The sequence below is a fragment of the Lissotriton helveticus genome, chromosome 1_1, assembly GCF_964261635.1.
Source record: "Lissotriton helveticus chromosome 1_1, aLisHel1.1, whole genome shotgun sequence".
NCBI classification, from domain to species: domain Eukaryota; kingdom Metazoa; phylum Chordata; class Amphibia; order Caudata; family Salamandridae; genus Lissotriton; species Lissotriton helveticus.
The window spans coordinates 1063680678-1063752766 of record NC_136057.1 but is presented as its reverse complement, the minus strand read 5'-3'; positions in this window follow the sequence as shown (position 1 = coordinate 1063752766).

Sequence of the window (72089 nt, the reverse complement as noted above, 5' to 3'; positions counted from 1 at the left end):
ATATGGCCTCTGTAGGGGGGCCATACGGCTCCCTTCCATTAAAAAAAAGAAATTGGGTCAGGCCCTGGGGGATGGGGTCCCCAGGACCAATAAAATAGGAAAGGAAGGGGGACCACACAGCTCCCCTTCTTAAAAAAATTAATTAAAAAAAGATCGGCATCGTGCCGGAGGCCCGCCCCCTCCCTGCAGCACTCTGCAAACACGCCCCCTGGTGCGTTGTAAGATGGGGAAGTAATTCCCCTTGAATACTGGAGGTCACTTGGGGACCAACTAGTCCACCAGGAATCTCCAGTATGCGCCAGGGAGCTGCGTTGCAGAGAGGTGTACACCTCTCTGCAACACAGCTCTGTGGCGCTTACTGGGGGTACCTGGTGGGCTAGTTGTACTAGTTGGCTAGTTGGACCCCAGGCACCCTCAGGATTCAAGGGGACTTAATCCCCCAACTTAAAACACAGTGGTGAAGGGAGGGGGCGGGGCCTGAGGTGACATGTGTGCAAACACGCCCTGTGGCACATTTTAATTTGGAGAATAAATTCTGTTTCAATCCTGAGGGCCCTGGGGGTGAACTAGCCTATCAAGGACCTCCACAAAGCACCAGAGGCCTGAGTGACAGAGAGGTGGTCCAGGCCACGCTCCATTTTGTACCTCTGCAATGCAACTCTGTGGCGCTTACTGGAGGTACTTGGTGGGCTAGTTGGACTCCAGGAACCCTCAGGATTCAAGGGTACTTAATCCCCCAACTTATAAAGCACCACGGGCGTGTTTGCACAGTGGTAAAGGGAGGGGCCTTAGGTGACATGTATGCAAACACGCCTTGTGGCGCGTTTTAAGTTGGGGAATTAATTCACCTTCAACCCTGAGTGCCCCTGGGGGCCAACTAGCCCATCAGGTACCTACAAAAAGTGCCAGAGGCCTGCGTTGCAGAGAGGTAGTCCATGCTACGTCCCATTTTACAAATCTCTGCCATTCAGTTCTGTGGCCTTTACTGGAGGTACCTGGTGGGCTAGTTAGACCCCAGGGACCCTCAGGATTCAAGGGGACGTAATCCCCCAACTTAAAATGCGCCACGGGCACATTTGCACAGTGGTGAAGCAGGGGGGGCGGGGCCTGAGGTGACATTATGCAAAGAGGGCCTGTGGTGCGTTTTAAGTTTGGGAATTAATTCCCCTTCAATCCTGAGGGCCCCTGGTGGCCAACTAGCCCATCAGGTACCTCAAAAAAGCACCGGAGGCCTGTGTTGCAGAGAGGTGGTCAGGCCACGCACCTTTTAACACCTTACTGCAACGCAGCTTTGTGGCGCTTATTGGAGGTACCTGGTGGGCTAGTTGGACTCCAGCGACCCTCAGGATTCAAGGTGACTTAATCCCCACACTTAAAATTTGCCACAGGGTGCGTTTGTACAGTGGTAAAGGAAGGGGGCGGGGCCTGATGGGACATGTGTGCAAATACACCCTGTGGCGCGTTTTAAGATGGGGAATTCATTCCCCTTCAATCCTGAGGGCCCCTGGGGGCCAACTAGCCTACCAGGTACCTCCAGTAACTGCCAGAGGCCTGCGTTGCAGAGAGGTGGTCCTGGCATCTAACTTTTTACACCTCTCTGCAACGCAGCTCTGTGGGGCTTATTGGAGGTACCTGGTGGGCTAGTTGGAACCCAGGGATCCTCAGGATGCAAGGGGACTGAATCCCCCAACTTAAAACACGCCATGGGGAGCGTTTGCACAGTGATGAAGGGAGGGGGTGGGGCCTTTCCGCACCTCTGATTTAGAGGTAGTTTTAATCCCCCTACCCTATTATGTACTAGGGCCTTACAGAGTGGGTCATGCTAATCACAGGGGTTCCCCAACACATAGCGTTCCCTAGTGCATGTAGGTGTTTTCACTGTATTCTAAGTGTCTTTTAGCATAGCACTGGCTCTAGGCCTGGTTAGTCAGAGTCAGTTACCACCAGTACCGATCTGAAAAAGTTGAGGGTACAGGATGATTTTTCAACAAGGTCTCTTTCTGCTCCTCTGTTTGTTCTTTCTGCACGTCATGCGTATTCCTGCACTTTTCTTTGTCTTTGAGGACTTCTGTTGCTTCTTTCTGCATTTCTTTTGCTTCTTTCTGTGCGCTTTGTCTTCTTTTTTCACATGTCCTACCTCTGTAGGCATAGTTAGAAACTAGCATTTAAAAACCTTAGGAATTCACTTAAAAATCCATAGGTTTCAGGCATGTTATAGTTAAAAAATAGCATTTAAAAAACCTTTGAATTTCACTGTAAAAAACATACGTTTCAGGCACGTTATAGTTATAAATTAGCATTTAAAAAAAAACTTAGAAATTCACTGAAAAAACCATAGGTTTCAGGGGCGTTATAGTTAGTTGGACATTTCACTCGTACAAAACCATAGAAATTCCCCTGTTATAGTTAGTTCACCTAACTATAACTCGCGCGCCCGCAATGCACTGCTGATGACGTCACATATTACATCACTCATGACATGGTCAGTGACATCACTCATGAGATCACTGATGACATCTCAAATGACATCACTGATGGTATCATCCTTGTGATAGAGTGGCAGACCTCCTCTCACTCTAATATACCTTTGATACACACACTCAAAAATAGAAACTAACATTTTCAAAACAATGGACATACCAATACCAGTTACAACACACCTATTCAGTAATTCCAAGATCACACACATCCGCTCATTCACCAACAGTCCTATACAGTCACTCATACATGTACTCATACACATATACATCCTGTTACACACTGCCACTCATCCACTGAGTTACTCATACACATAGTGACACATGCAAACAAAGTATCAAATATCCATTTACTTGCATATACAGTTATACACACACCACCACACTCACTTCTACAGAAACTTACACATACTTACTCTCTTAAACAATGACTTATAGAAACACATACTTATTTATACAGGAACTCTTCCAATCTCCCACTCTCACATATACTCACTTATACACACCAATACTCACATATACTAGTTTAAAACATATGTAGTTACTCATAAAGACACTATTGAGACAGTCATTCACTCACTGACACACACACATCCACCCATACAGTCCTGCACACCTGCTGTCTTCAACACATACAGTGAGTCACTCATTCATGCATCTATGCACTAAGTAATACCCGCACCGAACCATACAGACACTCAGACACTTATACTGATACTCGAAAAACCAACTAATCACCCATATAGACACTAATGTAGCTACTCACCAACCCATGCAGCCACTTATACACAAAGTGAGAGACTGATACAGATATTTGCATATTCAAACATTATTCACTAACCCATGTATTCACTATGATACACTTAATCAGTCAGTTATACAATCAATTTTACAAAAAAAATCATCCATTTAAAAACTTATATACCCATTTATTCTTCCATCGACCTTGAGATATACATATATGAGATATACATATATAAAACATATTTAATTTTCAGAAAAACACACATTCACTGGATGATGTCATCAGTGATGTCATCAGTGATTTTATTTGAGATGTCATGAGTGATGTCATTTGAGATGTCATGAGTGATGTCACTGACCATGCCATGAGTGATGTAATATGTGACGTCATCAGCAGTGCATTGCGGGCGCGCGAGTTGTAGTTAGCTGAACTAACTATAACGGGGGGATTTCTATGGTTTTGTACGAGTGAAATGTCTAACTAACTATAACGCCCCTGAAATCTATGTTTTTTTCAGTGAATATATATATACATACAGACACTTTATTACTCACTTTTTCAACAGTATTACACAGTTGTATTTGATAAAAACATCATCTAAGATGGCCGCCATTAATCCTTTTGGCTATCATGTAAATAAGTCCATCTTCTATGTCAATGAATGCTCTTGTGACTTACTGTGTTGAAATACTGATGGTTTTGCACTGGGAAGCTGACATTGATAAAGCTGCAAGGCGAAACGCGTCTGTCAATGCAGGGGGGGGTCTGCACAATAAAGCACACTTTGCTTAAAAACTTTACCCGAGTGTGATTTCCATTGGGAGCGCGAACAAAAAATGGCCACTGCCGTTTATGCATAATTTGTGGCTCACCACCGCGGGAGAGAGCACCCAGGACATGTGGAGCAACGATGGGTGATGACCTGTTGTTGACATATGAGATATGAACAAAGACAAAGACAAGACAGACGCGAAGAGGTAGCTTTCAACATCAGGAAATCAAGGGATGGCCTCGCAAACCAGGAGCAAGAGAGGCAACAGAAGATAACTTCTTAAGATGATCTAACGATTGTCAATTTGACTACATATAAACGTTCGAAAACAGAAGAAGTCCTTAAAAAGGGACTAACATTTTGTCCATCACATGATTTTGAGTACACACAGACCAGAATTGTTTCTATTCACCCGCAAATTGAAACTTCCAAAATTTCATGAACTCAGAAACATCACAATCGGGAATAAGGACACGGCAAGCAGTAATCCACCAAAATCTTGAGGTGGATGACCTAAATCTTTTACAAATCATGGCCAGCCAAATAAGTGATCCAAATCAACAACCCATGGATACAGCAGAGACTGCTGAACAGTTTGGAATCACACAAACAAGAGCAAAGACTGAGTTCAAGCCTCCGTCGAGATTTGTACCTATAATGCCACATGATGCCATTGATGTTTTTGAGAAAGCAGTCAAACCTGGCTCGGACAAAATGAGAAGTCAAGGTTCGAAGAACAACAGCCAAAGACAGTGGAATTTATCATTTGCCCAATGAACGGCATTGGAAAATCTAAAATCTGATCCTAATTTAGGGCTCCATTAGGATGGCGGACGGATTGCCCCCGCCAGGCTGGCGGTAGCCACCGCTGGCCTGGCAGGGGCAATCTGCCCGCCATCCGCACAGAAATGACCCCCCGCCATATTAGGATGGCTGGGGGGTCCGTGGCGGACGGAAAGGCCATCCGCCGCTTTTCCGCCTCGGTCGCCTTGCGACCGGGCGGAAAAGGTCTAATATGGTGGTGGTGTCTATCAGACACCGCCAGCCATATTAGGATGGGCTTTGGGGAATGCCTTTCCGTGGCGGCAATGCCGCCATGGAAAGGCATGCGGGGAGACACCCTGTGGGGGCCCGTTGCGGGCCCCCTGGGACTCCCGGGGGGTGGGGGGTGCACATGGGGGGTACCCCCACGCATTTCAAAGTGCAACATGGCAGGCACAGCGTGGCGGGTGCATCCTAATTCCAAGGACGGGACCTTAAGGCGGGTGGTCCCGTTGTCCGACAGGATGGCGGGCGGACTTTCATAATAGGCCCCTAAATTTGCAAACCATCCGACAAAGGAGGAAATATTGTTTTAATGACTCGGGAATTCTACTGTACAGAAGCACTACACCAATTAAAGGACACATCCTGTTACACCAAAATCAGCAAACATGAGTACAACACCAGCATCATCGAGTATCATGAACTGCTCGATAAATGGGTATCACAGGGAATGCTTGATACTAATGAACATAAATTTCTGACATGTCAACAGCCTGTTACACCAACGTTCTATTATTTGCCCAAAATCCATAAAAATGCAGTATTACCTCCGGGCAGACCCTTCATCTCATCAAAGAGCAGCCTAACTGAAACAATATCTCAATATTTGGACATCTTTTTGATTGAACATGTCAAACTTTACCCTCCTATATAAGAGATACAACAGATTTCATTAGAATAATTTCAGATATTGTATGGGAATCTGATATGTTGATGATTGTTTTGGATGTTACAGGGCTATATACATGCATATCTCACGAACATGGTATACAAGCAGTGCAATATTTCCTTAAAACCCGCTCATTGAAGTTCTTATGGCATAATGTAATGTTGATTGAATTTTTGACTTTCTGTCTAAATAACAATATCTTCTTGTTCCAGAAGCAATACTATAGACAAAAGAGGGGGACAGTGATGGGAACCTGCTTCCCCCCCAGCTACGCGAACTTGTTCGTCGGCCTGGGCCGATGAGAACAACATTGGGTCTCCTCAATAATCGAGTGGCACCGATATATTGATGACCTTTTCATTTTCTGGAAAGGCCCCAAAACTGAAGCTGAATATTACATCAGACACCTTAATAACAACACTGTCAATCTGCATTTTAGTGGCAACATTAGTGACACAGAGGTAGACTTTTTAGATCTCAAAGTCTTTATTAAGGGCGGAAAAATCTGTACCTCATTATTCCGCAAAATTACAGCAAGGAATTCTACTTTGGAAGCCAACAGCTGCCATCCAAATCCTCTCAAGAGTAGTATCCCATAAGGGGAATTACTACATCTTAAGAGGAATTGTACATTTGAAAAAGACTTTGAGGTAGCGGCTCAAGAGTCAATAATGAGATTAGAGCAAGGGGGTACTTGGATCAATATTTAAAACAAGCCTATGATAAGGCTCATAAAATTCAGATACAAAGTCTGCTAAAAGAGAAAAGTAAACCAAGCAGCAAGGATGACAATACCCCTCGATTCATCACAACTTTTTCAAGATCCGCAAAAATTCAACAAACTATATCTTGCAATTGGAACATTTTAAAAGCAGATGGAATAATTGGAAGTGAGATATCTAGTTACCCAAAAATTACATATACGATAAATCGATCATTAAGAGACCTTCTGGTACACAGCCACTTTGATTCAGTTACTAGGACACCTTGATTAGGCAATTTGACTGGATTTTTTTCCATGTCAACACTGTTAAGCGGGTAAAATAAGTACTAAGATTACTACCTATGAAAAACCAGGTACATCTATTACTAGGAAAATCAATAAATTCCTAACCTGCACTACCCCATATTGCGTATATTGCCTTGAGTGTCGATGTAAGTCTCATGATATCGGCAGCACGATACACCCAGTGTAAAGAAGAATACTCGAACATGCTAGAGCCATTCAGCATATTGACCCAAACTACCCTGTTGCGAGGCACTTCGCTCGGGAACACAAGAGTGATCGTAATCTCCTACGGTTCTTTTCCTTAGATCAGGTTCCCATGAAAGATCAGGGAGGAGACAGGGAGACTCAATTACAGAGACTGGAATCAAGATTTATTATAGATCTTCAAACCATATCTCTGCAAGGCCTCAATACAGAAGAAGAACTATCTGTACATTTAGGAAAATAAATGAACACATTGTTTTCTTTTCCTTTGTTTCCTTCTCCTCCTCTAATGACATAAGATTACCACTAGCTACACTGTAGCCCACTGAGCACTTTGCATATTTGATTCATATTCTGTAGATTTCAAATATTTGTTGCAATTGGATGAGTAGCATTCTTGTACATAAAGTGATATTAATTTCTAGGAATTCGAACATGTATATAAACAATGAATTTGAGAATTGTTGATTGTTGAGAGTAATCAGTAAGGAACATGTATTCTACAGTAATTAATTTGTTTAAATCATGCATATCAATGCCCATCCAGGACTTAATTTTTGTTCAAGACAGTCATTATTGGTAGGGAGTGAAAATGTAAAGAGATAAGGTACACTCCAAGATGGCCGCTCCAAAAGTAAATGAACTGAAGTACATCTTTTATGTTGATTATGTAAAAAGGAAATTACGTATTTTGAAGAATTCAAGTGAAACTTTATTTAAAAAATCAAATAACATATTGTGCAGTAACAGTTGGAAGAAGGCGCAATGCCGAAACGCGTCCTGTTTTCTGTTTGAAATACAAGGTTAAAGTCGTACTTACTTGAACCACAAAATGCGGTCCATTCTTTTGACGAAGCAAAGGGAGCTGAGCGAGAATACATATATATATATATATATATATAAATAACCTACTGGAAGTCGCCAGTAGGTAGCTATAGTTAGAACCTAGTTTCCATAGGAAAAGCATTTTTTGATTTGCTAATAACTTTGGCGTCTTTTGACTAATCTTCCTGAAATTCTCCCAAAATTATGTCTATCTAGGTCAGCTCCTGTCCTGAAAGGTTAGGGTGATTTGACATGCCGGGGGCTGAGAAAAAGGGGGGTCCCAAAAGTCATTTTTTCCATGTTAATTTCCACAGGAAATTTTGCAAAGAGCTATGGCTCGAACTGCTGAATGGAATTACCCCAAATTTGGAAGGAAGGTAGAGCTTGGTTCAGAAAGCAACCTTTTCTTTAAATGGTGTAAATCTGTTCAGTAGTTGCTAAGGAATTTGAAAAATAAAAGTTTCAATATCTGGGTGGAGCCTAAGTCCCGTGCGCGAGCTTCACTGTGATTGGCTGCCAGCACTCCAAACCAGGAAGTGTTGGCAGCCATCTTGTGGCTCGGTAGAAGCGAGTCACCTGAAAACGGAGAAACAAAGGTATAAAACAAGAGAAGGGGACAGGGTAGAAACACCCTGACCCACTAGGCCTGCTCAGGGGGTCCCAAAAAGCATTAAAAAAAAATTGGGTGCTATTGGTGAAGGGATCGCGAGTTCTCGCATTTTATTTTAATGAGGCCCCTGAGTGGGCTAGGTCTTGGGAGTATTTGTTAAAAAACATAATAGCGGGGTGATCGCTGGGGCCTCCGCAGTCCCGGGGCTTCAGTTATTTTGAGAGGGGGGTTCAGTAGGCTGTGGAAATAGGTCCCAGGGGTATTTATTAAAAAAATAATAGCAGGGGCTCGCTGGGGCCCCTGCATTCCCGGGGCTTCACTCATGTTGGGAGGGGGGTGCAGTAGGCTGTGGAAATTATATCGAGCCCCCGCAGTCTCAGGGTTTCACTCATGTTGGGAGGAGGGTGTACTAGGCTATGGAAATTATATTGGGAAAACAACAATGCGCCGTATTGCGGCATTTCTTTAATATAATGTGGAATAATGTTTATTTATTAGGCAGTGTTCACTTTTGTTACGGATAGAGTCACTTAGTTACAGGATGTTGCAGTGATATTATCCATGATGTCATAGAAGATGGAATGAGTGATGTAATACGTGGGGTACTTAACAGTGCATATCCAGGGCACGAGTGAAAGTTACCTTACCTTTACCTAAGGCATGATTTATAGTTACTTGAGATAATTATAACTGCTGAATTTCTATAATTTTGTGTATGTAAAATCTGAACCTCATTATAACGTTCCTGTACCTTTGTTTTTTCAGTGAATTTCTATGGCTTGTTAAAATGTATTTCCTAACTATAATGTTCCTGTCATCTTAGTATTTTTCTGTGAATTTCTACGGCTTTTAATGCTATTACCTAACTATAATATCCATGTAATATTTATTTTATTTAGCAAATTTACTGTTCTTTAAAATATAAATTGTACAACGATTTGGCCCATTAGTTAAAATGAAGGTAAGGTAACTTGTGTAGTCTTTCCAAAAATGCAATTCACCAAGTCTTTCTTTTTTTAAATTAATTTTATGGATCTGTCAGAAATCCTCAGACTCTGGGATCAGACTTGTGAAATTGGCTGAAAGAGGGGGGATCGTACCTTGAAATTGAGGAAAATGGAAAGCCGAATGATCCTTGGAATGGGCACGGAACATCCACATGGACATAATCTGGATGCCGAACTATATGTACACAACTAAAAATTTGATAATGAAATAAATCACAATCAAAATCTGGATATCCATCTCTGTGTAAATAAGATGTATATAATGTAATGTTAGATAAACCTTCTCAAATTGCAAAATCGAACTCCATCGGCATGATAGCAGTATCACATGTGCATAAGGAAAGGAAAAGAAAAAAAAGATGAAGACAAGGACAAAATAAGGGAAGATGCAGGATGTAGAATTAAAATTGTACATTAGGGAAAACGAATGTAAATATGGCATACAATCATGGCTCTGACAGGAAATGTTCAAACAGATATGATATGGATCAAGTACTTTACAGAAATATCTACTGAAAGGAGTATGAAAAGAACATATGATTGCAAAAAAACCTGAAATTAAAAATGGACTCCAGTGACTGATTAAATCCTGTTCGAGGACTCGGCCATTTTTTGTACAAAACTTTTTTGCACAATATCTCCCCCTTCTTTTAAAAATGTACAGCTTTATACATTTTTATTCCTCCTCCCCTTTTGACTTTAAACATCTTGGTGATTTGAATTTGCACTTTGCACTTTATCGATGTAGCTGTATGCATATGAAAAAAAGTACTTTACAATATACAGTAAAAATGCAAACAAAGATAAAGTTATGTAGAAAATGGCGATCAACTGTGGCCCAAATTGTGAATGAAGTCGGTAGTCTAGTTGTTTTAATCATGGAAACAAATGATGGTATTGAGCACTAAGCACTTTAAAAAAACGTCTAGACAGCCAGGACTCTATGGTCCAGTTGAAGACTGATTGCAGTCGAAACGCGTAGGCCGTCCATTTTGCACTTTTTGCACATGGTGTATTCAAAATAAACAAAATGTAAATTAATTTACTGTTGTGGTGCCGTGACTTCCGTCGACAAACACGAGGACGTGAAGATTCGAAGAAATATATATATATATATATATATATATATATATATATATTACATACTATACATATATATATATATATATATATATATATATATATATATATATATATATATATATATATATATATTACATACTATACATATATATAGACGAGGATGTTATTGTTAGGTATGGTAATAAGATCTTAGCTTACGTTAAAGAAAACTGAAATTCACTGAATAAACCATGGGTTAAATGTACGTTATAGTAAAAACAATATATATTTACAATAACCAATAAAACACTTAAATTCTCATGTTAAAATTCACTGATCTAACTATAGCTTGTGCCTCAGCAATTCACTGATTATGACCTCTCATATGTCACTCATGAAATGTTAAATGACATCATTGATGATATATCAAACAACATGTTATCATGTTATCTGCTACATTTCCAGCTAAAAGCAGCACTTCTTCAAATTTACTTTACAACCTTCAATTTACCTTTGTGTAAGGTGCTACATCAGTCAGCATAAAAGTGTGACAGTGATTGTCTTAACTTGATGCTGCCAAAGTTCAATTAAGAGATAAAGTTTATGTTTCATATGAAGATGTTTCATTTTTTAGACTTCTACGAGGTTTGTCTCAGATTATTGGCAAATTTGGCAGAAGCACAAGTCATACCATTTTGTTGTGTACAAACTTTCTTAAATTCAATGGACACATTATCCAAACACATCTGTAGATGCTCTTGCACCAATCTCGGTAGCTCACAATAGTCGAGGAAGGTGGGTTTGGGGGAGTAGGTAGGAATGTTGTTGCCACACTATTTTGCCGTATACCTCATTCACTAAAGACACAATATTGAACCCAGGAATCTCACATCCACTTGTAGATTCCCAAAGTCCATGTGTAAAGCACACAGGTGTCTATTTTCATAGGATCGATAATCTAGCCTTTGACGAGGGCACAACAACTCTATCCTCACATTACTTGATGCTAGTGTTTGCTGGTTTACATTGTGTGGTTTAAAGCACCCTCAATCTAAAAATGGTTCCAAGACGCATATCACTCTTGACAAGTGCTTAATTTTGCTCCCCACTGTGGAGCCAGGATGAGCAAAAGTGCAGCCTCACTGACATTATTGGCAAGGCCATGTCAAGGATGGGCAGAGATGGCATTACGCCCTGACCCAACACTTTCAAAGGTCCCCCTTTCCTTCAGCAAAATGTATTTAAAGATTTGCAAATTAAAGGAATCCTGCCACCTTAATTAATCATGAAGCAGGTTATATGGCCATACCACTATGTGGCACGAGATAACATGTTTTCTCTGTACATTGGCTAGATTTATTTTAATACATGGAAACAGGTATTTATGGAATGGGACAAAAACACAACAGTTCAGTGGGCCCCACATTATGTTTTTGCCCCAGGCCTCGCAAACATTTTTGACAAGACTGATTATTGCTGCACTTCCAGAAATGTCGTTTTTCATTAATATACTGTCAGCATTATATATATTATGTCAAATTGGACATCCACATTGTGGTAGCAGCAAGCCCACTTGTTTCAACAGGCAGCCGTCCTCCAACAGAAGACTACTGAATGTGAAGAAGCTGGGCACTCCTAACTATTCAATGGAAGACCGACTCTGCAATCCTTATGCCCTGGAACTAGTCTAGCCTGCTCCAAATTGTAATCCCCCTTTTCAGAATTCGGTGGCTTGCACATTTGAAAATATTTGTATTCAATGTGCAACCACAATGTTGCATGCAAAGAGTTCTGCAAACATGTGAATGCCGCGGTAGGTATTCCTTCAGTTAGTGTAGCTATGTATTTATGCAGGAGCTGTCAATAATCTTGCAACCTATTCTCTCGGCATACATTGTATGTGGTGAACTGCAATATGTAATGGATTACCCCTGATTGGTTCGTTATGAATTGCTGTAACAAAAGTAGCCTTGATGATTAAAAGTAATCCAAGATCAATTTGAGCATCTAGACATGCCATCTTGAGAATCATAATTTGAATTCAAAATGTGCTGTGAAAAGAGACAGAGACCACCCTGAATCGCAGTAAAGCACCGCAAACAATAGGCTTGTTGTCTGGGATTGTGCTGTTTATTTTCCGATGGGAAACTGCAGTATTGAATTCAAACCCAAAACTAACAGACATCTGTCTTCTTTTTAAATCTTGTAATGCAGCGAGTGATGTGGAATGCCAACTGCACATCTACATTATGTTTAATCGCCATTTGAGGAATAATTCATTTGTGAACAAGAGAAAGTGCAGTGGGAACATCAAGGCGGCTCTGGTGGCTCAGTGTACGAACGTAACCACTCCTCGAATTATTGTTTGGCCGTATTGTCACAGCCTTGATCCACTCAGCCTTTCATCATTCTATGGCTGAGAAAGATAAGTGCCATTGAGTTGGATAACAATAAACATTGGTTATTTCAGCACCAAGAGACCCAGGGGTGGTGTGCACTTCACAAATACACGTTATGTCATCATAATTTCCTACATAATAACAGTATAAGCGGAGAGCTTACCTTCGACTCTAGCAAAGCAGACATTACTTTCCAAGACTAAAGGCTTACTTCCTGTAAAATGGCAAACGAGTAAACCTTACAGGAAACCTGCTTCCGCAAATAGCACATTAGATGATAAACCTAAAAATAGGAGACACCATGAAAATAAAATCCGATTTCGGAAATAGGTGAAGACTCACCGGTTTAAAAAACACTAAATATACTACATCGCAATGCATTAACTGTCCACAAGCCAGTGTCCTCTCCTCTTATTTGCTGATTTTATGTTATGAGGTTTTGCATAGCGCACTTATCACCCGAAGGGGTATCCAGGTGCAAGAGCAAGATGTTTGCCCGATTTAAGCTCCTAGTTGAACAACTAAGGGGGCCATTAGGATGGCGGGCGGACTTTGTCCGCCCGCCACCCTAACGGAGATCAGGACCGCCCGCCACAAGGGCGGTGGTCCCGTTGTGGTTATTAGGATGTGCCCGCCATAGTGGCGGGCACATCCTATATGTTTTACATTGTGGCGGGCGGTGCTCTCTGTACCGCCCGCCACAATGCAAAACATAAGTTGACACATTTACATATGCAAAGCGGCAGGCACCGCGCGGTGCCTGCCGCTTTGCATATGTAAATGTGTGCCCCCCGACAGTGGCGGCAATCTGGGGGCCCTGCAGGGGGCCCCCGCAGCAATCACCGCCTGCCTTTCCATGGCGGCATTGCCGCCGCGGAAAGGCCCCTACATTGTGCCATCGTAATATGTCTGGCGGTGTCCATTGGACACCGCCACCATATTAATCTATTACCGCAGCGGTCGCAAGGCGACTGCGGCGGTAAAGCGGCGGACGGTCTTTCCGTCCACCGCTGTCCCCTCCGCCATCCTAATCTGGCGGAGGGGAAAACGTGAGTGGTTGTCTGGCGCTGTCCATTGGACACCGCCACCATATTAATCTATTACCGCTGCGGTCGCCTTGCGACAGTGGTGGTAAAGCGGCGGACGGTCTTTCCATCCGCCACTGTCCCCTCCGCCATCCTAATCTAGCGGAGGGGAAAACGTGAGTGGTTGTCGGGCGGATTGCCTTCGCCAGGGTGGCGGTGGACACTGCCATCCTGGCGGAGGCAATCCGCCCGACATCCTGATGGACCCCTAAGTCTTTGTTTTTTTGAGAAACCCTAGTAGACTTGGGGAGGTACTGATGTGATGGGGAAGGTTGTTACAGGTTTTCGTAGAAATGTAGGCAAAAGGGTGTCCTCCAGTGTGCTTCTGCAGATGCATGGTATCTGTGCAAGACAGAGTGTGGCTGAGCGCAAATGCCTAGCTGGAAGGTGGAAATTAAGGCAGTGGTTGAGGTAGGCAGGTCCGACGTTATGGGGGGGCTTTGTAGGCATGGATAAGTAGTTTGAATTGGCATCTCTTCTGGATAGGTAGTGAGTATAGCTCTCTGAGGGAGGTGTGGGGTGTGCGCTGCGGGGGATGTCCAAATTGAGTCTGGCAGCAGCAATCTGGGTAATCTAGAGTCTTTGTATGAGTTTGTTCAAGATACCAGCATAGTGTGCTTTGCCATAGTTCAGTCTGATGGTAAGGAAGGCCTGGATGACCGTGCATCTGATGTTTGTGGGTAACCATTTGAATATCTTGCAGTGCATACGTAGGATGAAGAAGCAGGAATAGGCTACAAATTCACCTGCTTGTTCATCAAGAATCGGTCATCCAAGATGATTCCAAGTTTTCTGCCATGGTCTATGGGGTGGGCATGTGTTCTACTTCAATTGACCACCAGAGGAATCCCTGTGGGCACTCCTGTGCCCAAAAGCCAGGACATCCATTTTGTCATTGTTGAGTTTTAGGCAGTTCTGTTTCATCTAGTTTGCCACGCTTGGCATGCGGGTTGTGAAGTTGGTCGTGGAGGTGTGGTTGTTGTCTGTGAGGGAGAGAATGAGCTAAGTGTTGTCTGCGTAGGAGACAATGTTGATTTTGTGGGATCTTATGACATGGGCAAGTGGTGCCATGTAGAATTTGAAGACGGTAGGGCTCAGCGATGACTGTTGAGGGACTCCACAAACCAGGTTCTTGGGTTCAAAGGTCTATGGTGGAGTTGGACTCATTGGGTTCTGTCAGAGAGGAACGAGGCAAGCCATCTTAGGGTGGGTCCTTCTTGTGGAGTCTTGAGAAGATGGTGCCGTGGGAGACAGTGTGTAGATTGCTGTCACCATTCAAAAAATAATTTGTGTGAATATCTACAAACTAGTTAGATTTTTGTAAGGCAAACCAATATCAGGTCACCACAGGAATTAACTCAAACTTTACAGTGGTAAGCTAATGAGTCATCTGTTTAAATCAATCAGTCAATCAATCAATCAGTCAATCAATTTATAGAGCGCGCTACTCCACCGTGAGGGTCTCGAGATGCTGAGGGGGGCGGGAAGCAGCTACTGGTCAAATAGCCAGGTCTTGAGGAGTCTCCTGAACATCAGCAGGTCCTGGGTCAGACGCAAGTGGGCGGGGAGGGTGTTCCATGTCTTGGCAGCGAGGTGGGAGAAAGATCTGCCGCAGTTGGTCGTTCGGTGGATGCGAGGGACATTGGCGAGGGCGAGTTGGGCAGAGCGGAGCTGGCGGTTCGGGGTGTAGAAGGACGTCGTTTGTTGAGGTATGCTGGTCCGGCGTTGTGGAGTGCTCTGTGAGCATGGATAAGGAGCTTGAAGGTGATCCTCTTTCTGACCGCGAGCCAATGCAGATCTCTCAGCTGGGTGGTGATGTGGCTGTGACCGGGGTAGTCCAAGGGTGAGTCGTGCAGAGGCGTTTTGTATGCGTTGGATTCTCTTCTGGAGTGTAGCCGTGGCTCCTGCGTAGAGGGTGTTGCCGTAGTCCAGCCTGCTGCTGACGAGTGCGTGGGTGATCGTTTTTTCTGGTTTCTGTGGGGATCCATCTGTAGATCTTGCGGCGGATGCAGAGGGTGTTGAAGCGGGATGACGAGATGGTGTTGACATGCTGGGTCATAGAGAGCTTTGAGTCAAGAATGAACCCCAGGTAGTGTGCGTGGTTGGTGGGTGTCAGGCCGCTCCTAGCATGGCTGGCCACCAGGAGTCATCCCATGTGGAGGGTGTGGAGGCGAGGATGAGGACCTCCGTCTTGTCTGAGTTCAGTTTCAGCTGGCTAGAATTCATCCAGTCTGTGATGACCTTCATTCCCTCTTGGAGGTTGGATTTGGCGGGGCCAGGTCCTTGGTGAGGGAGAGGATCAACTGGGTGTCGTCAGCTTATGAGACGATGTTGAGGTGGTGTGCACGGACAGTGTTGGCGAGCGGTGCCATGTAGATGTGGAAAAGGGTCGGGCTGAGAGATAAGCCTGGGGTACGCTGTAGGTGATCTTGGTGGCTTCGGATAAGAAAGGGGGAGGCATACTCTCTTGGTTCTGCCGGTGAGGAAGGAGGTGATCCAGTCCGGGATTTGCCTTGGATCCCTGTGCCATGGAGGCATGTGCGCAGGGTGTGGTGGCAGATGGTGTTGAAGGTGGCCGAGAGGTCCAGGAGGATGAGGGCCGTGGTTTCACCTTTGTCCAGTATGGTACCTGATGTCATCGGTGGCGACGATGAGGGCTGGTATCGGTCCGTGATTGCTGCGGAAGCCAGATTGGGGGGAGTCCAGGAAGTTGCTTTCCTCCAAGAAGTGGGTCAGTTGTCTGTTGGCGGTCTTCTCAATGACTTTTGCCAGGAACGGGAGCAGGGAGATGGGTCGGAAGTTTTTAAGGTCCTTTGGGTCCGCCTTGGGTTTCTTGCGTAGGTTGTTGATCTCGGCGTGTTTCCAGCTCCCTACGAAGGTGGTAGTCTCAAAGGAGCTGTTGATGATCTTTTGGATTTAGGGTGTGATGACGGAGATTGCCTTGTTGAAGATGTGGTGGGGCAGGGGTCGGATGGGGAGCTGGAGTGGATGGTGTTCATGATTTTGACGGTGTCTTTGTCGTTGATGTTGTGCCAGGAGAGCAGAAGGTCAGTGTGTTTGGTGGGTGTTGAGTCAGGGGTGTTGGTGTCTGTTGTCGGCATCTGGGTGTCAAGCTGTTGTGGATGTCTGCAATCTTGCGGTGGAAGAAGAAAGCCAGGGAGCCGCAGAGTTCTTGTGACGGCGGGACGTCATTAGAGCTGGAGGTTGGGGTGGCGAGTTCTTTCACGATGTTGAAGAGCTCTTTGCTGTTATGTGAGTTGTTGTCGATGCGTTCCTTGAAGGAGGTTCTTTTGTCAGCTCAGATGAGTTGGTAGTGTTTGCGTCTGGCATTTAAGAGGGCTGCGTTGTTATCTGGTGTCTGGTCATTGCGCCACTACTTCTCGAGTCTTCTTCAGGTGGAGTTGGAGTTCTGGAGGTCAGCTTTGAACCAGATGGCTCTCATGTTGGTGCGCCTGTTGGAGGGTTTCCCAATCAGCGCGAGGGTGTTGGCACAGTCATCGATCCATTATCTGAAGTTGTGGGCTGCTGCTTGGTCTCCGAAGGTTCGGGTGGAGGGTCCCGGGCGAGTGTGATGATGAGTTGGTCTTCGTTGACTTTTTTCCAGTTGCGGTGTGGGATACGTTGCGTTAGGTTGTGTGCGGTGTGTTTCTCGAAGTAGAAGTGGATGCAGTGGTGGTCGGTCCAGTGGAGTTCAGTGGTGTGACTGAAGGTGAAGTGGTTGCTGGCAAAGAAGATGGGGTCGAGCGTGTGTCCGGTGGAGTGGGTGTGCGTTGTGACGAGTTGTTTGAGTCCGAGGTTGGTGAGGTTGGCGATCAGCGTTGTGGAGTTGCTGTTGCTGGCGTTCTCGAGGTGGACGTTCAGGTCTCCGAGGAGGATGCAGTCTGTGGAGGCGGGGGAGTGTGGGCTGATGAGGTGGGCAATGGATTCGCTGAATTGGGGTCGGGGTCCCGGTGGTCTGTAGACAAGGGTTCCTCTGAGGGTGGTGTTGTGATCGACGTGGATCTGGACGTGTAGGTGTTCTGCTGTGCTGATGGTGTCTTCGGTGTTGGTTGAGATTCTGAAGGTGTCCCTGTGGATGATGGCGATTCCTCCTCCTGGTTTGTTGTTGTTTCGGCCCCTGGGTGTTATCCTTTAGCCGTCTGGGACGGCTAAAGCTATGTCAGGTGCCAAGGAGGTGTTCATCCAGGCCAGGAAGGCGATGTCCGGGGCGGTGGAGTCGAGCAGGTCCCAGAGTTCGATGGCAAGGTTGTGGACTGAGCGGGTGTTGAGTAGCATGCAGCTGAGGTGTTTGTGGCTTGCATTCTTGGGATGGGCCGGTGTGCATTGGCTGGTGTAGCTGCAGTTTCGGCAGGTGAAAGGTCCATGGGTGAGCATCGGGGTGGTCTGGAAGCAGGTGGTATTTCAGCAGGTGTTGAGTGCGTGGAGGGTGCTTGCGTCGTAATGGCATAGGGTGTTGTGAAGGTCGCGGTGTCCAAGGGGGCTGGCACTGGGCGAGGTCCAGGCACGGACGGGCTTGTCTTTGGCACGCCTTTGTCGCGCCAGCGGCGTGACCGCGCAACGGCTGCCATGCGTAGGGGAGGGGGAGGGACGTGAAGCTGGGAGGTGGGAGCACGGGTGGGAACGGCGGGAAAAGAACGGCCGGAATGGCAGAAGCAGAGGCTGCAGTAGTGAGGGGGCAAAAAGGGGCAAGAATTAGCAGTACCATACAGTGGCTAAAACACAGTGGGAGGAAGGGCAGAGATAAATAACAACCGACAGGAACGAAGCTACAGTCCCACAGCGGACTCGGCTCGAGACCCGATCGCAGCAGATCAGGTCAAGGAGGAGCTGCGGAGCACAGTGGAGCTGCTTAGGAGCAGACCTCAGACGGGGGTCAGAGGTTCACAAGTGCATATTCCACAACTCCTTCATAAACCAGTTCTTATCAATTACTATTGGAATGTTGCCCGAGAGAGCCTCTCAAGATATTTTAAAGTCTTGCATGACAGTGTATAGGGTTTGCATGAATTTTTTTTTTACCAACATGAATAATATATCCACATGTTAAAATAGAAACTTTTATACTTTCACATTGCTCTATGTTAGCATTCACGGCACCATTTTCTATTTCAGGTGCCATTTTAATCATGATCAGAACCAATCCTTCACTATTTCTGAGAAATGGCCTCTGTTAGGTTCTGTTTCTCTAAGGTTGGGTTTTCCTTCACTAATAAATAGACTGTTCTTATTAGTGCATACCTTTCTTACTAGATAGAGGTCCTCTCCCACTTGTCTGGTAACGGGTCCTACTGGAACAACCTTGGACTTTGCAACTTTGTGTAAGATATAAGTGCTGAGAACGTTTTCTTTTGTATTTCGTTGCTTTGCAGCACCTGCCTGGAAAATGCCACTATGGGCTTGTTTTAGCCCAGTTCCGAAACGCACATAATGTATCTTTATACTTGTTGATTTCAGTCCCTCTGCAGCACTCCTAGCAATTTGGCAGACTGGGCTCTGCTCAAAGTGTAATTTGAATAAACAGTTATTGGTTTGTATTTACTACTGTCTCACTGACTCTTCATTTGGTATGGAAGGCTGAAAGGTGGTCATTAGTGACCCTGGTGACACTAAACGGGTAACTTCCTTCACACATGACCGCAGGTCTGCAAAATGTTAACCCAAGCAGTGATATGGTGAGTCATTCTCAGTGTGTTCTTTCTAGGTCTGATTTTGACATGAAAGCTGTCAAAAAAGGCCTATTGCTAACAATATACGTGGAGAGGGCCTTGGGTCTGCCCCTTTCACCTACTGGCATTCTTCTTTCAGCTACTGGCTTGATACTTTTTCTATTACGCTTTAGGTCAGCTAGTGGCGTATGTATCTCCCACTTAATGCTATTGGCTGTTGTGTGTCCTTTTGCCTCCTCTCAAGTATTTGCATTGAACTGCTTAACAGACTACCTTACATCCATATCTGTCTATGCCAGCTGCTGCTAAATACTGATGATGGAGAAAAAAAGGAACCATAGCAAGTTAACCCATGTTAAGGTTCTCAGGCAGCACAGGGCATTATTTTTAGAAGTTACCTTTCTAACACAGGTATCATACATCTACATTTACCACTGAACTAAATTGTTGAGGAGCATCATAAAGGAGCTTCGAAATATTTTCCTAGGCTCTTGCTAGAAAAAGTTATAAAAATATAACTTTTAGTCATAATCACAGGGCCCGATTCACAAAGGTAAACTGAGACAAAAGTCTAACTTTACCACTTTTTGGTATTTACAAAAGGCATTTACCACTCGTAAATGCCCTTTGTGAATACCGAAAGTCAGTTAGGAATCCTGTTTAGGGACAATTTTACTTGCTGTACCAAGCCTCTTTCTTTGCCCTCAGATACGTTTGAGGCACTGTATTTTTCTATTAATTTTCTTTCTTCTGATTCTTTTTCTGGCATCCTTTGCTATAGACCCCCAGGCCCTAAAACGACTTTCCCCTATGAAATTCTTAAACTTATTGAGCCATATGTTGACAGGCCCCACTTCACTATTCTGGGCGATTTTAATTTTCACTTAGAGGCCACAGATTCTAAGGATACGTTAGCACTTGTAGATGGCTTAGCCGCATGCGGACTTGACCAATTGGTTAATGGTCCCACACATCTAGCCTCCCATACGTTGGATGGCATTTTTTCAAATGATGCTAGACTTATGACTGGCACCCCTATTCCCCTTTCCTGGTCTGACCATTTGGCAATCCCCTTTCATTTTAACCACATCGATGCTATGCATTTTCCCGCTGTGTGCTGGAATCAACAAAAACACATGTTACATGACGAGCTGGGCTCGTCATGAGCGTAGCAGGAGGCTACATCATGACGAGCCCAGCTCGTCATGAGCGTGGAAGGGGTTAAAGCAAACTCTAACCTAGGTAATAAATTGAAGAGTAGTGTTTGGTCCACTAGAAGGAACTATAAAGCAATAAATGACAATACTCTTTCACCTTTTATGAATGATCTCAGATGCCCCTCTCTGGAGGATTCAAATAGGGCGGCTTCTGATCTTTCTAGTGCCCTGGTTAGTGCTAAAGACTCTCTTGCCCCGGCTAAACGATATTATTCAGCCCGAAAGAGCCCCTCTCAACCTTGGTTTTCAGACGGCCTAAAAACTATGCGTCAAAAATGTCGGAAACAAGAAAGGTCCTGGACTGCCCACCCTGACTTACGGGGAAAAGCCCTGCATAAATCTCTTCTTAGAGACTATAAGAAGGCGATAATAGAAGAAAAAAGACATTATTTCACTAACCTAACAACTTCTTTAAAATCTCCTAGAGACCTTTTTAATATTATCAACTCTCTTTCGGCACCTAGATCGGCCGACCCTATCATTGAAACTCAGGAACTCTGCAATAATTTTGCGAGTTTCTTTCACGATAAGATTGCTGACATTTACAGTGCGCTTGAAATTAGAAATCAAGAACTAAATGCTAAACCAGTAAGCTTTTCTTCTTCTACCACTGCTATAAATGATAAGACTGATGTTTTGTTTAAACCGTCGTTTACATGTTTTCCCCTGATGTCTCCGGAAGATCTTAATCTTTTACTTGATTCTACCAAGTCCTGCTCGCCTCTTGACCCATGTCCACTAAAGATTTTGAAAACTTGCAGAAGGTCTGTGCTTCCCCCTTTACTGGAAGTTATGAACCTAGCGATCCGAGAGGGTATCTTTCCATCTCCTTGGAAGACCGCCATTGTCAGGCCTCTGCTTAAAAAACCCTCCCTAGATCCAGTAATCCTGAAGAATTATCGTCCCATCTCCTTGCTCCAGGCCCCAGCCAAGATCTTGGAATCTTATATAAACCAAAATCTGTCAGCTTTCATCGAAAACTCCAACATACTTGATAGCTCCCAACATGGCTTTCGATCAGCCCACAGCACTGAGTCTGCTCTCACTGTTGTGACAAATAAAATTCGATCTGAGGTTGACAAGGGACACCCTTCGCTGCTTGTGTTATTAGATCTCACAGCAGCATTTGACATCTTGTCCCGGTCAATACTGATCTCTAGGCTCAAGGACATCGGATTAGGAGGCTCTGCCCTTAGTTTACTCTCCTCCTTTCTCCATCATAGGGAGCAGAGAGTCAAAATGGGCAACTTCCTTTCCGACCCTCAAAAGGTGCAATGTGGGGTCCCCCAGGGCTCCTCGTTGAGCCCTCTACTATTTAACATCTATGTTACCCCACTTGCAAAGGTGGTTAGATCCTTTGGCCTGGATGTGCTATTGTATGCCGATGACACACAGATCTTGGTATCCATCACCCAGCCACCCTGCGAGATTGCATCCAAGTTTAGAGCTTGCATGGAGGCAGTCTCGCAGTGGATGGCGCGTAATTTTCTAAATCTTAACGGTGAAAAAACCGAGGTCATGGTTTTCGGAGGGAGCCAAGATCTCTGGTCTAAGGACTGGTGGCCCTCGTCCTTGGGAGACTGCCCTACCCCTACTGCTATTGCCAAAAATCTTGGCGTACAAATTGATCTGGCCCTCTCTTTCGATCGTCAGGTAAATAGGACAGTGTCAACTTGCTGTGGCATTATCAGAATTCTAAAGAAAATTGCCCCCTACCTGTCCCTGGCAGCTCGGAAACAAGTAACAGCTGGTTTAGTACTATCGAGGCTGGATTATTGTATTGCCCTCTATGGTGGCATCAATAAAGGGTCTATCCATCGCCTCCAAATGGTGCAAAATGCGGCTGCCAGGTTGGTTTTAAGCCTTCCTAGGAGAGCGTCTGCAACAATGGCCAGAAGAGATCTTCACTGGTTGCCGATTCCATCTAGGATCTCTTTTAAAATTCTGTGTCTGGCCCATGGTGCCATCCATGGCTCAGGATCTGAAGGTACTAGATCGCTTTTGTGTGCCTACACTCCCACCAGAACTCTTCGTTCATCTTCGAAGAATAGGCTTGTGGCTCCTAGGTTTGCAAAAGTAAGATGGGGGGTAGAGCCTTTCTGTCTTGGCTCCAAAACTGTGGAACTCCCTCCCCCTCGAGCTCACCAGTCAATCTTCCTTGGTAATATTAAAAAAACTTTTGAAGACCTGGTTTTTCTCTCAAGCATATTAGACTATGCATTTCCAGTGGCGTTTTATTCTAGTTACTTGGTAGTTTGGACTTTTATGTTGACTGTATTGCGCCTTGATGCCCCTTGGGGCTAAGTTTTGCGCGGTATAAAAATGCCTTTCATTCATTCATTCATTCATTCATTCATTCATTCATTCATTCATAAAGTTCAACTTTTGGTATTCACAAAGGACATATACATGTAGTAAATGCCCTTTGTGAATACCAAATGTCACAAAGTTGTGAATTGGGCCCATGATACTTTGCAGAAACTTTTTAGCTGTACAGTGAAACCAAGATGTTGCTGCTGCTCCCTGTAACGACATCATTTTCCTACCCTGTAGTATGTCAGGTATACTTAGGGGTGAAATATATAATGTATAAATGTAGGTTTTTCTACATGCTTGTCACAACCCCAGGGACGATACAGAAGACTTACCAAAACTGCCCCTCTGGTCCATGCTACCCTTAGACTCTGCAAAAACAAAGGAAAGAGAGGGTTAGCAGAGAAGAAGGACAAATCCAGGAAAGGAAAATAGAAACAAAGAGAGGATTATTGTTAGAGAAATAATTTTCACCCTCCCAGGAGCAAATTAATCAAACTCACCAGACACAGCAGTTTGCCCATAAAGAGAATGAAATGTATTTATTGGTACCCATGCATGCTTGCTGATCAGCAAGGAAGAAGTCAGGTCACCAACTGGTGCTTTCAGCCTGCTTAGTTCCTGAGTGACTGATTTCTGGGTCCTATATACATTTGGTGATGTCAGCAGACCTAGAGTAAGAAACCGTCCCGAATGTGGCTAACAAGGATATGCAAGCTCAGCACCATGCCAATTATAAACAGATGTGCAGGTTCAGCACTGTGCCTATTATACTACAGACATTCTGTGTAAGTAAAATGAACCACCAGATAATCAAACTGACATGTGGTCAGGACAAGCAAAGTGACCATGTGTTGGTTCTGAACAACTGTTGAAGCTTGTCCAGGCAAGGTCAGATTTGGAAGCCTTTGCAGCTCCAAATCATGATATCTTTGTAGTGCATACATATGAATATATGGCTGACATTAAATCATCTTAAGCACCTACCTTGTGGTCCTCGTCTGCTTTGCTGAAGATAGTGAAAGCGAAGAGCAGCCTTTTTGAACATATGAATAAATATGGATATAGATCTATATATTTTTCCCCGCAACTATTATTTTTTCAGAGAGGAACTGATAGAGACAATGACAGCAAAGAAGGAGGAGAGGAGAGAAATTAGGAGGAGGTGACGAGGGAGGAGCCAGGAGTTGAACAGGAATTGAAACACCCATGAGGCAAAGACATGAGGACTCAGAAAGACGTGCTGAGGGGAGAAACGCCTACTGCCTAGGAAGACTGAGAGGAGAGGCCTGAATCCTGCAAAGCAAAGGTTGAAGGCACTATCTGTGATCAGCCCTCAGTCCTGCCACGATCCAGGAGGAGCGTGCTTTGCACAGGCAAGACGGGTGGTAGGAAGTGAAGGCAACTTCTAAGAGAGGTTACTTATTTTAAGTTTTCCTAACAAAAGTAGAGTTTGCCTGAGATATGCAGGGATCCTTAAAAAACCGAAACGGTGAGGAAAACTCTCCAACAGAAAAGCAGTTTTGCTTGGTTTTTTTTTTTCAACCTGTCATAAGTTTTCTTTTCAAAAACTATTTTGTTTGAGGTGAGAGCGATGCCAGAATAAAGTCTCTGATGCAAGATAGCAATAAAGAAATCAGCGTCCACCTGAAACGCTGAATAGTTGGCTAAATATTAGAATGCCCATTGGAAGCAAAGAACTGAGGAAAGAGAAAATTCACCCAGAGATACAAGAAAGAGAAAGCAACCAAGGTAAAAGAGAGAGGAAAAGAAACAGAGAGAAGGAAGAAATAGAAAAGAGAAATAGAGAAGAACGAGGGAGGAAGCAGCACATACTTTCTAGAATAGAACACTTACCTGTACTTTTCGTTTCCCTGGGGCTCCAGCCGGTAACACCACCTATTGGGAATGTGATAATGGGAAAGAGACATCATTACCACAGCTTGAAAGTTTCCACACCACTGGAAGCCGATAACCTAGGATGGAAGAAGGTTAACTACCTCTAAGATACTATATCATGAGTGAACAATTCATAACTAATTAAATCAATCAAGCCGCAACAGTCTTATCGAAAGTCATCTGTTTCCCCAAAGCCTCAAGATGACAATGACACAGTACTCTTCTATACTGTGTGTTACCGTGAGGCTTTAAAGCTTTAGTAAGCCAGGAGACTATGGTGAAGCTGATGCCATGATTATTTTAGCATACATGTTAAAGGTGTAAATACATGTGACATTTAACTTCCATGCTACTGGTGTGTTTCCTGCACCAACTTACCATGGCCTGACTAGAAAAATAAAGAAGATAATTGGGTGAACCAGTTTTAAACTTATGCTTACAGGGACCAAGCACATGCGCCGCATTCATAATAGTAACAAACAAATTCATAAAAAGATCAAAAATCTGGTGAAAAACCATGCAGTGCTAAATTCTTGATGGAGTGGGCATATTTATGAGCAACTGAACATAAATTGGCCAGATCAGCATTACAAAGATGCATGCTCCATTTCTCACAAAAAAAGCAAGAATGCAGAGGAGCGGCCAGAATGGGATGGTCTGGAGCCCCTTCGTTCATTCATTGCACATACCATATTAAAACAAATAAGGGTGATGTGTGTAAATATTGCAAACTACACAGCCACTGATAATCACCATATTCCTGTCAATCATTGTTTGCATTTCTCAGCATATCCTGCATGACAAATTAGGTTTGGAAATAGCTTATTTTGACTTATCCCGGTTTTTCCTCGCATGCATGGCTTGCACAATCCATGAACAGACAATCTATGCTGCGGGCATCAAATATGGCTATAAATGATGCAGCAATGGCAGTGGGTGCCCCAGTGTTGGCCCTGAAGAAAAAAGCGGGCCCTGGCACTTATTGGTTTTTAATTTAGCATTAGTAGTATTAATGTTTGAAAAGGACCCTCAATTTTGGAGGGCTATCTCCAGAATAAACATAAGTGATGACAGTTCCACCATGCAAGCGTGGCATGGTGCATCTACTCACTTTAATTATTTTGCCCACAAAACACCTCCAATATGTTCATAGGAGCTGTTTCAGGGCGGGGGATGGGGGTAATGTTTTCCACGATAGTGAACTTGTTTAAATTTGGTAGATTATCTACCTCTGGATTGGTGAGTGTACTGCCTCTGCTAAAATGTCATATGACAGTTAGGCCATCAATATTAAACTTAGCTTTACTCTTGAGCTTGTGGTAAAAAGGAGTATTGGACTTGGCCCTTTCTGCAGGGTCATCTCCAAACGTTTTGCCTTCACTCTCATGTTTTCCGAACTTGTTTTGTGTTGGCTATTGGGACTTTGTGCACTTTGTCACTGTTAATCAGTGCTAACGTGTTTGTGCTCGCTCCTTTAAACATGGTAAACTTGGCTTACACCCAATTGGCACATTTAATTTACCTTTAGGTCCCTAGTAAAGTGGAACTACATGTACCCAGGACCTGTAAATTAAATGCTACTACTGGGCCTTGACCGCTGTTTGCGCACCAACTTAAATAGCCTTTTAAACATGTCTCAGACCTGCCAGTGCAGCCTGCTTGGTGCAGTTTTAAACGACCATTTCGACCAGGCAAGTTAAACCTGCTCCCAGAGCCAAACATCCCTTTACAATCATATGTGTAGTGTATTTAAAAATTTGACATGTACTTTTAAGTTTTACATGTCCTGGTAGTAAAAAACTCCTAAATTTGTTTTTCACTACTATAAGGCCTACCTCTCCATAGGATAACATTTTGTTCCCGTATTACATGTATTAAGTGATAACTTTCAATTGAGAGCAGATGGAAATGTTGAGTTTGGTGTCTATGGAATTTTAAGTAAAAATCCTTGTTAATGTTAAAGTCGGATTTTAAGTCACAATTCTGAACATGCCACTTTTCGAAAGTTGGCATTAACTTGTCAACGGCATGTGGTGCCTGGAGCCTGTTACTGCTTACACAATGGAGTAATTAGGTGTGCCTGGATGGGCCATCAACTAGCAGCATATTGGGGAGAGGTAGAGTTTGGCACAGCCCCACTTGCAACTGAATAGGCTGTGCCCTGCCTTCCTGCAAAGGACTTGTCACCCATTGTTCATGCAGCCAGCTTGGAGCCAGGGCAGGGGAGGCAAAAAAACATCAAGGACTTCAAAGAGAATTCTATAGAAATATTTACTTAAAAGTGGGCACCACGTATAAATAGTGGAACCGCAGACCCAACTCTTCAGTAAGTCAGGGCGGTGAACTCTGCTCTGTTCATGGAGTTTGCGGAATTTTCCACACTCCTCGTTACGCGGAGCTCACGAAGTTCCGAAAAACTCTGCTTTGCGTAGCAGAATGGAGTTTTTTTCTTACTCGCTTTCGTCTATGTCAAGTTGGCAAGCAAGGAAAATCCAACCCCGGTGACATTTTTCCTCCCTAGTGATCGTCAGCATCAAGTTAGGGAGTGCGAGCATGGGAAATAAACCTCCCAGCGAGATTTCTCAACGCGGGAGGTCAGATTTCTCATTGCGAGTGATCACGTATGCTTGCGACCACTCGCGTTGAGAAACCGTCCGTTCGCGTTGAGAAAGCTGCTGCTCGAGTAAAAATCTACACAAGCAGCAGAAAGGAAGCAGCGCCTGCTTGCGCTGTGCATGGTGCTGTTCGCGATGATTGCACAGTGAGGACAAGCACCTGGCAGTGAAAATCACAGTGAACAGCATTTATCTAACACACTCTGTTGCTCGCGCAGTTTTTTTTGCACTTTGCGGAGTTCCAGTGGAGAGGCTTACTCTTCAGTATACTCCTTGACCTGCGTATACTACAGAAGAAGAACTGCTGTGCTGCTCTGCTACGAGAAGGATTGCTACCCTGCTGCCCTGCTGCCTACTTGATGAGAATGGAGACTGGACCTGAATCCTTCACCCCAGGCTAAATCAACTAATCAATCAGGATTTGTATAGCACATCAGTTACCTGCAAGGGTGTCCAGGTGCTGGGTCCCACTGCTTGGTAGTTCAGTGAGAGTCAGGTCTTGAGCTTCCTTCTGAATTCCTGGCGGGAGGGTGCTGTTCTGAGGTGGATGGGAAGGCTTTGCAGGATTTCTCTGCAAGGTAGGAGAAGGAGTATTCTCCAATTTTGTAGCAGCGGATGTGGGGTTATGGGCGAGAGTGAGGGAGGTGGAGCGCAGGGGTCTGGAGAGGAGGTAAAAGCTGAGGCGATGGTTGAGGTGAGCTGGTCCTTGGTTGTGAAGGGCTTTGTAGGTGTGGGTCAGCATCTTGAATTGGCATCTTTTGTGGATGGGTAGCCAGTGGACTTTCCTCAGGTAGGGAGTTAATGTGGGTCCTTCTGGGAGGTTCAAGATGAGTCTATCTGCTGAGTTCTGTATGATTTGTGGTCTCTTTGTCAGGTTTGATGTGATTCTGGTGTACATAGGAGGCTGGAAACGAGGGCTTGTGGTATGGTGCGTCTGGTGAAAACCAAGAGCCACTTGAAGATTTTGTGTAGCATGCGGAGGGTGAGGAAGCAGGCAGAGGAGTTTGTGTTGATCTGGGTAAGTTGTTGCCCAAGAGAATACTGAGGTTTTAGGCTTGGACGTTACTGTTGAAGGGGGTGGTCCCAGGATGGCGGGCCATCAGGAGTTGTACCATGGTGATATGGTGCTTTCAAAGATCATGACTTCAGTTGTATCTGAGTCTGAGGCATCCAGTTGGCAATGCTGGTCATGTAAGTGGAAGTAAAAGTTGACCATCGTGGTGGATGGGTCTTTGGATAGTGAGACGATGAGTTTGGTGTCCTCGGCATATAAGATGATGTTGAGTCAATGGTTCCTGGCGATGTTGGGCAAGGAGGCCATTTAAGGGTTGAAGAGGGTAGGGGTGAGGGATGAGCTTGAGGGACGCCGCAGATGATGTTCTTGGGTTTAGAGGGGAAAGACAAAAGGAGGACTCTTTGGGTCCTATACGATAGGAAGGATGTGATCCCTTTGAGGGCGTCCTCTTGGATGCATATGGTTGGTGGAGTTGACATCGCTGAGGTGAAAATTGAGGTCTCCAAGGAAGATGTAATGTTTGATATCATTGGCTTCGGGGGCGATGAAATTCGGGATGGAGTCACAGAAACAGGGGCGGGTTCCTAGTGGTCTGTAAGCAAAGGGGCCTTTAATGTTTTTTTGTCATCTAGTTTGAGCCGGATATGAAGTTGTTCCATGATAGTTGAGTGGTCATCCATCTTGGTAGAGTAGTGGATGGATTCTTTGTGGATGATGGTGATTCCACCTTCGTATTTGTTGATGCAGTTGCACTGAATAATCTTGTAGCCAGTGGGTGTTGCGATGGCGATGTCAGAGTGAAAGTGGCGTTGAAACAGGTTTCTGTGAGGAAGACGATGCCGGGAGTGAGGGTGGTGATGGTGTCCCATATCTCAGGTGCATGCTTGCAGAGGGACCAAATGTTGAGCAGGAGGCAGTGGAGTTGGCATGGGGAGGTCGTAGCCGGTGGGGTGGCGGAGGTAGGGTGCATTGCTGTGTTGGTGTTACAGGAGAAGCAGCAGTGAAGGGTACTGTTGAGGAGCGAGGCAGGGTGCAGCAGCTGTTCTTGCTATGGAAACTAAAGTCCAGGGTGGTGAGTTCATCTCTGGAGTAGCGGTGGATGGAGGGGAGCCAGGGTTCCAGGTGCTGGGTGTGGTCCAGACGCGGACAGGCGCAGATAGGCTTGCCTTTTGCACGCCTTTGGTGAACCGGCAGTGCGCCTGCTGCGTGCGGCAGTGCAGCGGCCTCCAAAAGTAGCGCTGGGAGGTGGAAGGGTCTGGCGGGGAGGATCGAAAGCAGGGAGTGAAGAAAAATTGTGGGAAAATCGGCAACAACCGCAGCAAACACAAACAATAGGGAAACTACTGATTTACAGAAAGAAGAATCACTAAGGGCCACATGCATCAATGAAAATAACGATCGCAAACGGGCAGATTTGCAGAATCTGCCCCTTTACCAGCGGTATTTTTGCTTTGGGATGCATCATTCCAAATACAAAAGTCGCAATTTAAGTAATTGCTAAATTGGCGATTACTTAAATTACGATTGCATTTAAGGAATCGGAAATTGCGATTTCTTAACTGCAATGCATTAAATAACCAAAAATTGCGATTTCGCAAATAGGAATCGCAAATTACCTTCAATTTCATGTTGATGGTAATTTGCGAAAACTTTGAAAAATGCACTAAAGTGCATTTTTCAAAGTTCCAAGTTACACACTCACATGCTGCACAACATGTGATAAATTGGAAATTTCAGGGGTGCAACAGGGTGTCCTTTTGGCACCCTTAAAATTGATTGCACAATTTGCGGGTACCTATTGGGTACTCACAAATTGTGCATTCACTTCCCATTCATTCCTATAGGCATTTAGGAAAGCTGTTACTTAATTGTGACACACAATTTGTGAGTCACAATTAAGGAATGTGTAAGAATCACAATTTTTTTTGCGATTCCTACATGCCTAGGCAATTGCGATTCCAAAATAACCGCAAATAAGGAATCGCAATTGCCTGTATTGATGCATGTGCACCTAAGCCATTAAATAAAAGTAGAAATCCTAAAGAATCAGTATGATAAATAAAGTAAAAGTAAATATGATTACAGGCAAGGTCCCCACAGCAGGACCGAATAGGAGGGCTCGGGGACTGCGGTGCAGTCACCCGACTAGGGGAGCCATGGCAGCTGAACAGTAGCAGTGAGGCAGTGGCGATCAAGACTAAGGAGGCCAAGTGCTGAAGTGACTCAAAGGGTCAGCTAACTGATGTGTTCTGAGCTACAGGGTCATAACAAGGTCCAAAGACCTCTCTGCATCAGCCCAGCTGATTTACTCTATGGGCCTGTTGTTGGGACCTGCAACTGAACCTGCCTGAGCCCTGCTGGCCACTGCTGGAGTGAGTTCCTAATCCACAACAGGTGCCCCTCATTTCCTGGACCTTTGGTGTACAATCAATTGAGCTCTCTCCCGAAGAAAAGGAGACACCCTGAGATTTTGGGCTGTTTGTGACCACGAACAGGCCTTTTGACCCAAGATATTACCACCTGTGCCGTCCACCCGCGTGAAGCACTGGTGACCCCAACCTTGCATGCCACAGCAACTGCCAGCGATTCACGGCAACGTGAAATGTACACTGTGTGCTATAGCATCAACAGCCCATGGTGAGCGTAAACGCAAATCTCCAGCAATGACTGTCCATGATGCCAGACAGGATCTTCGCACTACAACGATGATGGTCCACAACTCCCGCCGTGCTCTTGACACTACACCGATGACCATCCGCGATGCTCTCCGTGCTACTTACTGTCCCGTACACCATGAATGAAACTCTTCGCGCTGGACTTTTGAAAGTAATTCTTTCAGCTGGACTAACCAGCTCCCTGTATCCCACCTAAACTCCATCATGGTCAGCCTAAACCTATGACTTTTACCCAGTTTCGCATGACCAGATAGCCCCAAGTGGTGCTTTGTGATTTTGGGCACTTTACATACCTGAAATATTTAAAATTGCATATCTCTGGTTCTACTGATTGGATTTTTGTTGTGTTAGTCTCAGATAATTCTTTTAATTCTACTTGGTGATTTTTGTTGTGTGTTTTCATTTTATTACTGTTTGAAGTGCTGCATAAATACTTTACACATTGTCTCTAAGTTAAACCTGACTGCTTTTCTGCCAAGCTACCAGAGAGTTAAGCACAGGTTAATTTGGGGATTTGCTTGTGTTTCACCCTGACAAGAACTGTGGTAGCTGCCTGAAGGTGCTACATAGCAAGCAATGGATGAATACATCACCCAATAAAAAAACACACCAAGAGACTGAACTGCTCCTGGCAAGTTATATACAAAGGAATAGGGAGGAAAGCTGTTGAATCATGAGCAGGCGAGTGAGATAAACCATGTTGGACAGGCCGCATGGTCGGGCTGTCCCCCCTCCCCGCAACGGGGCCCGGACCCTGGCTCTCCCTGAATCCCCAACCAGAGTCCCCGGCGACCACCCGAAGTAACATGCAGTCCCTCCACCACAAGACACCAGCTCCGGACCCAGCTGGCCCGGGTCACCATCCGCACCCCGGCCTCGGCCCAGCCGCCATTTTGGGGTACTACAGCACGAGGCCGCGTGGCCTCAACTCGACCCTAACCCTGGGCCCGGCCGGCCCCGACATCGAGGCACCACCCTCCTCCCAGGAGGCAGAGTGACCACTTGGCGAGTCAATGGGAGAAGGAATCGTCAACGGCTCTCCTCCGCCAGGTGTCGATCACCCCAGGCCGCCCTGGGCGCTGGCTCCACCCCCCTGCTGGGTGTCTGGACTCCCTCATCCCGGACCTCCCGGCCCCCAGGCGCGAGGGTCCGGACATCAAAGGGGACCAGACCTATAACTGGGGCAGGGCCAGACCAGGAAGGCAGTTGTATCCTGGAGTCGAGAGACCCGAGAAGAACTCATCCGTGACTGGCCTGCTGGCGCTGCCGCGGCCCTCTGCCTCGTGAAACCCTCGTCTTGGCCAGCTGGCGCTGCCGCGGCCCTCTGCCTCGTGAAACCATCGTCTTGGCCTGCTGGCGCTGCCGCGGCCCTCTGCCTCGTGAAACCATTGTTTTGGCCAGCTGGCGCTGCCGCGGCCCTCTGCCTCGTGAAACCATCGCCTTGGCCTGCTGGCGCTGCCGCGGCCCGACCTGCCAACTCTCCAGCTCGAGGATTGTGAGCTCGCCTCTTACCACCTCCTGTACCGACCCGGTACCAAGACTGTCCCGCTACCCCCTTTCCCCTACAGAGACTAGAAGTGAGAGGACCCTCGGGTCCGAGATCCCCTGTATCGCCAATATCCTTGCCCTACAAATCTTATATAAAAGTATTGAACTCAACCTGGTGTGGTGGCTGTTTGTGGGGAGGGAGGTGACATATCTGTACAATCGCCGGAGACGGTCCTCATCAGGGACCTCTCCCTCAGTAGTCGGCCGACCCTCAGGGTCCCCGTCTAACATTGGTGGCCAGCGGCGCGATCCGAACTTACGCATAATAGTACAGAGAGTCACTCTCCCCACGACACACAACCACCATGACAACAGAGAGCGGAACAACGGAAAAATTCCAGATGGAAAAATTGGAAGACTACAACCACCGGGAACTGAAGCAATATTGCATAGAACTTGGCCTTCCAACCACAGGTCTGAGCACAAAGGAAGACTTCAAACGAGCCCTAGAAGCTTGGGCAGAAACAGGTACGGCCGTACCCCGAACACGAACAACCGAGACGAGCCCCGCACCAATTGAAGAAAGAAGAGCGGGTCTCTCCCTGGAAGAGATCCAAGAAAGAGAAAAAAGCAGACTCCACGAATTAGAACTGGCCCGACTTCGCTTGGATGGAGAACTCAAACTGGCGGAACAAAAAATAACGCTGGAACACTTACGGCTCCGAGAGGAGCGAGAAGAGAAGCAAAGACAGAGAGAGCTAGAGGAAAAGAAACTAGCGTACGAACATGAGCGCAACCTCAAGGAACTGGAAATCCAGAAACAGAATAAAGAACTCGGGTTCCCCGAACGACCGACCCTGCCTGCCTCTACCGAGCCCAAGGTTCACATCCCCAAAGATGTCATCCGGGAATACCACAAGAACGATGACATACAGCAGTGGTTTAAAGCTTATGAGGTGGCCATGACCTCCCACCGGATTCCACGGAGCGACTGGGGAGCCGGGTTATGGGGGAGATTTGTCAACGAAGGGCGGGACGCCCTGCTGCAACTCCCGGACCATCTGATGACATCCTACGACCACATGAAGGCCGCCCTCCTCACTCGATACGGGCTCACCCCCGAGATGTACCGCCAGCGGTTCCGCGACTGCAAACGGATTCCGGGTACGACTTGGGTGGAGTACGTGAACTTCTTTAGTCGAGCCTTCGAGGGGTGGATCAAGGGCAACAAAGTGACCACCTACGAACAACTTTTCGACCTTATCGTATGGGAGCACCAACTGCTTCGTGGAACTCCGGCAACACCTCTTGGACAGTAAACTAACCGAACCTCGACAACTCGCCGCCGAAGCCGACCGGTGGGAAAGCACCCGAGTTGGCCGGAACGGACCCAGCGAATCATCCAGACCATACCCAGGGCCCCATCGCCCCCGGGGAGGAGGAGGAGGGGGCCCGGGTTGGGGGAGAGACCCCGGCCCCTTGTCGCCCACAAGCAGCCCCTCGACCCCGGTCGGCCGAGGGAGCCCGGCCATCCGGGCCGGTTTCCGGGCCAACGTTATGTGCCACAGATGCCAGCGACCCGGCCACTACGCCAGTGATCCCAACTGCCCAAAGAATCCGAACACTACCCCCCGCCAGGTCGCAGCGGCCGCCCTAGGGGAAGAACTAATCCCGGAAGACCAAGAAGAGTACGAGACCGACCCCTCTGAGTGGGCACCAGCCGCCCTGGCGCTGGTCTGCTTGGGGGAGAGAGAGATGATTCCGCGGGCCCCCCTTCCCGCCAACACGCAGAAGTACAGCCAGTGGGTCAACATTAATGGCCGCCGGGCGGAAGCCCTCCGCGACACCGGGGCCAGTGTAACTGCGGTCCGATGCCACCTTGTCACCCCAGACCAAATCCTGCCGAACATTCTTTGCCCTGTCCGATCAGCAGACAACTCAGAAAGTCTGTGTCGCATGGCCTGCGTCCCCTTCGAGTGGGGAGGAGTATCCGGGATGTTAAAGGTGACTGTCCGCGATGATGCCCCCGTGGATTGCCTCCTAGGAAACGACCTCGAAAGTTCTCCCTGGGCAGCCGTCGAACGAAGAGAACACCTGGGGATGCTCGGCCTTCCCGAATGGGTCTGCATCACGACCCGGTCCATGACCGCCCGCGCGGTCCCCAGTCTAGAAGAGCCCGAGTGGCCGGAACCTCCTCCCGCGCTCATCCCAGAGGAGGCCGCCCCAGAAGCCAGTCCCTCGACCCAAACAGAAGAAGGATCCGACCAGCTTCGGGACGTCCCTGACCTGGCACAATGGCGTCAGGAGGGAGGCCCCACTCAGGAACAATTCCGGGCCGAACAGAAAACATGTCCCTCTCTCGAAGGACTCCGACAGCAAGCCCTGGCCCAGAGCACAGGAGATACCTCGGGGGCCCACTGGATCTACTGGGACCAAGACCTGCTCTACAGCGAGCAGAAAATTGCAGAGCTAGGCGCCAGTCGGGTACTGGTGGTGCCCCTTCGCTTCCGAGACTTTCTCCTGAACTTAGCCCACGATGTCCCCCTTGCCGGACACCTGGGACAGGATAAAACCTACGACCGCCTGGTGACCCATTTTTACTGGCCCCAAATGCGAAAGGATGTCACCAACCACTACAGGGCCTGCCCCACCTGCCAGGCCAGCGGAAAAAGTGGCCGAAAAATCAAAGCCCCTTTACAACCCTTTCCTGTCGTCACCACCCCGTTCGAACGAGTGGGAATAGACATTGTGGGGCCCCTCGACCCCCGAACAGCCCAAGGACACCGGTTCATCCTGGTCCTAGTAGACCACGCCACCCGCTATCCCGAGGCCATCCCTCTTCGGACTGTGACGGCCCCCGTGGTGGGCCGAGCCCTGATGGGGATCTTCTCCCGGGTGGGGTTCCCCCGGGAGGTCGTCAGCGACAGGGGCACGAACTTTATCTCCAGATATATGAAGTCTCTCTGGCAACAATGCGGGGTCACCTACAAATTCACGACCCCCTATCACCCGCAAGGAAACGGACTGGTCGAGAGGTTCAACCGCACTCTCAAGGGAATGATTATGGGCCTAGAGGAACCCCTTCGACGCCAGTGGGACGTGCTACTTCCATGCCTCCTGTTTGCCTATCGGGAGGTCCCGCAGAAATCACTCGGCTTCAGCCCATTTGAACTCCTGTATGGGCACCCCGTCCGGGGCCCCCTCAGCCTAGTCAAGGAAGGTTGGGAGCAGCCTCCCCAGAAGACTCCCCCGGACATCTACAGGTATCTCCTGGCTCTTCGCAACCAGACCCGGCGGTTCCGAGAAACCGCCAAAGCCAATCTCGAGGCCAGTCAGGAGGACATGAAGAGATGGTACGATCAGCACGCATCCTCCATTGAGTTCGAACCGGGACAACGGGTCTGGGTGATGTCCCCGGTTGAACCCTGTGCACTCCAAGACAAATGGTCCGGACCCTTCAAGGTGATCGAACGCAAGGGGCCCGTCACCTATTTAATCGACATGGAGACTGCCCGGAACCCTCTACGGGTCCTCCATGCCAACAGGCTCAAACCCCATTTTGTGCGATCCGAACTCAGCCTCCTGATGGCTACCGATAACGGGACGGAAGAAGACTCCGAGCCCCTTCCGGACTTACTGAGGACCCTCGAGCGGGACGGCTCAGTGGAAGGGGTCCAGCTCTCCGAGGCCCTGTCCCCGGAGCAACGCCAAGACTGTCAAGCCCTCCTGAGGCGGTTCGCCTCCCTGTTCTCCCTCACACCCGGAGTCACCCCCTGGTGCCTTCACGATGTGGACACCGGGGACAGCCCTCCTATTCGACACCGGGCGTACCGCGTACCAGACAGGGTGCGCGCCTGCATCCAGACCGAGGTGTCCAAAATGCTGGCCCTAGGAGTGATCGAATCCTCCGACAGCCCCTGGGCAAGCCCAGTCGTCCTGGTCCCCAAGGCGGCCGCCCCGGGCGTTGCCCCTGAGCTCCGGTTCTGCGTGGACTATCGGGGGCTGAATGCAGTTACCAGGACCGACGCTCACCCCATCCCCCGGGCAGATGAGCTAATTGACCGGATGGGGGCCGCCCGCTACCTGAGCATCTTCGACCTAACGGCGGGCTACTGGCAGATCGCCCTCACCCCTAGGGCCCAAGAACGTTCCGCCTTCTCTACCCCGGATGGGCACTACCACTTTAAAGTAATGCCCTTCGGCATGAAAAACGCTCCGGCAACGTTCCAACGGCTGGTGAACCAGGTACTGGCGGGCCTTGAAGACTTCAGCACCGCCTACCTGGACGACATTGCTGTGTACAGCCATCATTGGACCGACCACCTGCGGGAGGTTCTACATGCCCTCCAGCAAGCCGGGCTCACCATCAAGGCCAGCAAGTGCCAGGTTGGCCAAGGGTCCGTGACCTACCTGGGACACCAAGTGGGAAGTGGGCTGGTGGCCCCCCTCCAGCTCAAAATTGCTGCCATCCAGGCCTGGCAACCCCCTACGACCCAAACGGAGGTCCGGGCCTTCCTGGGACTCACCGGATACTACCGGCGGTTCGTGAAGGACTATGGCAGCATCGTGGGGCCCCTCACAGAGCTCACCTCCAAGAAGAGCCCCAAAACAGTCAACTGGACCCCGGACTGCCGAGCGGCCTTCGAGAAATTGAAGACCGCCATGTGCACGGCCCCCGTGCTCCAGGCTCCCGACTACAGCCGGGAATTCATTGTGCAGACGGACGCCTCCGATCATGGCGTGGGGGCCGTCCTCTCCCAACTCAACACCGAAGGGGTCGACCAACCAGTGGCCTTCATCAGCAGACGCCTACTGCCCCGAGAACAGCGCTGGAGCACCATTGAGAGGGAGGCCTTCGCCGTAGTCTGGGCCCTCAAGAAGCTCCGGCCCTACCTCTTCGGCACCCACTTCCGGGTGCAAACAGACCACCGACCCCTGCAATGGCTGATGCAAATGCGGGGGGAGAACCCGAAGCTGTTGCGCTGGTCCATCTCCCTACAGGGGATGGACTTCACGGTGGAACATCGTCCAGGCCAGGACCACGCCAACGCAGACGGCCTGTCACGCTTTTTCCGCCTCAGCGAGGAGAGTCCCCAGGAAGATGGCTGACTCTCCCCGCCTTCAGCTGGGGGGGACGCATGTTGGACAGGCCGCATGGTCGGGCTGTCCCCCCTCCCCGCAACGGGGCCCGGACCCTGGCTCTCCCTGAATCCCCAACCAGAGTCCCCGGCGACCACCCAAAGTAACATGCAATCCCTCCACCACAAGACACCAGCTCCGGACCCAGCTGGCCCGGGTCACCATCCGCACCCCGGCCTCGGCCCAGCCGCCATTTTGGGGTACTACAGCACGAGGCCGCGTGGCCTCAACTCGACCCTAACCCTGGGCCCGGCCGGCCCCGACATCGAGGCACCACCCTCCTCCCAGGAGGCAGAGTGACCACTTGGCGAGTCAATGGGAGAAGGAATCGTCAACGGCTCTCCTCCGCCAGGTGTCGATCACCCCAGGCCGCCCTGGGCGCTGGCTCCACCCCCCTGCTGGGTGTCTGGACTCCCTCATCCCGGACCTCCCGGCCCCTAGGCGCGAGGGTCCGAACATCAAAGGGGACCAGACCTATAACTGGGGCAGGGCCAGACCAGGAAGGCAGTTGTATCCTGGAGTCGAGAGACCCGAGAAGAACTCATCCGTGACTGGCCTGCTGGCGCTGCCGCGGCCCTCTGCCTCGTGAAACCCTCGTCTTGGCCAGCTGGCGCTGCCGCGGCCCTCTGCCTCGTGAAACCATCGTCTTGGCCTGCTGGCGCTGCCGCGGCCCTCTGCCTCGTGAAACCATCGTCTTGGCCAGCTGGCGCTGCCGCGGCCCTCTGCCTCGTGAAACCATCGTCTTGGCCTGCTGGCGCTGCCGCGGCCCTCTGCCTCGTGAAACCATCGTCTTGGCCTGCTGGCGCTGCCGCGGCCCTCTGCCTCGTGAAACCATCGCCTTGGCCTGCTGGCGCTGCCGCGGCCCGACCTGCCAACTCTCCAGCTCGAGGATTGTGAGCTCGCCTCTTACCACCTCCTGTACCGACCCGGTACCAAGACTGTCCCGCTACCCCCTTTCCCCTACAGAGACTAGAAGTGAGAGGACCCTCGGGTCCGAGATCCCCTGTATCGCCAATATCCTTGCCCTACAAATCTTATATAAAAGTATTGAACTCAACCTGGTGTGGTGGCTGTTTGTGGGGAGGGAGGTGACATATCTGTACAATCGCCGGAGACGGTCCTCATCGGGGACCTCTCCCTCAGTAGTCGGCCGACCCTCAGGGTCCCCGTCTAACAAACCACAATGCAATCCAGTTGCCAGAGGGTTGTCCCAACCCCCACTATATGTGTATTCAATATATTGGAAGCAACAGGTCTCCAACAGACAGCTAAAACATTCGGTAACAAAGACCTAAAAAGGAGTGAATTTGACGGACTATTCGCTCAATCAATCATTGGGTGCTCCTGGTTTAAATACTGGCGTGCACTGTTCTGATGTAGTCCGATAGGAAGTCACTTAAAGAAAACGCAAAGCCATTGCCACGTAAAATTTAGTGCAAGAGAAAAATGGAAAATCCATCCGCCAACTACACAAAAACGTGCACCATTCACCAAACAGGTGTCACATTAGATTAACACTGGAGGGTATAGAACATTAAACAGACATGGCACCGTGTTAAAATATGGAGAACATAAATTGCGATATGCTTCATGGTTCTGGAATGATTTGACTTTTCCAAAGTCAATAGATGTGCTCAGCTGCCTCCTTGCATGACACATAAACCTGAACAGTATGTACAGTATGCTAGGAATACCGCAAAGGTTTCTAGAAGTATGTTTGGTTTCCCTCCACGTGCTGTCTCCAAGGACGCCTATTCATCCATGAGCCATCTAATACTATTACTAAACTCTGCAGCTAATAAAAACATCACGGGTTGTGTGTCCTTGTCAATTGTTCATGAAATGAGAGTGGTGTTTTGAGCAGCCCAGCTATTAGAGGTTGAGGTTAAGGATATCAGGTGCCTAAAAAAGACTATTTCTCTGGGGTCCCGCAAACCATACTGCACACCTTAAGGACAGACTTATAACAGAAATAAGAGCTTCCTCAGAAAGTATTACCTCAATAGCTTGTGAAATGTGCAGTAAATGTGTACTATAAATGATGATTCATGCATTTCACTTATAACACTGCACCATACAAATAAAGCACATTCATAGACTCCTGGTTGCTACATAGATACCGAGGACCTACATAATAGGCTCTTCTGCCTGATAATGTTCGCTGTTTTTTAATGTATTGTAAGCATCTCTGGTGGAACCAGTTCGGGCAATAAAATGGTCTACATTAGTTGCAGAATAAAAAATAGCATCACATTTCTATGTGACTGCAATCGCACAAGAGCTTCCTGACTCAACTGTGCTGCGGAAGATATGTGGAAAAAAAAGGATTTGTGATTCAGTACTACCCTAAAGTAAGGCTCATGCCACCTGCAGTCATTTTTGATGTACTATAAATTGTGTTCATCATAGGTAAACCTTGCTTAATTATGTTTTGGCTCATTCATATCGTTTAGGTATAGCTAATTGTTATCACGAGAAAATGGGTCCACGGGTAGCAAATTCGCCACAAATAATCTTGTTTTCTTGTAAAAGAGTGGTCCTCTCCTAATTTTTCTGTTATCGACCGGAGAACGCCAACCATGTTGGAACAATGGCCCATTGTTTCCGGAAACTGCAACAGGAGACATTCTCTATTTCAGTTCCCTTTTCTATATCATTATACAAAAAGATTTTCCTGTGGCCTTTTGAGCCGCTCTTTTTTGCATGGTTTTAACATCCCTCAATGCTCTTTTGCTATCCCTGCCCTTTTATTCTTTTACTTTCATTGCTCATGCCCGCTCGTTCAATATGACAAAATAAAGTACACAAAAAAGTAAAGGTTGGAATGTTTGAATTAATCTCAGCCACTGGTAATTGCTCAGGCCGCATGCCCGTCCGTTGTTATTTTGCAAACATTGTGACCTCAGTTTGGACCCATTATATGCAAATTCGTATTGACATGCTCCAATAGGAACAGTCCAGACTGAACTCCTAGAATTGATTCTCCTTGTTGTTGCAGTTGTCACCCTAAGTGCAATGGGTACGCCCAGACGTGGTTCCGTGCTCACTCTGACACTGGAATCAAGCTATAATTGGCTGATGAGCTTATAATAAGGGCAAACCAGTCCGGGGTTGTTTGTTTTCTGGTTCAAGGAGGATGTGGCCTGGCAGTTTGCACTGGACTGTTCCGACTCGAGTAGGGTCAGGGCTAAATTTGCATATGGCTGGGTCCAAACTGAGGTGGCATGGTGGGTGAAAAATTATGAATTGGGATGCGGCCCAAGCGATTGCCAGTGGTTGAGATTAATTCAAGCATTACATTCTTCACCTTATTGTTGTTGCACTTGTTCAATGCAGCTTGCCTAATGGACTTTTGGTGCCACCATTGACATAGTCTACACAGATTGTTGGCAGAGCACCGAGAAGAAGAATGTCCCTAACCCCTCATGTAATGTTATGTTAATTGTATTTGTATAGCGCACAGTTCACTCAGGAGGGTATCCTGACACTGCATGGGTCGAGCCAGGGCCCGGTGCTAAGTAAAGATCCAGATCTTCAATTTTTTACAGAATTCAAGAAATAAGGAGGCAGCTTTATATGCAGGGGCAGGTTGCTTAGAAGTGAGGTAGAAGAAGGCATGACCACTGGATCTGATTCTGGGTCTGTAGGGTGTGTGTGCGAGTAGGAGTCCAGCTGAGCTTATACGTCTGGTATGTTTGTTGAAGTGTATGTAGTTGTTGAGGTACATGAGAGCAGTGTTGTGAATGGCTTTGTAGTTGTGCATGAGGAATTTGAACCGTGCTTATTTGTGGATTGGGAGTCAGAGGATCTCTTGGAGTTGTGGGTTGATGGGAGGTTGAGGGTGAACCTAAATGCAGAATTTATTGTGTGATCTGGAGTCTTCTGGTCAGGTGTATGTTGATTCTAGCATAGAGTGCATTGCCATATTCCAGCTTGCAGATGCTGAGGGCTTGGGTGACGATTCTGCAAGGGTTGGTCAGGGTGTTATCAGTATAGGATATGATGTTGATTTTATTGGGGCAGATGATGCTAGTGAATGAAGTCATGTCGGCATTGAACAGAGTGGTGCTGGGTGAGGATTATTGTGGAACTCCGCAGATTAGTTTGACGGTGTCTGAGCTGAAGTGGACCAGGCTGACTGATTGAGTGAGGCCTGCCAGGAAGAAGCAAATCTAGCAAAGTGAGAATCCTTGGATGCCGGCTTTGTGCACTCGGTAGAGAAGGATGGGGTGGGAGATGGTGTTGAAGGCAGCAGAAAGGTCCAGTAGGATCAGGGCCATGTTGTCACCTCTATCCATGATCATCCGAATGTCATCTATGACTGAAATTGGAGTAGTCTTTGTACTGTGGTTGGGTCTGAATCTGTATTGAGTGGATTCAAGGAGGTGGTTGTCATTGAGATGGGTGGCTAGTCGTTGTTTATCATCTTTTCCATGAATTTTGCCAGGCAGCTTGCATCTTTAGGTTTGCTGAAGGTTTCTTGAAGAGGAGGAGGAGTACTGTGGTGTGTTTCCTGTTGTCCGTGTAGGTGGCTGTGATGATTGAGTCATTCAGGATCTTGGTAGGGCTGCACTTCTGGGGTTCAACCCTTTGATGAAGTTATTGCGAGGGCAGGGATCCATAGATGATCCGCACTGTATGGACAGCATGGTAGTTGCTGGTTGTTCAGTGGTAATGGTTGACCAGGCTCTTCGGGTGTGTTTTATGCTTCATATTTAGGGTTTGGTTTGAACTGCACAAGAGAATATTTTACAACTACAGGCCTCTCTTTGGCTTTGCAATCCTTGTACCTCGTTTTTCCATTTAACTAATATTGTCTCTGATTATCCTTGACTCTGCCCCACCCTCCATCTTTCCCATATGCCACACTCTTCCATTTCACTTGCCTGCAACCCCTGTCATTCCTCTCCGACCACTCTCCTTTTTTCCCTGTGACTGCCTCAATAAACCCACCAGCCACCTAATCTGGTTCCTCTCCATCACTTTTCTCTCTTTCTCTTTCATGCCCTCTCTCCCCTACCTGCCAACCTCGGTAAGTATATATTTTTTATTTCTATCATCCGAACTTAGCCAAAAGGCAGCAGAGTCCTGGACAGGGTGAAAGACAAGCATAAAGTCAATGAGTGACAGGAGAGGTAACTGGTTTGTAGACTGTTAATGCATCCTGATGTAGTGTTCTTTAAAACAGTCATGTCTTCAATTAGTTCCTAAATTGAATCAGCATTTGGGTGGTCCTGATGGATATGGGATATTGTTCCAGATTCTGGGTAAATAGATGGAATAGGCCTGCTGTCTTGGTTTTTATTTACACTTCTTAGACCGCATTCTGATGGTGTCTTAGCTGTGGGTGTGCCAAGAACCAGATGTTGTGCTGGTCTGCAAGATAAGCACGGTGTTGTGCATGTTAGCTCTGTAAAGGATGCAGCTAATTTTAGACATGGTGCAGGCTGGCAAGGGGAGCCAAAGGATGAGTCCATCAGGAATGGAGTGATGATATTCCTTTAGGTCCTGGACAGCATGTGGGACGCCATCAAGGGGAGCCACTGTGGAGTCCAGAAGCCTGTGGAGCAGGATGTTACCACCATTCAGTTACAAGAGTATGTGCGCTTTTACAGCAATTTTTAAGTTACTTACTGGATGAAAAGGTTTCTTCTTTAGAAGAGACAGCAAGTACAAGGCATTCTTTCTTATTATTCTGTAATGTGGTCCTAGAGGGTGAGGTTCGTGTCCAGAGTGAATCCAAGTGACTGGTATTCAGTGAAAGTTAAGGTTTGAAGGAGTTCAGGTTCATGTCATTAAGTCACATTTGTACTGTTTCTTGTTTGCTGTTCCAGACAAACAGCATGAATTTGGTTAGTCTGAATAATGTGCAGGCAGTTTTGAGGTGATATATATCTGTTGTTGGTTAGAAAGGTAGAAGAAGATCCAGTGAAGGACACTGCCAGTAAACCCCACTAGAGTCAAAAAGGTGCATATGAGGGTGTGATGATAGATTGTGTGTAAGGCAGTTGAGAGGTCAGCAATATTTGGAGGCAGGTGACATCTTTATTTACAATCATGGGGGCATTCTCTATGATGTGTAAGGTGGTGGTCTTCTTCCTGGAGTGCGATCTGAAGCCAGACGGGTACTTGTGTAAGAGATGGTTACCATTAATTTGCACTTAGAGTTGAGCATACATAGACTGCTTTTTAAATGTACTTGCTGATGTAGGATAGGTGAATAGGCCAGCCAGTAGGCGAGGTCATCGTGGTGTAGTGTAGGTTTCTTTAGGAGTGGGAAGATCTGGCCTGGCTTGCGAGCTCCTGAAAACAGTCTTTCCATGAGGGAGGTATTCACAATGGTGAGCATGGGTGAGAGAGCATCAACAGGGAAAGCTACAATGAAGAATAAAGGGGAAGACAGCATCTTCGTAAGAAGTGGATTTGAGGGGACTTAGCAGGTCTGCGAGGTCTGTAAGAGGTAGGTTTTTGAAGGATGAACATTGCGGGAGTCTTCAGGAAGGGGTGGGCAGACTTGGTGCTGCCAATGTGCTGTCCAGTCTTCTGTGCTTGATTGTCTTGAATGGTGTCTGTTTCTGGTGGTGTCTTCATTAATAATGTTGGTATGGTACTTTGGTTTGGCTGATGTTTTGAGCCATCTGGCATTGCACACAAGGAATTCAGCGTAATGACGGAGTTGGGAGTTCTGCATTTCTTCCACTTTCTTTCCTGGCTATGGATGGATTGTTTTTTGTCAGCAATGTCTTTAAAGTACCAGGATTCTGAGGCTTTGGCTTGAACTTACATGTTTCAATTGGGGAAGGGTGTTTCCAAAAATGTGTTATAGTTTTTTAGAAGGGTGTTGGCATTGAATGTTGAGTTGATTGGGTGAGAGAGTAAATCAAGCATTAGGTTGTCTATGGAGAAGTCTTTGACTATTTGACAGTTTGGTCTTTTCTTTTTGTTTGACCTTGGTTTGTTGATAGGATGTTGAGCAGAGAGACAGGGATGGTGAAATGGCAAGTCCAGTCCAAGAGTACAGAGTATTTGCATTGGATTGTTGGGGATATTAAGAAGACAAGGATGAGGATGTGGCCTTTGGAGTGTGCTCATTGTGAGGCAGGTTGTACCACATTGATTGTGTTGAGGAGGTTGAGGAGGGTGTCTGTTGTTTTCTTTTAGCTTGTGTTGTCTGGGAAGCTAAGGTCATCCAAGAGGTTGGTGTGGAGATGTTGGATGAGGAGGTGGAGAATAAATCAGAGAAGTCATCAATGAAGTTCTGCCCAGACGGCCTATAGATGAGATGGAAGGTGGCGGTCTGAGTTGCTGAGAGTGTGAAATGGAATGTCAGTAGTTCTATGGAGTTGAGTGTTGGTTGCTTGCCCATTATGGAGGACCAAAATGAATTGTGGATGACAGGAAGGATTCATCCCTTCTTATGCACATGATCTACACAATGAATTCTGCAGCATGTTGGAAGAAGAAAGTCTAGGATGTTTGAGTATGTGGGGATGAGCCATGTTTCTGTGATGAAGAGAGCATGAATCTTGTAACAATTGATGAGGTCTGCTATGTCTGTAGGGAGTACTGCACGGTGAGCGTTAATGAGCATGAGCCGGAATGTATGCTCTGTCATTTGAGGGTGCTTGGTAGTTAACTGGATGGACATGAGGTTGGGTCTATATGTTATGTGAATGTTTGATTTGTCTAGCTCTGGGAGTTAGTGTGAGGATTGGCAGTATGGTATGCTGGATGAGGCACATGTTTATAGGCCATTCAACAGGCAAAAACAGGCAAAGCCCTTTTCTGTATCCGCCAAGATGATGAGACACCCTGAAAAATTATTTGGAGAAGGCAAGAATTGATGTCACTTCCTGTGCAGATGGCTGAAGGGGAATATAGTGATATGATTCCTGTTGAGGTGGATAATAGATAATTAAGGGCCTGATTTAGAATTGAATATCACATCCACATTATTAAAGGTGCTATAAGATAAAATGGACTTGGAATAAGATGAAGTGAAGTCTGTCTCATTGGTGAGAGAGCAATCTTTCACTTTCTGTGCTGATGGATGCTCGAAAATTAAGTAATTCTGTCTGACTTCTTCTCTTATAGATGGTTTTGTGTGGAAACCTGTGCTGTCACTTTATGTGCATTTTGAACGACCAGGAATGACGTCTTCTTGCCTGGCTTCTTCTTTTAAAGGTGGTTTTTGGCAGGTGCCCAGCAATGTCACTTTCTTTTCAGGTGGCTGTTGGGGAATGAATTCCTCTTGCCTGGCTTCTACACATGGATGATGGGAAATGCAGTGCGGACATTTCCTGTGCAAATGGATGATGTGGAATGCACTGTCAATTTCTGTGCAGATGAAGGATGCAGAATAAAGCACTTTCCTTCCGCTTTTCCAGACCCTTTCTTTTTTCCCTGCTTTTCATTTGCCCCACCCATCACTCTTTTTGTTTCTTCTTTGTTCCCCTTTGGGTTCTTTGGTAAACCAGGACTCTGCCCTCTCTGGCTCCTCTCTAGCATGGTGCTTTGCATGCTCCTTGCTGCCCCACCATTCATCCACTTTCCTACTCACTTCTACTACTCCCTTTTTTCCCTGAGTGCTGCCCTCCTTCTCTTCCCTTATCTGCCCTGACTTCCCATCGGTGCCTCGTTAGAGTAGCTTGGCTTGTCTAGAAGCAAGACTGCCTATATCAAAGTCGCCCTTGCCTTTAACACAGTGCTGTTTTTGTTTCTATGTCAAATTAAAGTTAGGTGGTAAAAAAGCCTTTATTATGGTCCTTTCATCTTTTCTATTTAATAGAACCTAAAACTGAAAGGAAGTCTCCCTTGCCATCTGCCCCTAATTTGATGTAGAAACAAAAAAGGACTGCATTGAAGACAAGAGAACGTTCTACAGATTCAGCCTTTCATCTCTTAAATGTTACTGGCTTTAACGAGCTTTTGCTGAATGTGTTAGCACATTTTACCCACACCTAATAGATGTGCCGATGCCTGTTTAGTCATGCCCTCTGTGCATAGTTGTATTATCAGAATTGTAGCTGATCACTTTATGAATATTCATAATTAAAACAGAGTACAAATAAGTTCTTTTAAGATTTACAACACCCAGATTTCCACACACTGTAGACAAAGGCCACCTTTCACGTTATACTTACAGTCAAAGGGGCAGGCAATGGGTGTTGTGGTGGGCATTACACCACAACACCCATTGATTTTGATTCTGCCCCATATTTACAAGGGCAGCGCAAATATGGAGCAGTGCCAAAATTAAGACCAGGGGAAAACCTGGTCTTAAACAGTCGCAACGTGGAGAAATGTTTCATTTCTCCTTGTTTCTGCTGTTTCTATGTGTGCAGCGATGTGCAGCACACATAGAAACAGCAAACTACAGTTGATTGTTTATGTGCAGGAAGGTGATCCTTCCAGCACATAAACAATCAATAAAAATAAATAATGTTTTGCAACTTCTATGTGTGATACATTAAGCAGTATACATAGAAGCTTCAAAATGTCATTTTAGATTGTTTATGTGCAGGAAGGAACACCTTGCTGCACATAAACAATCTTCCCCTACAACGCAGGCATCCTTACACTATAGTGCAAGGGTGTCTGCGTTGGCACTAGGCAACTAAAATTAGCACCAGAGCAGGGGGAAATGCAGGGATGCACAGTATCCTTGTAAATACGGTGCATCCCTGCATTTTGGAAGTGGCGGAGCACTGCGTTAAGTCAAGGTGGCTAATGCCAAACAACATATATAACATTGTATCGCTGGGAAAAACTAACTCCATTTTGTTTTGAAACATTGTACACACGTTTTTGGGCTACAATGGGCTAGTTCAGCATTAATGCACATTATATTCAGTAAAATAACAATGTAACTCAGGTGGTTTGCTTTTATTGTCTTAAGAGTTGTTGATTTTGCTCCTAAATACAGTCCCAGAAAATACCACAAACTGGGGAGCATTTGGCAGAGTGGGAGCAATGCAGTAAATTAGCAGTTCTTCCAGCACAATACATGCACAGTTCACCATCTATAGTCAGTAGCAGTCAGTATTGGGAGTGCTGCCGGGCGCTGACATGGGGCGAGGGAGGGGCAGGATGGGGGGTAGTAAACTACGGAATACAGGTAAGTAAATATATAAATAAATCAAATGAATTTCGTTGCACGCACTGCATCACCAAATTCGATGCAGTGGGCGCAACGAAATTCGTTTTATTTATTTATGTGTTTACTTACCTGTATTTGGCCATATTCCATAGTTTACTACCCCCCATCCTGCCCCGCCCCATGTCACCGCCCTGCAGCACTCCCACTACAGACCTCTACTGTCTATAGTTACAATCAGGGAATGCACTGGCTTTCCTATTTTGGAGCCTCTGCTCCATCAGAAACATCTGACCTGCCTGGTGTAGTAATCCAGGAGTCAGATGGATGGATTAAAGAGATTTATTGAACAGACATCTACACAGCTTCTCATCTGCCAGTATTTCCAGAGTCTACTGTTTCCTCAGTCTTGAATCAAAACATTCTATCATGCACATGAGGCAGATGACATCACAGGTAAGAGTCAGCTGAGTAGGACAGCTGAGAAAGACCATCACTTAAAGTAACAGTGCACAAATTAACAGGTTATAGAACATAACATATCTCCCTTTCTTCCAGAGAAGTGAACCAAATACAATGTAATTAAATGTAAACAAACTAAGTAAAACTATAGACAAGTATACACTAATTTAAAACATCATAAAAAACAAGAATAATAGCAATACAACAGAAGTCAATAAGGAGAAACAAAGTTACATTGGAAATGATACTAATCACGAAATCTATGAGGCAACGTAATAGATCTAATGCTTCTCCTACGAGAGGAATCAGTATTGTTGTCCTGCATATCACATATTTTAGAAACACCAAGATTAGTTCTAACCTTTACAATTTTCGAGATGTTCCACCAGTTCCCACCTTCAACCTGAACAGCATTTTCACCAATCCTCACTATTTTGATGGGTTCACTGTATTTACTCCTTCCTTTCTTTATGTGAGTAGAGTTCTTTATTCTCACCAAATCTCCCACACACAATGTGACCATCTTGGTTGTTTTTTTCTGATCAAACCAAATTTTCTCCTTATTTTGTGTAATGATGGAGTTGGATTTGACTGTATCTAAAACAGATTCAACATCAACTAAAGGACAAGACCACCTAGACATCCAACTGGGTCTAAAACTGGTGTTGGCCTTTCTCCCTCTTAATACTTCAAAGGGAGAAACTTTCGTGGAAGAGTGCGGTGTCGTCCTGTAAGACCAAACCATACTTTCAAGGGATGCAACAACATCACGCCTCCCCTCCACTGCCCACTTGACGCACTCACCCACAACACGATTCATCCTCTCAACTAGACCATTCGTTTGTGGGTAATAAAGTGAACTTTTGAGGTGCTTGACTCCACAAGACTCAAGAAAAGACTTGAATTCAAAACTGACAAACTGAGTCCCATTGTCTGAAACTATAAATTCAGGAAACCCCTCTCTTAGAAAAATTTCCCTGAGAAATTGAACCACAGTAGGAGTACTGACCTCCCTAACAACTTTTAACTCAGGCCATTTCGATGTGTAATCCATCAAAACAATAATGAATCTCATCCCCCGAGGCAAAACTTCATAAGGACCCATGATGTCAATACCTACTTTAGTCCAGGGATTGATGGGACATTCAATAGGGCACAAAGGGGGAACAACAACTTTAAGAGATTTTTCTGATACTGAACACACTGGACAGTTTTCAACAAAAGTGCGAATCTCATTGTCCATGCTTGGCCACCAAAAATCTTGTCGCACTCGACGTATAGTTAAAGAGATGCCTAAATGTCCTTCATGAGCTTCTCTCATGATGACAAGCCTGAGATTATGAGGTGGAATAATCTTATCACATCTGACTAATAGACCATCTTCAATTGAAATTTCTGACTCAACCTTCCAATAGGGCTGCAATACAGAAGGCAAGGATCTTTCCTTGGGCCAACCATTCTTGACTAAATCGAACACTTCTTGTAACACTTTGTCCTTTGACAAAGACTCTCTCCAAACTTCCTCAGATCCCACAGCTAGGACAGGAACGTCTATTGAAGCCACAAAACAATCTTCCTCATCTTCATCATTCAGCTCGATAAAACCCGTACCTTCATTCACACCATCACTCTGAGGAAAACGTGACAAAAAATCAGCACGTGTGTTTTTCCCACCTGAGATGTGAGTTACATCAAACTGATATTGAAGTAATTTGGTAACCATTCTTGTGATCCTGGGTGTACAACATTTGCTGGGACCAGCAGACAAAATAGACACTAATGGCTTGTGATCAGTAATTAGATTGAAATGCCTGCCCCATATATAAGGTCGATATTTGTCAATAGCCCATACACACGCTAATAACTCTTTCTCTATGACCGAGTATTGAATCTCAGCACTCCTAAGCACTCTGGAAGCAAAAGCAACAGTAAATTCCTTTTCTCCAGAACGTTGAGTAAGAATCGCTCCTAAACCCACCTTGCTCGCATCTACAGTAATGTAACATGGCAAATCTGGGTGAAAGGGAGAGAGAGCATCACCCTTCTTTAAAATGTCCTTAACTTCCATAAAAGCACAATCACACTCATGCGTCCAAACAAACTTTGTGGAAAACTTGAGCAAATTACTAATGGGTCTAACTATTGACGCATACCCAGGCACGAATCTCGAATAGTATTCCAACAATCCAAGAAGAGACTTAACACCAGACCTATCTTTAGGTACTGGTGCCTTCCTAATAGCCTCAATTAACCCTTGTCTAGGTTTGATCCCTTCAGAAGACAGTAAATGACCAAGATATTCAATTTCACTGGAATTAAATTCACATTTCTCTGTCTTTAAGACAACACCATGTTCCTTAAAAATTCCCAAGACCTTTCTGACAATGTTATCATGGGTCTCATCATCTACAGCATAAACTAAAACATCGTCTTGAAAAACAAGAACACCCTCAACATCTCTCAAAAGATTTTGCATTACCCTCTGAAATACAGAGGCTGCTGAGGCTAATCCAAAAGGCATCCTTTTGTAGCGGAAAGTACCCAGTGGTGACACAAAAGCTGTTAGTGAACGTGACTCAGGGTGAAGTTCTATTTGATGGTAGGCACTAGCCAGATCTAACTTTGAAAAGACTCTAGCACCCTTGATGTTGGCAAAAAGATCTGTAATCTTGGGTAGAGGATGAGAGTCGACCCAGATCTCTTTGTTTAAAGACCTAAGGTCCACACAGACTCTGAGTTTTCCATCTCTCTTGCGTGCGACAACCAAAGGGGATAACCATAGTGAAGATTCCGTGGGTTCTATGATTCCTTTTTCACAAAGCATGGTGATTTCCTTATTGAGATCTTCCCTAACGCTAAACGGAACACTCCTAAGTTTGTGTTTGACAGGGGTAGCACCGTCCTTGACAATTATCTTGTGTTTGAAACCTACAATCTTCCCAAGTTGATCACTAAATACAGAAGGAAATTCATTAACCCACCTTGTGTTTTCTTCTTCACATGAAACAAGTAAGACTTGTTCTTTCATCCCTGGTCTGAGTTGCATCCCAAAAAGACCCTGATGGAACCAACCCAGAATATTGAGTCCATCTACAGCTACATAAACCTTCCCCCTTATCCTCCTACCCTTGAACTCTAGGTAATCCTCGAAAAACCCTAAAAGGGGAATTTTGCGTTTTTGATAGGAAATAGGTTTCCTATCCGGAGGAAAAAGTGTTCTATCACCCCACGTTTCACTAAACAATTCACTGGTAATTATAGTAATTCTTGCACCCGAATCTGCTAAAAGATTGAGTTTCTTATCACCAACAAGTATTTCTACAATGGGATCTACACAGGTAGAAGGATCACCAGTGAGGGGTATAGAAGCGTTATCAGACTCCGTGACTACAGAAATGGTTTCAGAGTCCGATTCATCATCTGATTCTAAAACACAAGCTATAGTTTTCTTTTGGAATTTTTTTTTAAGCAAACAGAAGCATAATGTCCTATCTTTTTGCAATAGTTGCACGTGGAATTCATAGCAGGACACTTTGAACCTTTGCTGTGCACAGCACCGCCACAACGCAAACACATATTGTTTGGTACAGATACAGTGTCTTTAAATTTGGGAGAAAAATTATCTTTATGTTTTGAAGAAAAATTGTTAACAGTTTTAACCAATTTACTTTTTCCTTTCTTAGTGTTCCCAACAAAATTAATACTATCTACAGGTTTCTCTTCCAATTCCTTAAGGGAAATGTGAGAAGTTTCGATACTTTTTGCAATCTTGATAGTCTCATCAAGAGTGGGATTATCCATAGTGAGTAGCTTTTGTCTAGTCTGTTTGTCTTTACAGTGACTAACGAATTGATCGCGAATTAACTGTTCGGTAAAGTTTTCAAAAAGACAGACAGAAGCTAGTTTCCTAAGAGTGGAAAAGTACGAATCCACATCTTCACCTTCAGACTGTTTTCTCATAAAAAATGTATGTCTAAGTACAATTAAATTTGGCTTCTTGTCAAACCTTAGTTTAAGTTTATGGATAGTAGTTTGATACTCATCTATTACTTCATAGTCTAAGGGAGGATCAGGTAAGTGCTTGAAAATAGATCTGCCTTCAAAGCCAAGAGAATGCAATAAGAGACATTTCTTTCTTTCAGGACGATACCTCGAAGCACCTAAAGCGCCTAAATAGGTCTCAAATGCATCAAACCAGATGTCCCATTTCACAGGAGGTTCTCCAGGAGTATCAAGGAAAGCAGGAGGAGCATTAATAGATTGTAGCGTAGACATCGTGGAGAAAAAACAACTAAACACACAAAAAAAAACAAAAGTTTTAAGGTGCTCTTGAGGAAATTGACACAATAAAACAAACTTTTGTAGAAAATTAGGGCTCTTTAAACGCAGTCTTGACTAAACTGAGGACCCCTTGAGAAATAATAACGATAATCCATCGTAGGAATGTATTCTTGAATTGTTGGGCTATGAAAATGCAGTCTTGAATTAGTGGAATACTTCTTGTGGAGTAAGATAACATTAATCCATTGTAGAAATGTACATTGAATTGTCCCTTTGATGAAGCTTTATCCTCTTGTTGACAGAGAAAAAAATTGACGTCACAGTATCTCCTAGAACAGATGTTGTGGGAGTAGAACATTCAACAAGAATGTTAGAATGTGGGATTGTTCAGCCACAAGGGATTGTCAAAACAAAAAAAAATTTTTTGAGGCAAGGAGCTTTGTTGATTGACAGAACAGAATTCTCTCATGCGTTCTTGAAGTGACTCGTGTGACGCTTCTCACGTGAATAGTCTTGTGTGTGCGCTCATGTAGAACAGGACAATTCAAAGGTAAACACTTGAAAGGCCGCAGACGCTTGGTAGCACAAGCGCGAGGAAATCCGCCCTGACGTTTGAAGTAGAGAAATGCGGCTCGTGTTACACAGCGCGCACCCCCAACAGTTTCCAATTCAACAAGAAGGAAGCAAAAGAATGAATATTGCTTGAGCGCTGGCAAAACAAGAGTCATCAGGGTTGGAGATAGACTCGTAGACGCTGGCAATAACAATGTTTAAGTGCTGGTTGTCATTCACACGCTGGCGGTGCGCGCAAGAGTGTAAAATACTGTTACAGCGTTGAAAGTCAACAAAATTGACAACGCGTGCAGGGAAATGCCGCTCCAACATTAAAGACAGATATGCGGCCAGGTGTCAAAGTGCGTGCCCTTCCTAGGTTAATGTTTGTAAAGAGACAGCTTTGCTCGAGCCCCTCAGCGCCAGAGAGTTCAAACGGTGGCAAAGTTAAAAGCAGAGCGTTTAATTAAGCGTTGGTTCACAGTCAAAGCAAACACTGGAAATGTCAAGGACTCAGCGTTGGTTTACAGATGCTGGAGAAGGAGAAGGGTCACGCTTTGCAAGGACACGCAAGCGCCAAAGCAGTAAATGTAGAAAAAAAAAAGTGTCACTTATCTGGAAATGAATGAATGTTCATCTTGAAAGTTGATTGAAGATTGAAGTTGATTAAAGTTGAATTGAAAATATGTTGAAAAGCGTTTCTTTGAAAAGTTGATGGTGGTTGGCAGATGATTTGAGAAAAAAAACTTGGAGGCTTGGGTAGGATGCGTGGGTTCAGCTGTGTAGAGCCGCGTCGCCAAAAATATGTAGTAATCCAGGAGTCAGATGGATGGATTAAAGAGATTTATTGAACAGAAATCTACACAGCTTCTCATCTGCCAGTATTTCCAGAGTCTACTGTTTCCTCAGTCTTGAATCAAAACATTCTATCATGCACATGAGGCAGATGACATCACAGGTAAGAGTCAGCTGAGTAGGACAGCTGAGAAAGACCATCACTCAAAGTAACAGTGCACAAATTAACAGGTTATAGAATATAACACCTGGCTATTTGCCACATGAATATCAAGGTCATAATGACAGTCATTCAGTGACCTCAACACCAAAGGGTTTAGTGCTAGATATACTAAGGTAGGATTTTCAAAAAGTGGCCACGATTTACACACCAATTTTGTGAATCCTATGGTATTTTGAGGAAAGGCCTATGCACTAACAAAATACCAAATCGCAGTGGGTCACAGTTCAACCCATCTTATGAATATTAATGATGTAGGTCTCAAATTGTGACACACTATGATCCACTGTCATCAAAGGGATAGTGGCTTTTTGGGGTCAGAAAACCACCATGTCTGTGATGCTTTTAGATAAACAATCTTTTCTTTAAAGGCAAATGTGTTGGATTTCAAAGAAAAATATTTTAAGTGTATTTATGAAGAGTATAGATAACTACTACCTTTCAGTGGTCTATTAAATATTAATGTTTTGGAACCAGAGTTCCTTTGCAAAACATTAATACATACCACGTGGAATCAGTATTTAAAAGGCATACCCTAAACAAGCTTCTTCCAAATTGCAATTCCTAACCGTTTCCTAAACCTCTTTAGTGATTAAATAACATTACGAAATCACTTAATGGGTTTAGTGCATTTTTTTGTCACAAATCTTCTTATTGTTAAATAATTATTTAATGTATTTTAAATATGTAAGTTATGGAATTGTTTTTTTGGTTATATTTGAAGTGCAGACAGCTAGGTTTGTTTGGGTACAGGGTGGGAAGTTACTTAATTAATAATTTAATAACACTCTTATTGGGAATACATAATAAATAGCTTTCATAGCAGCCCTAGAATAAGTAGGTTCACTTCACAATTTCTGAGTGTTAAATTGCTCCCCGGTTTGAACCTTATTTAGATAATGGACAACCACTGGCAAAATCATTATGTATGAAGTTTCACACTGATATTCTCCAGACCGAATCAAACATGGTTAGATGGACATCTGGTAACACAGCTGAGGGAGAGGCTCATTGCATATTATGCACTTTAAATGCTGAAGAAAACATGCATATGTCTTGTTCTTTTGTCCGGCATATATCCCCGAGAAAGAAATGGATTATATCCATGTGCTATAATATGGGGACTAGGAAATATTTAGAAGCTTTCTGAATCTTGAAAACAGACACGTCCCATATTATAGTCTTTGCCCTAAGCGGATATCTTTTTGCAGTAAATTTAGTACCCATGGGAAAAGGCTTGGCATTTTAAGGGTTAGATTAAAATACGACCATTTTATTCTAATAACTGATTTTAGTGTTATTTAGTTTTATAGAATTTGTGATAAACTGTAATTGCATTTAAGATTTGTATAGTATTTTGTATTGTATGGAATACTGCTGTATGCTTATTATGGTTTCCAACCAAAATAAAAGTCATTTTGATGATGAATAGCAAATATTTATTAACTGCTCATAAATTTTTTGATAGTAATTATGTAAATTGATTAATAGTTTTTAGTTTTTTAATATATATGTAAGTATATATTTTTATTAAGAGTTCATTCATTTTTCAAAATTTCAAAATTTCTAAATTACTCATGTATGTTATGTGTTTGAAGTGCAGCATATTCCTTACTCTTGTTTTGGCTGCAATAGGAATGGTAAAACCATCCTCTTTGCAGTTCAACACTTTCCCTTATGTTGAGCTGTTTGGAGTGGGAATAGTAAAATTCACCCCTTCAAAATCAAACGCTTTCCCAACTATTGTGAAGACTGGAGTAGGAATAGTACATTTTACCCCTCCAAAACCAAACACTTTCCCTAATGTTGCACTGACTGGAGAAGGCATAGTACATTTTTATCTCTAGAAATCCAATACGTTCCCTACTGTTGCAAAGAGTGGAGTGGGAATAACATATTTTACCCCTCCGAAATCCAGCACTTTCCCTAATGTTGTCCTGTTTGGAGTGAGAATAACCCCTCCATAGTCCAACACTTTCCTTACTGTTGGGTAGATTTTGGTGAGAATAGTTAATTTCAACCCTTCAAAGTCCAACAGTTTCCCTACTGTTGCACTGACTGAAGTACAGCCGCGGTAGGTAGTAGGAGTTTCTGCAGGGCGGTGACGTGGGGAGGGGGAGGGGCAGGGTGGGGGGTAGCAATGTATGGAATAACTAAAACGAATTTCGTTGCGTGCACTGCATCACCAAATGCGATGCAGTGCGTGCAACGAAATTCGTTTTATTTATTTATATGTTTACTTACCTGTTAAACTCCGTAATTCATACATTACTACCCCCCACCCTGCCCCCCCTCCCCACATCACCGCCCTGCAGGAACTCCTACTACAGACCGCGGCTGTTGGAGTAGAAATAGTAAATCTAACTCCTCCAAAATCCAATGCTTTCCCAACTTGGGGGGCCTATTACGATGGCGGGTGGACTATGTCCAGCCCCCACCGTATCGGAGCACGGGACCTACCGCTGTGTTGCGGCCGTCCCAACATTCAAATTAGGATGAGACCGCCACACTGATTGTGGCATCCCGCATTTTTTACATTGCGGTGGGCATTGCTGTAAGCAGCACCCACCACAATGTAAAAAAAGCATGGTGTGCATTTACATGCACAAAGTAACAGGCACCGCATGGTGCCTGCCACCTTGTGCAAGCAAATGTAAGGGGGTACCATAGGTACCCCCACCCCCCAACACCCTGGGGGCCCGCAACGGGCCACCATAAGAAAGAACTGCCTGCCTTTCCATGGCGGCACCACCGCCATGGAAAGGCTGATCTCCACCTGCATCATAATATGGTGGCGGTGTCTTGTAGACACCGCCACCATATTATGCCCCTTTTCCGTCGATCGACGAGTCGTCTGGCAGAAAAGTGGATGATGGTCTTTCCGTCCGCCGCAGACCCCCACAACCATACTAATATGGCAGGGGGCCAATCAGCCATGGATGGCGGGCAGATCGCCCCCACCGGGCCAGCGGTGGCTTCCGTTGGCCGGGCAGGGGCGATCCATCCACTATCCTAATGGGCCCCTAGTTCATAAACTAGAGTGAGAATAGATTGTTTTTTCAACTGAACAGTTAGCAAAGTACAGTAATTGCAGGATATGTCCACAATAATTAAACGTCTTTGATAAGAAACAATCTCTTTGATAACATAGCCACTTTCCCTTCCCCCTGCTAATTCATGTAAAAGTATAAAGTATAAACACAACCCTTGTTTCCAACTGACCGCCATGTGAGTGTATTAGAGATCTAGAGGCGACCTCATATGTCCATCTGTGATATGCCTAACATCAGTTCTCATTCTGACCCAGCCATCCGAGTTCCTTCTGTGGTTTGCGTTACGGACCGCTGTGTGCCGTACCCAATGTCTAGCCCAAAGTAACGTCTCCATGGGTCCCAGATCTTATGAAATTTTTGGGGACATCCCCTGCCATGATATGTGACATGTTCATCCGCCATATAAAAGTCCATTTCCCTTGTCCATTCCTGTATAGTGGGTTTGTCTGCCACCACCATTTCCGCACTATATCCCGTTTAACGGCCACCAACCCCAAGAAAGCGAAAATCAGTTGCACTCTGGTGATCTACGTCGCTTGGTATCCCCAGTATTACAAAGCGCGGCTCTATGGGTAACGTCACTTCCAGAACGTCCCCCAGTAATATGAGTATCTGCGTCCAATATATCTGCAATTCGGGGCATGGCCAAATCATGTGGAAAAAATCTCTATTAACCCTGGAGCAAGTCAGACATGATGATGAGTCAGCCCGCCCCATTCTATGTAGCCAATTGCGATCATAATATGTACGATGTAGTATCTCAAATTGGATAAGATAAAGTCTCGCCTTTATGGCTACCTCTCTGGGGTGCATTAACGTAGCATCCCAATCTATGTCTTCCAGGGGTTGCACCTCTCCCTCCCATCGTGCTCTGAACCCCACCAGTCCATCCGGGATGTTGTTGTTAATAGTTTTATAAGTAAAAAAGACCGCCTTATGAGTTAGCTCCTCTTGCAGAAGCCCACCCTCCAGGGGGGCGTATTTCGGAAGTTGATCATTTGGAATAGTCTCTTTCTGCCAAACATGGTGCAGTTGTGCATATTTAAGACATTGTGAGTCATTCATCTCGTACTCCTGTTTGAGCTTTGTCCATGTTTTTAGCTCACCATTTTCTATGACATCTCCTACTGTGGAGATCCCAAGGAGATCCCATGATCCAAATCCTTTTAGCTTTCCGAACTCTTTAAAACATGCCCACTCCCAGAGCAGCGTGATCCTCGTGACCAAGCCGTCCAACACATAGTTTTAGTCGCCCTTGCCGATTCCGACAGAGTCACTCGAGTTGCGGGTAACAGTCGGGAGCTTCACTTCCTTCCATAAAGATAGTGTAAATGTGTGTGCGGCAGCATCTCCGCCCTTTCCAGGCGATAAGTGGGGTGGAGTCTACTCTTATGTATCCACTCATTTATGGGTATCAGGTGCGAGGCCCAATAATAGGCTATATCTGGGAGTGCAATACCTCCATTATAAGGATGTATGACATTACAACGCATACTTTTACAACGCCTACCTTTACAACGCATTTTTTACAACGCAACATCCTTTACAACGCATTCCAATACAACGCATGCATTTACAACGAACTTTTATAAACTACCTTTACAACGCATTCCCTTACATCGCATACTACCTTTACAACGCATACCATTACAACGCATAATATTACTTTGCATGTAAGGTAAGTATTGGATAGTGTAGGGGTAAAATTTACTATTCTAACTCCAGGGGGTGCAACAGTAGGGTAAGTGTTGGATAGTGTAGGGGTAAAAATGACTATTCTAACTCCAGGCGGTGCAACAGTAGGGTAAGTGTTGGATAGTGTAGGGGTACTATGTGTTGTAATGCTATGCGTTGTAATGGTATGCGTTGAAAAGGCCTCGTTGTAATGACATGCGTTGTAGTGGTGTGCGTTGTAGTGTCATGTGTTGTAATTGTTGCGTTGTAAATGCATGCGTTGTAATGGATGTTGCGTTGTAAAAGTTTCGTTGTAATGGTAGTGCGTTGTAAAAGTTGCGTTGTAAAGGTTGTTCCCCCCATTATAAGGATTACGCTGTAGTGCCTTAAGTGCTATTCTAGGGGGGGCCCCCTGCCAAAATAAGGTGTGGGTTTTACTAGCGATTTCAGTAAAGTTACCTGTAGGGAGGGAATGGTACAAGTTTTGAAGAACATAGAGCAGTTGAGGTAGGGTAATCATTTTAAAGAGTGCTGCCCGCCCAAGTAAGGTGAGGGGGAGGTCTCTCCATGTTTCAATGTCCAACTTGAAATTAGTCAGGATAATCTCTAGGTTCTCCTTCCTGCATGTTTCAGGATGGGGTGTAACAAAGACACCCAAGTATTGAAAACCTTGCTAGGCAACTCGCAGTTCCCCGGGCAGGTGCCAGTTCATCTGGAAGTCATTCAAGCAATAGAACGTCGACTTGTTCCAGTTGATTTTGTAACCCGAGTAGCAGCCATATTCGACTATTGTATTGACTATAAGGCCGGTATAGTTGTGGACGGGTGGGAGATGTACAATAAAATGTCGGCGGCGTACAGAGGAATATTTTCCTCTTCGGTGTCCGTGGGAGTACCGCGGAATCCCCTAATGGAGGAATGGGATCTGATTTTGCATGGCAGGTATTCGTGGGTCGGCAAAAAAAGTAAAGGTGAGAGGGGGCAACCCTGCCTTGTCCCTTTCTTAATTGGGAAAGACGCCAAGCCCATACCATTAACAGGCACCGTGGCCACCGGTTGATTATAAAGAAGTGTCACCCAGCTTCGAAATTTCGGTCCAAACCCGAATTTAGTCAAAGCGGCATCTAAAAACACCCAGTCTACGGCGTTGAACGCCTTTTCAGCGTCCAAGGACAAGAACGCTTGTGGACTTGTTTGGGATTGCATCTTCATAAGCCTAATATAAGTTTGTCGAAGATTAAGTCGAGTAGAGTGACCCGACATGAATCCCGACTTGTCTTCATGAACCAGAGCTGTAACAACCCTAAGGAGCTGAGTCGCCAAGACAGTAGCTATGACTTCTAAGTTAAGGAGCGATATGGGCCTTTAGGAACTGCAGTGATCACGGGGCATACCCTCTTTATAGATAACGACAATAGTAGCCATCCTAAGATCTGGTAGCAAACCACCCTCTTTATCGGAGTCGACAAAAAGCCTAAGCAGATGGGGTCTCAGGATATTGGAGTACCGCTTGTAAAACTCAGCTGGCAGGCCATTGGGCACCTGGGTGAAGTTTCTCCACGGCGTTCTGGATTTCTGCCAAAGACAGGTCGCCCTCCAAGTCTAGAGTGTCATCCTCTCTGGAGTAGGAATCGTCGCCAGGTAGTCCCTAATCTCGTCGAAGGACTTAGATGTCCGGGCTTGGTACAAGTCTCTATAGTATTCGGCAAAGGCATTTGCTATCCCCTCATCTGTGGATTGGGTGACTCCCTGGAGATCCACCACCTCGCTCACCCTTCTATCCTGGACCTCCCTTCTACTGATCCAGGCCAGGAGCTTACTCGCCTTATCCCCACCTCATAGAGTCGGTGCAGAGTCACCAAATATTGCTTTTTAGCACTTTCTGTGGCCATCTCCTCATACTCAATTCTGAGGGTACCCAACCTACATATAGAGTCTGGGTCACTTCCCTTAGTGACTCTAACTTCAAGTTCCTCTATCTTGTTTTCCAGGGCAACCATATTTCTGTCTCTCTCTTTTTTCCCAGACTATACGACTTAGGGCCCTATCCCGTAGCACAGTCTTGTATGTCTCCCAAACCGTCACCCCAGAGGGGACCGAGTACTTATTTTCTGCAAACTACACCTCAGTGTCTGCCCTTATCCTTCTCGCTATTTTGGCATTCTGCAGGTCCCATGGACTCAGTCTCCAATTACGGGCGCTATCTCGTATCCTCAAACCCATTTTACCAAGAGTTAGGAAAGGCCAGAGAGTCCTCGAGCAGTGTAGTCCGCTCGTACTACAGTGTGCAATTCTCCCTTAGGAACGGAGATATAGTCTAATCTGGAGTGTGAGTCATATGCCACAGAGTAGAAAGAGAACTGTCTGGTCTGGGGGTGTTTCTCTCTCCATGCATCTATCAGGCCCATTGTCACAGTGAATCGTTCCAGAGAGGTGACCAGTATGGATCTGTCCCCTTTAGTAGTGCAGTCAAGTACTGGGTCCATGACATTGTTAAAATCCCCACCCACTATGTGTGATGCTGAATCTGTCTTGGTCAGTATATCTATGATCTTGGTCATGGTGGGTGCTTGTAATCTGGGTGGCAAGTAAACACTGATCAATGTGGTCTCTACCCTTCCCCACAGTCCAGAACCCCCCACTTATCTACCCAAGGGGTCTTGCCATATGCACATGTTTGGAAAGGGATGGTCTTCCTAATCAGAATAGCCACACCCTGTTTGTTGCTCAGTTGTCCAACACGTTCAAGGAGAATTGTGTTGCAGGTATGAGGTCCGTCAACCAAGTTGTCAGGAACACCGCTGCGTTGGTGCCCTCCGCTCCTTCCAGAAAGTCCACGAAATGGAGGTTGTTGCATCAAGCTCGGTTTTCCGCGTCATCAATTCTCCTCATCATGTCCGCCGTGGAGTTATGCACATCCCTCATCCCCTTTTGTAAGTCCTTGACAGCATCCTCCATGTCTAACACTCGGTTCTCAGCCTCCATCACTCTCTGCGACACTTTATGCAGGTCTTGAAGGAGCAGCGATACTTCCGAGCCGACCGGCCCTATCTTGTCCTCCAGGGCTTCTCTAGAGTTCTGTATGGCTTGTAAAAGCAATGACGTATCCATTGGCACTGATGGCACCTCAGGCGCCTCAGCCTGTGGCAGGAGTACTTTGGAATATTTATCCATCTTCCCCTTCTTTGGAGAGAATAGTATTTTTTATGTTCTAGGACTCTAATAGTTTTCATAATATTGGTTGAATAGATTTTATAGCATTATTTGTTTTATTATATTTAAAATTGTATATTATTTGTGATTATATTTAAATGCATTTGATTGTAAATGTGCTTTTGGATTTTTCAGTTTTGCATATTTTATTTATTGTCTACAATAAATGATATATTTTTTCATATTCAATCAATTCATCATCATCATCATCATCAAATCTTTATTTCGGTTAATTTCAATCATAAAAGATACATTTTGAGACACTTTTCATTTAAAATACGATAGATATCAGTATATTGGTTACAGTTCAGCACAGTAGGTACATTTAGGTAAAATGGCAACTATATGGCCTATTCCAGCTATCGCCGTTAAACGTATGTGCTACAATAAATACAATAAAAGCTAGGAAGTAAAAAAAGGCAACATTGTTTTAAAATCAGTAGCATTTTCTTCCTATATAAAAATCCAATGCTATTTGAGTATGGTTTCAATTATACAGTTACTTTGTTTGAGTCATTTCATAATCACGGTTTCCCATAAACATCCATAGACCATAAAGTGCAAGTGCAGAGTTCACTAAAATCATTCACTGAGATATGCGTAATCCTAACCTATTATAGCTTCAGCCCAACTTTAGCTCTTATAAGGCTCACATTGAATAAATATCTACTTACTCTGAAAACAATCAATTGTGAAGTATCTGTCTTCAGTATTCATTCCGCCTCACTACAGAACCTAGTATTCAAGTTTTTGCAAACTGGCTCAATCCATTTTTTCCTAGGTGTATCATGTGTGGAACAGAAGAATAGTATATGTAGATCATTTTCTTTAATCTCGTTTGGGCATAGTGCGCACAGTTCGCTACTTTTACCATCATGACTATTGCCCCATCTTGATTTATTGGCATTTGTTTGAAGCACCCCATATCTGAATTTCATGAACAAGGATTTCGCTAATTGGGATCTACCTCATCCAAAAAGGGTTCAAAATTTGCTACATCTTTAAAGAGAAGGAATCTTGATTTTAGTGACCCAATGGAGGAGCTGTGTAGCACGCTGGTGTTGATGTAAACCCAGAAGGTGGACTTTAACAATTTCTTACAAGCTGATGTCAACTGGGATGGTTCTTCCCATTAGTGTGATAAGCCCAACTTCATCAACCACGATGCAACGTGTTGAAGCCATGGGATGTCACTACTCTGATCAATTTTCATGATCTCCTCTAAGCCTTCCTTGTAATGTGACAACTCTGAGGTCGACCATTTCCTCACGCAGAATAAGAGAGGCCTTAATAAAGCATGATGGTTGGTGCATTTGTTATGTTAATGTTATGTTAAGGGGGTGCTTCTATAGCGCACGGCTACTCCGAGGAGTGTCCCGGCGCTGTGAGAGCCTCAGCAAGTCCAAAAGAAAGACAGACAGATGAGTGACATAAGCATAGCTCCGCTTGCGGTGTTATTGCAGAAAGAGGAAGGTCTTCAGGTCTTTCCTGAAGGCCAGAAGATTAGGGCTGGATCTCAGAGAGAAAGGGAGATCATTCCATAGCTGCGGGGCGAGAAATTTAAAGGAGCGCCCACCACAGCGGGCACGGCGGATCATGGGAGTAACTGCTTTGGCTTGAGAGGAAGAGCGCAAGGATCTGGCAGGAGAGTAGAAGCAGACCCATTTCTGAAGATAGCGGGCACCCGTACCATGCAAAGCTTTAAATGCAATGGTTAGGGCCTTAAAGATGATACGCTTCTTCATGGGGAGCCAGTGAAGAGTCTTGAGAAGCTCACTGGCCCTTGCTCTCCTGGGGAGGCCAAAAATGGTACGAGCCGCAGAGTTCTTGATATTTAGGTCCATACCAATCGGAATTAAGGGTACTCTAGTAGGGAGACCTAATAATTTCCTAAATAAATAATTTTCTCCCAATTAAAAATTCTTTTTGCAGTGGGGCCCCCATAGTTTAGCTCCATAAAGAAAAGCTGATTGTGCTTTGTGTTTAAATACCACCAGGGCAGGGGACACTGCTTTCGAGTTACTATCCCCATGTTTCTTTAAAATAGGGAATTCATTTTGAAGCAGGATTATCTTGTTTTTTTCCAAATGCGGCTTCCAGGACAATTTAGTATCTAACGTGATGCCTAAATAGTTAAAACTTTGCACATACTCTAATTTTTGATTGTTATGCACTAAATTCTTTTTAAAAGATCTATGTGAGTTTATTGACATGTATTTGGTTTTGCTGGAATAAATTTCAAGGCCTTTCGTAGTACAATATGTGTAAAAAAAAGTCCATTAGACATTGCAGTCCTTTTGGCGTTTGCAAGATTAAAATGGTGTCGTCAGCAAATAAAAGTGCTAGTACCACGTCACCCCCCAACTTAGGTGCGTCATTCAGGCAGCCATTCAAATAATTAGGGATGTCGTTTACGTACAGTGAGAACAGGTTGGGTGCCAATACACACCCCTGACGCACTCCCCTTCTCACCGGTATTGCCTTGGTGAGTTCACCCCTCGGACCCCATCTTACTTTAGCGAAATTATCATCATCGAGAGCCTAATTATTTGCATGAGTAATTCACCTGGCACCCCTTGACATCTCAACGAATCCCAAAGTAGGTTTCGGGGTACGAGATCGAATGCTGCCTTTAGATCTACAAAGGCAATGTACAAATGGCCCTTTCTTAAGTTTATGTATTTCCAGCATAGACATGTAAATCTAAAAACTTGGTCAATTGTACTGGTTTCGATTCTGAATCCTGTCTGAAATTTTGAAAGTACATTGTTCTCTTCAATCCACTCATTAAGTCTATTTAAAATATGCCTAGCACATTTTTTTTGTAAAATGTCTTTTAAACTAATGGGGTAATAGTTTGCAGGATCATATCGGTTGCCCTTTTTAAAAATCGTAATATTTTTTGCCCTTTTCCCAGTTTCGGGTATCGGTGTGCCTGAGACTATTGCATTGCACAAGTAGTTTATATATGGTCCCCAAACACTAATATCATGTTTCAGTATATCTCCCGGAATTTTGTCGGGACTGGGAGCTTTCCTGGGTTTGACTGCTTCTATTGCCGCTATTGTTTCCTTCAAGCTAAAATGTAAGTTGTCAATCTTTGAGGTAAGTGCCAAATCTTCAGTAATGATGAATTGCTTGCATTCGTTATCTGTGTAGAGACGGGGAAAGTGATCAGTTCAAGTATTGGCATCCGGAAAAAGGTCCTTAGAGACCCTTCCTGCCTGTTCCCCTTCACAATTAGTCTCCAAAAACCTGACTGGTCCTTAGACTTGACTGCAATAATTAAGTCTATCCTGGTATCATCATCCCATGTTTTTTTTGCATTCGCAAGGGTTCCCTTGTATTTAATCCTATTTTCCCTTGTTGCAATTATACTGTTATTTTTGATTGCCTGGATAAGTTCTGCTTTTGCTACCCGGCAATTTTTATTATACCAGGGATTTACGGCTTCATTCCGGTCTTTTCTTCCTGCGTTACTCTCCTTACGTATATTGCTTACAACCGGAGTTAAAGCATCTACGATGGTATTATGTAGGTCTAACGTTGGAATTTTTTCTACTGGTAGGTGTAGGAAAGATGTAATTATATCTGCAAAAGTATTGACTGGCTATTCCTTAGAATGTGAGACCACTTTAGGGTTTGTCGGTTGTTACTTAGTATGGTGTCGTCCGCAGTGATAGTATTATCTCTGCTACCCAAGGGAGTGGAAGAGAAGGGTTGGGACGCTAACATCAACTGTAGGGGGGCAATGGACACTCTGAATTCTAGGATCTATTTTTAAGTCAAGGACATTTGGCCAGAACTCTATCAACACCAGTATATAGTCCATGTGGCTCCGGGAGCTACCTCTACAAAATGTATATGCATTTGGTCTATCGGAGGGCAGGCGACCGTTACAAGCTCTTAATCCATGACCTGTAGTGAGCTTCGTAATTTGTGCAACTGCTACAGTGCACTACACTTCCCTATTGCTTTCCATGGCAGGAATATTATTTGCCATGTCTTCGCCCTCAAAGAGGTTGTCAAAACCTGCCACCGGTTCATAGTTACTATTAAGGTCTCCACCAACAATTACCCTCATCTTTGGCCCTAATGTGCTTAGAAAAGAGCCAAGCTGTTCTACTAATAATGATTCTTTAGTAGCAGGGCTTGGTCCATTAAAGATGTTGATTAGGTATAAATCTTTTCCATCCCATGTAACCATTTTTACACCAACCATGTCCTGCGACGGTATATACAGTGGAATTATATGAATTTCAAGGGTAATCCTTGTCCATATTACAAGGCCCCCTGATGGCCTGCCTTTTACTGAGGAGCTGGCATTCACACTAAATGTCTTGAATCCCACTCTATGGGGGATTTCCAATGACCAGGTCTCCTGCAGAATGCAAATATCGCTCTGTTCTATGTATTCATTCCATACCATGTCTCCCAGGTTTCTATTTAGCCCTCCTACGTTCCACGAAGTAAGACGTACTTCCATCTGCTTGCTTGGTTCTATGATCGAATGTAACCCATTTTCCGTATTACCATTGGATGAAGTTATCATATTAATTTCCATTGACTGGTCTAGGTGTAACCCTTAAGGAGAGGTTTGTAAGCTAGATGTAACCCCTACCCCCACCTGCTTATATGGTTCTTGAATCCCGTTTACTTTTAGAGCACACTGTGGCACTTCTACGTCTGTACGTATAAAGAGTGTGACTGGGCCGTGTGGTCATTTAACTGGGGAGTGACAAAACCATTATTGACTTTGTGATATAAGGGTTTTTATTGTCAATCTAAGGTATCTAGTGATGATAATCCCTCGAATCTATTTGAAAGTGCAACAAGAGTGTCCACACCATTGACACTGTTTCCAAGGGGTGGTCTGTAGAAATATCCTAAGGGGAGAGCGCACACACAAGTATTTTGAGAGGAGATCTCCTCTTGCATGTTTAATAAATTCCGAACCATCTGGGGCCGTCTGAAATGTATCACCACACAGTGGCCTTTTATATTCTTTGTGGATTCACCCACCCACCCTACCCTGCGAACCATGAGAATATCTTCAGTGTTTATTGGGTTGAATATTTTTAATTTGGTTAACAAGTCGACTGTTTTATTCCGTATATTACACCAAGACTCTTTCTGTTCACTTCTTAAAACAGGGACCCCAGCAAGAATTAGCACATAGGAACATGAAGCGGGGGGTAATTTTAGGACATCAGTGTTTGGTATTAGGTCTGTGCTTTTGGGACTATATGTTGCTGCCAGGCCAGTATGAATTTCCAGTCTGTCAGAAACTGTTTGTGCTGAGTGTCTATTAAACAAACTCCCTTGATTATCATATATGTCCTGTGACCCACCCTGTATACTACCCACCCTGTTATTAGCTATTGTGGGGAAATTTGTCATAAGCATATCCCTGCCCACATTGCTCATGTTGCTTGCTTTGTCCTTGCTAAATAGAACCGGCCCCCCGCTTGTGATGGTAGTTGTGTTGGTGTTTGATGTTGTATAGTTTGGTGCCCTCCTTCGTGAACACTAGAACAAACGGTGCCATACTGTTCTTCAATTGGTCTAAGGCGAAGTTCAGCTGCTCTATCTTCTTATCCAATTAACTAAGTTTCTTGTTCATGAGTTCGTCAATCTGAGTGAGCATAACCCCATGTGCAGATTCTATGGACGATGCTATAATTCGCTCTATGTTCCCAGCAATTGCTTTTATTTGAGGGGAATGCAAGGCAAGATCTACCTCAGTCTGTTTGCTAACCGATTTCATAATTACCATTTGGTCATCTATACGGTGATTTAGTTTTGCCACGTGACCAGCCCCCCCAGCTTTCTTTGCTTTCGATTTCCTGAGACCAGCGTTAGATCCCTTTTTTACCCGTTGTTCTTCCTCCTTGCACCCCTCTGTCGGTCTTATTGCTCGTAGTCTAGATGCCATGCCTGGACTTGTTAGGCTATTTTGATCATCTGGCACCACAGACAAGGAGGTAGTTGATGTATCGGGTAACAGTGGCTCATTTAGGACCGTTATTGTTGGACTCAACGGAGTTCGATCGATTTAGGTGAACATATTTGTCTGTGTGTGGGTAAGCTAGCAGGGTCAAGTGATAAGCACCTTTCTGCTATTTGTATCTCGTGAGTTAGTAGGGATTCTGCTCTAATAATAAAAGCATCCAAGGTAGCAGCAGCACCCTTGCGCTTGCTCATGTTTTTACAGCGCCTAGGGTTGTACAAGACTTACAAATGTTACAACAATTCGGCTCAAAGGTTCATATGTCCCACTGCGATAGTATACAGCCTTTAGTACTAGGAGTTAGGCTTACCACATGATCTATCAGTAGCCTGTCCTCAGAGGGATAGCCCAGTCCGGTCCCTTCCAGTCCCTGACGGGCACAGACTGGCCCGCTCTTTGTCCGGGCTTCGTCCTGGCTACATCCCGCGTCGTGGTGGGAGAGGCTGCGCTAGAAGCGTGTTGGCCACGCCTCCCCCTCACTCGTGGCAGCTGATGTATGCAGCGGTGCACTCTGGGGTTTGTAGTCCCCCCCTGAGTGTGGAAGGCGTTGCAGGAAGAGCGGCATAGCCCCTGGGACCCTCGTCCCACCAGGGGTCCTATGGAGTTGCAAATGCTGGCTTTGGAGGCGCAAATTATAATTATATTTTTATAGCTTCATTGTCTATGTATACTCAACCTGAGTCAATTATCCTTGTAATATCCTGCTTTCACGGACATATTTCATTCAAAAAGCATTTCCTATTAGCAGCTTTATGGCCTGACCAACAATGAGGCACATCGAGGAGCTGAGGCGGCGGTGGTAGCAGCGGCCTAGTGTCTGGGAGGGGAGGTGTGTGGAGCTGTGACGGGGTCTCCTGGGCAGCGGCTGCAGTCGGAATCTGCGCCCAAGGTGGCACTGTAGTGCTCCGCTTGAAGAAATGCTGCCTGAAGACTAGCCGGGCTATTGGCGGCTGTTTGTTTGTAAGCAGAGGCAGCAGTGGAGTGCCTTTGGGTGAGACCGGAGCGCCATTAGCTGCCTACAGGTAAGTGACGCTCGTGCTCCAGATCTCCCCCCCTCTCTTGGAGATACCGCATTTCGATGGCTAGGTTGGGCCACACAGGGGCTAGTGGCTACATAGCAGACCTTGGCCGACTGTAGGGTAGCTGGATCCCGTGCCGGTGGTCGTGAAGGCCCTGGAATCATGCAATACCCGGGCAGGAGATCTACGGGTCTCGGTGCTCACACACGCTCCCTGGACAGACACATGCACAGGCTGGTGGTGTAGGGCATGACAACGCAGCCATTCAGTCCTGTGAAGCCGCGATCTTATCCTGGTGCGAAGAGGCCCTAGGCAGCGGCATATCAGTGTGCCCTGGGATTCATTAAGAGGCGGTGGGGCCCTGCAGTGGAGCTGCCTTGCTTTTTGGTCCCCTGCTGGCCATGAGTGCCGGGGCTGGTGTGTTGCCGCTGCGATCTGCGGCCACTTTATAAACACTCTGCTATCCCCCCCAGAGTATTCTACATTGTGGATTAGTGGTGAGGGAGACGATTTGGTGAGGGCTGGTCCCCGTCACAGATGATTGCTTGGAGGAGGGCTGCACCTGCTACACCCGTCTGGCATTGGTCATCAGAGTGGGCCGGACAGCATACCACTCCTGGCTGGAGGGAGTGGCAGGCAAGTGGACGGTGGGGCACCCATTAGGAGGGGACATGTCTGTCTACATAGGAGGCCGGGTTTGTGATCGGTGCGGCTTGTCGACAGGGGGCTCCGCCCAAGCCCGGGAACCTTGAGTGATCCTGCTCAGAGATAGCTCTTGTCCGTAGACCGGGCAAAATACGAAGCTATTCAAAACTTAATCTACATAAGCAGGAATCATCCGGCCAGGTTGTGCTAGGACTAGTGGTGCAGCCATTTTGAAAGAGCATAAATCTACGGTCAGCATGACGAGAGATAAAACGGCAGGGGCTCTGCTAAGCACAGCACGCTGGACAAATTCATCTGGCTGGGGGCCGCTGCTGCTGAAAAGGGGGCGCAACTGGAGGCATGCCAGACAATGTAGCCCTTATGGCTGCCATAACATAGTCTAGGGAAGTCCTGGACGTGAAAATTGGGGCAGTGGGCTCGGATGTCATGCTCCTGCTGCAGGGTCTACGGAAGTGATGGAGTGCATCACAGAGACAAGACTCTCAGAGGTGGAAGACTCTATCACTACCCTACAGAAAAAAGTCACCTCGCTGGAAACAGTCACTAGAGGCCTGGCGACCCAAGTGGAGGACGCAGAAGGCAGAGCCAGAAGGAACAACCTATGCTTTGTTGTATTTCCCGAAGGGGTGTGAAGGTGGGATGCGGAACGGTTTCCAAACCAGTGGCTCACAGGCTAGCTTCCCCCGGAGTCAGTGTCCGGCTGTTTTGTAGTTGAGCGGGCACACAGGGCAATGATGCAGAAGCTGTCTCCGGGAGTCAGACCGAGGCCCATTATAGCAAACATCGTAAATTATCATAACAGGGACATTATCCTGAAGCAGGCCAGAGCCAAAGAGCCCCTGACACATGACAATGCTCGCATTCTTGTGTTCCCAGATTACACGCAACTTGTGCAGCAGAAGCGGCAGTCATTTCTGGCAGCCAAAGCCCACCTGCGGAAACTGAAACTACAGTATGCCTTGCTGTACCCCTCCAGACTGCGGGTGGTTTATCAATCACTCACCCGCTTCTTTGAATCGCCCGAAGAGGTTATCAACTGGACAGATGAGACGGTGAGGGTTCGTCCCTGCACGCTGCCCAGCAGGGAATCAGATTCCTCATCTAGTGATGTTGTTCAGCAACCACCCAAGCCCAAAGCTCAAAGAAACAGAAGGTCAAGGTCCAGACGTCGATCTCAATCCTACAGTGACCCTGGACGCTCGACTTCGCTGCCACAGCAAGGGACTTCTGCCTCGTAGTTCACATGGAGATCCCCTGGATAGGGGGCATCGGCGCCAGCTGCTCAGACTGGAGAAGCACAAGGAGGGGCTAGTACCTTTGCCAGGACTTCATTGACAGAGGGAACGCCCGCTGACTCTTGGCCAGTTATTGGGGATCCGTTGGCGGGGTGGGCCGGGTATTCCCGTTGGGGTCTGCAGGTCGCCTCCACCATGACAGATACTTCAGTGGTTTTGAGTTATGGGGGGAAGTTGGTGTTTTAATGTTTACGATTGCACTACCACATTGCTCGACAGAGCCACTACTCACACATAGGTTATTCATGGTCTTACACGCACCACACCACAGCCCTTATGGATGGTGGTCCTCAGAGATGGGATGTTGGCCCATGATGGTGATCTTCGAATAGTGAGCTGGAATGTTAGGGGAGTGCTAGATAAAGGGAAAAGGGGGGCTCTACATCAGCAGGCCAAAAGTTACCGGGCAGATATCCTGATGCTGCAGGAGACTCATTTACTGGGAACAAAGGCCCTGTGCTTTTTTAGGTATGGTTATATTCAAGCATTCCATTCTGCGTTTACGAGGGGATCCTGTGTGGTTGCCATTTTAATCCACCAAGGCATGGACAGATACCCAAGGGAGATACATTTTTATCAAGGGCACCATATACGAGGAACAGGTGGTGCTGGGTTGTGTCTATGCCCCCCCATGGCTTTCCTGGCAGCTGGTTGAGTGACTTACGTTACTGTGGGCGGATATACCGAATGGACTAGTAATAATAGGGGGAGACTGGAATGACGTTATGGACTTGGCCAGAGATAGTTGGAGGCGGGGGGGCATTCCACTACTGGTCAAATCACCAAACTACAATCCCTAGTGATGGGGTTGGGCTTG